General features: G+C 45.3%; 2 protein-coding genes and 1 long non-coding RNA gene across 3 annotated transcripts; all 3 read right to left on the bottom strand.

The window, feature by feature from the left end:
* Positions 1–23,365: 23,365 nt before the first annotated feature.
* On the bottom strand, positions 23,366–25,150 carry LOC147653733 (uncharacterized). Its single transcript, XR_015285753.1, has 2 exons — positions 25,065–25,150; positions 23,366–23,571 (listed from the first exon to the last, which is right to left on the bottom strand). It is a non-coding gene; the product is annotated as an uncharacterized LOC147653733 (long non-coding RNA).
* A 1,965-nt stretch (positions 25,151–27,115) lies between these two features.
* LOC147653732 (endogenous retrovirus group 3 member 1 Env polyprotein-like) lies at positions 27,116–38,093 on the bottom strand. Its single transcript, XM_086885305.1, has 2 exons — positions 37,448–38,093; positions 27,116–29,735 (listed from the first exon to the last, which is right to left on the bottom strand). The coding sequence occupies exon 2, from the start codon at positions 29,549–29,551 to the stop codon at positions 27,749–27,751; it is 1,803 nt and encodes a 600-aa protein (XP_086741431.1). The 5' UTR covers positions 29,552–29,735; positions 37,448–38,093; the 3' UTR covers positions 27,116–27,748.
* Positions 38,094–53,676: 15,583 nt separating this feature from the next.
* On the bottom strand, positions 53,677–55,681 carry LOC147653731 (uncharacterized). Its single transcript, XM_086885303.1, has one exon. The coding sequence runs from the start codon at positions 55,596–55,598 to the stop codon at positions 54,168–54,170; it is 1,431 nt and encodes a 476-aa protein (XP_086741429.1). The 5' UTR covers positions 55,599–55,681; the 3' UTR covers positions 53,677–54,167.
* Between the last annotated feature and the right edge of the window lie 8,733 nt (positions 55,682–64,414).

The following is a 64,414-nucleotide window of genomic DNA, read 5'->3' as shown; positions in this document are numbered from 1 at the left end:
GGTTCAAACACATGCTCAAAAGCCAGGTGTTACTGTTAATTGAGTTTTAAAAGCTGTCTCAGATCAGAAAGGAATTAAACTCAATTTTCAGGTAGAAATAAACCAGCTGCTTTTCCAAGAAACTCAAAGCTGTCACATTGGTTTTGACCAAGTGGAAAATCACATTCTTCTCCCCAAATGTTATGAAGGAAAATGCATGCAAGGGAGGACTCCAATCTGCCAGTGAGTTTTGGGGTGTGCTTACAGGCTGCTGAAACTTTGGGACTCCAGGGTGCATATCAGAGTGAAAGGCAGACCCAAGCCACCTTAGAGACTTGAGAAAATAATGGAAAAATCCTCACCCTATTTTCTTCTCTGGCTGCTTTCTTAGGAGCCACACAAGGATATTTTTGTGGTTTGGGGGAGCAATCAGAGATGGAGAAAAGAGATAACCAGTACCTGTTTAATATTTTAAGATACAGAACTCCAAACATTTGGATTCTACAGCAGTTAAGCTCTGCTGAACTTCTTATAGTTAAGGGCTTTTGTTTTTGTGAAATTGCACAGGTTGAGGAATAAAGCTTAATTTAAATGCCCTTTGTTCACTAAGTGATTGTTTTCCATCTGAATTTGCTGAATGCCAACAACTTACAGTCAGTGGGGAGCAGCGATTACTCAGCATTCCTGAGAACTAGCCCCAGGATGTACAAGTATTGCATTAAGTCTCCTTAACATTTCACAGATTTGGCTGATTTTCAAAATCTTTAAAACATGACACTAAATATTTGTCCCATTTTTTCTCCCTTTGGTGTGGGTGTGTGCCCATGGTGGGAGTGATGGTATAGGAATTTACCTCAAAAGCAATCTTTAAATCCAACCTCTTGTTTTCCCAGGGGTATTTGTTGACATAAAAGGTTTGTTGTGGCAGCAAGCACTAATGTGTTTGAAAATCTGTCACAAAGTAATTAACTTATCCTCATTGCACCAAGTTGTTGGATAAGTTAGCATTATCCCCATACTGCCAGAAGATAAGCAATAAACAGAAATTAACCCATGAGGGGCCTAAGGAGGCTGTCAGAGAGCCAGAAAAGAAACACAAATCTCAAGAATTAACAGGCTAGTGCCTTAACCACATGAATATCCTTTCTAAGGTTTGATTTGCTGCCATATCCTTTTTCTGGTTGATCACTTAGGACAAAATTGCCTGTCCCCAGATAAAATTTTATATGCTGGAACTACAAATAGGAATTCTCTTCTCCTACTCTTAAAATGTAGCATTGTAAGTGTACAGCATGGGAACTTGTGGGAAGAGAAAACTTTAAGGGTTCAAGAAGAAAAGCAGATAAAGACCAAATGTGGGAGAAGAAGAACGCTACAGAGAGAAAGAACCTTTGGTAGAGTGAGTGTGTAGGGGATCCACCTCTAAATACTTCTCACCATTTAAGGCTTCTCTTGCTGCTTCCCTCCATGCCCTTCAGAGAAATAAACATGACTGAAGAACATTTGTTTTAGTCCTCACAGGTGATGCATGTATGTGCAGAAGTTTGCCATGCTACCTCTTTAACAGGAATTCAGTTACTTAGTGCGAGAGGCACAGACCAAAAGCTGCAGGAAAACAATCAAATATCCTTCATTCACTTCCTTAAGTTTTTGCCCTTACCTTGAAACACAGCTTTGCTAGACTTTACAAGTTACCATATAGCTGAAGAAAGCCTGACACTGGTGGTTTTTTTGTTGTTGTTGTCTTTTTAAGTACAGAAAATACAAGATTCTTCAGCCACAACACTGCCTCAAGCTAGTTTTGCAACAGCTTTGCTGTGCCCCCAGACCTGCCAAGTCTCACAATCTCTGGTTGAAGATTCCTTCAGCTGTCTCCTGTTTCACAGGCAATCAGTGCAGGGCTGGCACTTCATTTGGCATCACATTACATCTTCTCTCTGGCTCTAGAACCATCTCATACTGCATGGCACCAGATTGTCTGCCACCCATCCACTCGGGGCCCAGGGTTTCCAGATAACAGGTGATTCATCTACCAGGTCCACCTGAGTCTAACATCCTATTTTCTTCTGAGGAATCTGCATAGGGAAAAACTCTTTCAGTGCAGGATGCCTTTAACTATGGCAAGAAAATCCTCCCCTACACCTCTCTTTCTATTGTGCTTTCACACTGTGTGAACCTAGGTAGTGTTTAACTGTTTTATTAAGCATTGCTTACTGCCAGTGCCTACTTTTGTTAAATTAGATCTCCACAGAAGAACATATTCAAGCTAGAGTTATGTTCCTTAGAAAAAAACATAGTTCTAAGTTACCTTTGGGTCTTGAGGAAAAAGTTGCAACATTTTTAGAGTGAGGGCTCCCAAAAGCACCCGGCTCTGATAGAACAGGCAGCAGCTGATGCACATATGCATGAATAGAGGACGCCTTTAGCTGCTCACAGGGTAAGAACATGCCACGTTTTTGGGCAGCTCAGCTCCAGAGCAAGCTCACTGCCATGTGCCACACACTTCCTCCTTCCTACCAGCATGGCTCTGATGTAAGGTCTTTGCAGAGCAGCCCCAGAGAAGCCAGAGATGTTCTGTGGCAGTATAACTTGGTAGAAATTTTTGACTAGTCATGCAACAAAGAATGTATGAGAAAACAAAGAAAAGCCAGGTATTACCTCAATAAGGTCCTGTCTACACAGCCATAGAATCACACAATCATTTAGGTTTGAAAAGACCTCAGAGGCTGAGCCCAAACTTTGACCAAACACCACCACATCAACTAGACTGAAGCACACTGAGTCTAGTTGTTTCTTGAGCACCTCCACAGATAGATCTATACCACCTCCCTGGGCAGCCTGTTAAAAATCGACAACCCTTTCCAGGAAAAAATACCACTGATGTCCAACCTGAACCTCGCCTTGCAGCTGAATCCCATTTCCCCTTAGTTGTGTTGCTGGTGGTGTGGAAGAAGAGACCAACCTGGACTAGCTGCACCCTGCTGTCAGGAGAGTGAGAAGGTTCCTCCTGAACGTCCTTTTATCCAGGCTGAGCCCCTCCCCCAGCTCCCTCAGCTACTCCTCATCAGGCTTATGCTCCAATCATTCCCCATCTCCATTTCTTTCTCTGGACATGCTTCAGCCCCTCGATGTCCATCTTGCAGTGATAGACCCAGAACTAGACACAGGATTTGAGGTTTGGCCTCAGCAGTGCCCAACACAGGGGGACAATCACTATTCTGATCCTGTTGGCTGCACCATTGCTGATCCAAACCAGGTACCATTGACCTTCTTGGCCATCTGACCACACCTGGCTCATCTTCAGCTGCTGCTAACCAGCACTCCAGGCCTTTCCCACCAGGCAGTTTCCAACCAGCCACTCTGCCCCCAGCCTGGAGCTGCAGGGGGTTGTTGTGACCAGGGTAGGCAGACATTCTTGAAGCCTTCAGATGGCAGGACCCTGGTTTCATCCTGGAGATGACTGGCAGGCAGCACACCCAAGGTGGTATCTGTGCCCTGAAGTGTAATTAAGTACCAAAACTTCTCTCCACATCTGACCATGAGGTCCAATTGCTGCCTTTAGTCAAGAAAAAACAGTCTGTGCTTCTTGGAGGTTATTGCTGTGCTAACAGCTGTGATGTCATGGATAAAGCCAGCTACAACACATTTCCTCCTGAAGCCAAAGTGCTAATAAAGGTTAAGCACAAGTGAAATTAAAACTTAATTATAGGGTCCAGCTAAGCCTTTAATAGGAATGTCTACATTCATCATTGGACCTTTCTCTACCATGAAGGAGGGAATTGTAGAAAAATGATTAAATAGATCATGGAAGACATTTAGTGTCCTTTGTTAAACAGCACAGAATTGTTATACTCAGAAATGTGGAAAATGTCTCACTTGGGCTATCAGATTCTAGCTGAATTATTTTGGCTATGGGCAACAAGTCACTTGATTGTTATGTGTGAATATCCCAAGAAAAGGCAAAGATGGGTAGGCCTCGGGATCATCCTCTACCTCAACACTTTAAAGGAGGAACCAGAAATCCAACATATAGGTCCATGGCCATCTGGGAGAAGCCCAACCAAGAACCTTCTGTGTCATTAAAAACAAACCCCTATGAGCTGCAAGCAACCTGAAGGAGCAGCTAATACTGTCCTTCAACAGAAACATAGTTAGCAAGATCGGGAAAAAAGTGCATAATGAGTTGGTTTTTTTTGTCTGGGTGGATAATGAATGCTTTTTTAGTGTCTACAGGGCTTTTACAGGTGAAATTTGAGCCAGTATATGCCAAACCCAGATCAGCTTCCCTCTAAAATTGGCTGCAAGGCACAATCATCTTTTCTGTTCCTTCTCTCCCCTTTATATCTTAAAAGGATAATTCCTAACAATTTACATTAACAGGCAGACTTGGGTAAGAGGGCTTGCTTACTTACTTTCTGGAAAGTGCTTAAGGTGAGGTCTTCTGTCTCGTCTCCTCTCAGGAGACATTTACTTGCACAAAGGTAGGATACAAAAGATCCTAATATTGTTTATTCTTTTATCTTCCAAAACAGGCTTAATGCAGAGCTCAACACCTGCTGTGAGAGGTAGAGCTCTGTTTTGCAGAGTTCCCCAGACCCACTGCTGAGCAGATGAGACCATAGGCAGAGCCAAGGGTGGAAGTGGTGATGTGGAAAAAGAGGAACAGTGCTTTCCAGAGTCACAGTTTCCAGCCAGTCGGTGACATTGTCAATGCTCCTGGGTTACGTCACACTCCTATTGGACATGCAGGATCACTTTCTCCCTGGGACAAGCTCAGAAGAGGCTGCAGGCACAGTCTAAGTGGGAGGACTACACACCCATGAATTAATGCATCTTGTAGGATATATATGGCATTCTAGGCAGTGCTCCTGGTGCTCCCAGGGACTTACAGGTCCCTTAAAGAACAAACCTGGCAAGTGCATGTCTGGAGAAGACAGTGCTTTGTTCTTTGTTCCTCTGGGAGTGCATGTGGGGGGGTGTGAAGGATGTATTTTCTCTTTGCCAGTTACCCAAAAGCCTCCTAGAAAATGACCCACTCACTACCAGTGTTTCACAGTGAATGTTACCTACATTACACCTGGCACAGAGGCACAGCCAGCTTGGAAATGGATATTATGAAAGAAAAATAATGGCTCAGCATTTCAGCCCAGGTGATACAATGGGTTTATTTTCACCATGCCATGGAATGAGCGGGAGAGCTGAGGTTGCTGAGCTGTACTTCTGGACTTGGTCTAGTATCACAGAAAGACTTTGTGCCATGTGGATGTGCCAATTTGACTGGAGTAATTTGGAACCTTCTGTCTTGTATTGTTTTATCTGCTGCAGACATCAGCTTTCACATTCAGTTTTACTGAGAGTCTCTTCTATACCTCTGCTCTTCCACCATTTCATTGGAGCACTAGGCTCCCCTGGAATAACAGGATATAAAAAAGGGGTGCCTTGGTCTGGATTCTTTCTTTTCTACCAGTTGTTCTGACTTTTGGAAATCTCTGTCCCAAAGTTCAACCTCAATTCCTCTTTCCTCTTTTACCAGAGGGTTTAAGCACCTCAAAGTCACATTTTGAGATCGGTGGGTTCTTTTATCTTTTTTTGTTCTTGGAATATCATTGTAAATGGGACACAGAAAATGGCTCCTTTGCCAGGAAAACAAGCTGAACTTCTACCTCACATCAAAAAGTGAATATAATCAAGTTAATTTCTTCTTAGCTTCTTGTAGGTTTATGTTTGTCAAACAAATTAAACCAGTTGGTAACCTCTGTGTAGGAAAAAAACAGTCTTCAAAAACCAGGAGTTTTCTCATACATTGGCAATGTTGAGTGCATCTCTGCACAAAAACTATCCCAGGACTTTGACTAACTGTTATTCCAACCACTAATCCTTCACTTTCCTGACATAAAAAATAAAAATCAGGCAATCCTCACACATGTCCACTTCTGGGAAGGATGCTGCCTTTGTGGTCTGAAAGACAGTCAATTTGCTGTTGATATGGAAAGCATTTTACATGGATGAAAACTCTGTTTCTTATTTTATGTGCCTGGTTCAGGAAGATTTTTGAACCAGGTCCCCCAGACAACCTGAAACACAGCTCAGAGTTAATTACCTTCTGAAGTGTGTTAAAAGAAATATTTATTTAACCATTTGTCTCAGACCTCTGTGTCTCCCTACTTTAATCATAAGTTTTGGGGTTTTCTTTTATTCCCAGGGTAACCAGGAGAAACAGAGCAAGTAAAGGAGCTAGCAAAACAGACAAACAGTAGTATCTGCTAACCTATTGACTCACCATTTCCTGAATCCTATGGCAACTGTAGAAACCAGAGATGGAATGTTAGAAACTGAGGAATAGAAACTTCTACATATACTGAAGAGTTCAATTTGCAACCCTGGAAATAACTTGGATTGATGCAGTAATGAAAGTACACAGACATTAAGTAGAGAAATTATAAACTTATGCTCTTATAAGTTCAAGTAAGGATATGCCTAGAGTAAGTAAGAAGTTATAGTAGGTAAAATAGTTTGAGGTTTAAACTGTAATAGTGTGATTTATAGAGTAAGTTAGAAACCTAGAAACTATAACAGAAGTGTGTGTGAATATGTGACCTGTCAGCTTATTGGTTAAAAGGCAGACACAGTGCAGCAAAATTAAGTAAAGGTGGTAGGTTAATAAGTGAAAACAAACTTCATGTCAACTGTCTGTTGGACTAAAAAGTTATATATTGCAGTGCGGAGAAGAAATTCATAACTTCTTAAGGCTATGGTTAATGTATTGCTTCCAAACCTCACACCTCAAGACTGATATCTTACTGAGCTACTTGAGCAATAAATCATCTCAAAGCAAAGTGGTCCCATCCCTTGTATTTCATCTCAACAATGAAATAGCTCTATTACATTATCTTATCTATCCTACTGCCAAAGCAGGTTCAAGCATGGGACATTATTAGCCAAGTTATTTTCAATTTCCTTTCCACTTCTGAGTGGACCTTATCTACATCAGATGGTGCTAGAGCAGAACAGTCTAATGTTGTAAAAGCTAAAGCATTTTCTTGGTTCTCCAGACCCTTTTTCACTAAGTTCTGAGCAGAACTGAGCAAATGGTTGTGAATGATAGGCACTGCTCTTGTAAATAAGTGGTGCCCTGGACAGTGATCATAGAATCATAGAATACTTTGGACCAGATGGAACATCTGAAGGTCCCCATCCACCCTCCCCATCAATGATCAGGGACATCTTCAACCACATCAGGTTGCTTAGATCTCCATCCAACTTGATCTTGAATTTTTCCAGGGATGAGGCTTCCACCACCTCTCTGGTCAACTAATTCCTGTGTTACCACCCTCATTGTAAAATACTTCTTCCTCAAATCTAATCTAACTTGACTTTCCTTCTGCTTAAAAACATCCTCCCTTGTCCTGTTGCAAAAGGCCTTGATAAAAAGCTTGCCTCCATCTTTGTTATAGGCCCCTTTTAAGTACTGAAAGATGCCCTGGAGCCTTTATTTTTCCAGGCACAACAGTCCCAGTTCCCCCAGCCTTTCCTCACAGGAGAGCTGCTCCATTCCTCTGATCATCTTGGTGCCCCTCCTCTGGACTGGACCCAGCAGCTCCACATCCTTCCTGTGCTGGGATCCCAGGGCTGGAGGCAGCTCTGCAGGGTGGGGTGGGTCTCACCTGAGCAGGGCAGAGGGGCAGAATCCCCCCCTCCCCTGCTGCCCATGCTGGGGGTTCAGCCCAGCGCAGGGGGTTCTGAGTCCCAGTGAACGCCACTATGGCAGGGCCAGCTCTCAGCTAGCAGCACACCCAGGTCCTTCTGCCAGGGCTGCTTCAACTGCTCATCCCCAGCCTGAATTGATCCCAGTGGTTGTCCTGAGTCGGGTGCAGCACCCGCCCTTGTTCCTGTTAAACCTCATGAGATTCTCATGGGCCACTTCTTGAGCTTGTCCAGGTCCCTCTGCATGTCCTTCAGGTATGCCACTGCCCCCTCAGCTTGGTGTCATCTGCAAACCTGTTGAGGGTGCACTTGATCCCTTTGTCCATGCCATTAAGGAAGATATCAAACAGTATGGGTCCCAGTTGCTAGGAGAGTTTTACAACTAACTGAGTATGAAAGCTGGAAATATTTTGAGAGGAGAAGCAAGTAAGATATAAATACAATTTTATGACTGGGCAGAAGCCAAATATAATGCTATGAGGCATCATAAGTGTTTATTTTTCATCAGCTAACCTTTGGGTTAAACCTGTCAGTAATACCATTCCCAGAAGCTTCAAAGCAGGGAAGATCACACTGGAAAAACAAAAAATCTGCCTCCAAGGTCTAGAGATACCAAACTTCGCAGCTTTGTCCACATCATTCTTATCAGTTTTGTTCCACTCCTGGTGTTTGCCAACAGGATCCAGTCTTTTTGGCTTGACATTATTTTATTTCACATTAATTTAGACCTGTTGAAAGGCTCAGGCCTTTCTGTCTTAGATGCTGGCTTCTCTATATACTTATGAGCTAGGCAGCAGCTTTGAAGGATTTTCCTGGCTGTCCTGCCAGAACATCCTAGTCCTGACAATAAAATTCATTGTCCATCTCATTCATACTCAAGCCTCAAAGATATAATTTCACAGATCCTAGATGTAAGGCCCTGAAACAGTCATCTGAACACTTATTAAGTATACTTAATAAGTATTATACTTTCCATGCAGTATTGTACTGAAATTATAAATGGGATATGACAACTTCTACACAGGTATGTAGGCAGGATTTTTGTATCACTTCCTCCACTCTCCATTCCAGGCAGCAACAACAACAATTATAATATAGTGCAGTGATATAATATAAACACTACTGAGAAACTGAATATAAACTTGGTTGGTCATTAAAGGAGATCACCACCAACTGTAGCTCGTTTTCATTCCATGAGCAACAATAACAGCATCATCAGGTACATTAGGGATGGAGACCCAGCCAGGTTTTAGTTCACATAACACCTCCAGGAATAGGAAAGCCTGTTGGGCAAAGTCTGACAGCATATATACAGAGAATGTGTGAGAAGCCTTCGAAAGACTTGGTGTCTTTGCAATTCAGAGGCACCTCAGGGACATGTTTCCTCTGCACTGGCACTGCAGAGGAGGATGTATGGTCTCCAAGGGAAACCTTAAAGGCTTACTGATTATAGCAGATCATAATAAGGCAAAGCAAATGAGAAATAAGCAGTCTTTGAATGTCAGAGATCATTCATAAACAGAACCTCATAAACTTATTCAGGTCTTCTAAGCACCCCTGGGATAAGGTGTAGAAAGCTCTGGGTGACCTTTTAAACTCACATAGGAAAGACAATTGACATAAAAAGGTCCCTTAACAAAAAATCGAACCTTTACACACATGGGAGTGCCAGAAGGGCTGCTATATAATTAATTGCTTACCTGGCTGTGTAGAGATGCTTGAAACATGCTGCACTTCTTTCAAGACCTGCGTCATTTGCCATTCCAGCTTTTCTTACAGGCTACACATGTAATTCTACTGACTTCAATAAAAAATTATTCCAAAACCTTTTGATGTAAAAATTAAAGCAGACCAAGTCAGAAGCAGGCCTAGTTCTGATGGACACCCAGATTAGGCTGTAGCACATGCGGTTTGCACCTCTCTGAAATGAAAAAAGTAGTCTTAATTCTAAGGGGAAAGGGAAAAAAACCCAAAACATTATGAATTGACTCTGCAAGTCCCAAAGACTTGTCTTCTTGTTTATGGCAAGCAAAAGTTATATCACCACAGTGTTTCTTTGCCATTCAGCTCAGTTTTCTTTTCACCCTTAGCCAGATATCATTTACAATTTTTTTCTTCCTCCTTCTCCTGTTGCATTTTGTCTTCTAGCTAGAAATGGTTGCCACCTGAAAATATAACAATGCCTAAAATACATGTGCATTTAAATTAACAAACCACTTAAATTCACAAATGTGACTCAAAATATATTGTATTCACTAGCCATTGTCATAATCCAGGAATAAAAGAATATCTGTAATGTAACTGGCTCTCATGCACTGTTTCCAATTTTGCACCAAAGTGAAAAGCTATTTTCACTTATTTGCTTGCGAGCCTGCTCGTGGGAAACAAACTCAGTATGGTTTAGGCTTTTGTGTGATGTACTGTATACTTTGATGATGACAAATTGCAGAGGACATTAGTCCCCCAATACAAGCAGGTATGTTAAACCCTGATAAAATATCTCCTGGGGACCAAAGCATCTCCTGCACAGAATTACAGACTGATACGCTGGTGAGTGGATTTTATTATTAAAAATACATGGTAAATTATAGGCCACATATGCTCCTGATTTCACTGATTTTAAAAATAGAAAGTGAAAACTCTCAGCTGGGGGCACAGCTGCTGCTGAACACTGGTAGAAATCATAGCCAGAGGTGTCACTTGCAAATACAACAACCTGGAACTGAAGTGTTGGGAGACTTTGGTTTCCCCTCAGTCTGCAGCTGAATCTTGGGGGTAGGGTGGGCTTCCATAACAGTTGAAGGGTCAACTGCCTCTTCTCTAATGCAGATGCAGACATGTTTAGCTGTAAGATTCTCAAATACTGACAGTGATTAGACAACACTATGCTTTCAGTCATTGTTGTTATCTCCTTTTAAAATCATTCAAGTTTGAGCACTTAAAACAATGCATCCGTATGGATTATCAGGATAGAGCTGGGATACAGGCTCCATGACACCAGGTGTTGGTGAAGAAGAAAGAGGACGCCTCTTGAGGACAGTTGATGGCCATTTTCATCATCTACAGAAACAGTGAAGGGAAGTGTGGAAGAGAGGAAAAGAAAGTGGCTGTGTTGTGCCTTTTGTGCCAGTATCTCCCTCAAGTAATATCCTGCTGCCTTTTAGATGGAAGGCTCTGCAGGAAGGAGGATATCATATGCAGGTTATTGGGCTGGACAGCTGCAGAGATCAAGCATCTCCTCTTCCAGCACTGAGTCATTGCTGCCAAAGTGACAGTAGAAAATCCTATCCAGTTCTTGACTGTATTTTATTTAGTTTGTTTAAAATGCACCTAGTTGTAAAGTCTTATAAATATCAGATGCATCTTCTTTCCAATATTCAGTACAAAGTGGAATGTTTTTCTATAAATGGACTTTAAAATGCAAATGTAAACAGTCCTTTGGCATCTTCCTTTTCAAAAGAAAGAAAGAATGAAACTGTGAAAAATGGTTTTTGCCTGTTGGTGAAGCTCTGTGCAGGGTTTGTGTAATGAGAGACTCCAAGGAGAACAGCTGCTGCCTCATGATCTTTAATGTCTGCAGTCTCTTGACTTGTATTGCAGGGAATATAAGTAATACTGTCTTGTTTAATCATGCCGTCTTCTACCTTGCTTAGCATATACTAACTGGACTGGACCACCTAACTTGAAGACCTGCTTTAAAGGCAACACATTGACAGAAGAAACCGCAGACTAGAGAATTTTTGAAACAAGGGCACCCTCTAATGCATGAAACAAGGGCATCCTCTTGTTCCCTCTAATGGGAACAAGAATGAAAAATCACCCACAAGCATTTAGGGCAGGGAACATACATTTCTCTTCTCTGGGTATTTATGCAAAGTTTATGCAAGAATCAATTGCTCTCCTACTCTCAAAGGAATGGCTAAATATCCTGCCTTTTAAATTTAAAATTAATAAGTATTTTTTTTTCATTTCAGATCAAAGCTTACCAAAAAATAACTACCCTCTGCACAGAACCCAAAACTACTTCAGCAACCTGCAGAATAAAAAGCATCTTGGCAACTGGTGGTCCAAACTGTAGCTTAACACAGGAGCTCTGGCCAAGGAGGCCAAAGACCACTTTGTTTAGATTGCTTCTGTTTAAGTTAACTATTTTTCCTGCTTCAAACTGCATCAGAAGCAAATGGGTTTCTCCTGAGCTGCTGCTGGTTTATAAGAGAGCAATAGTGTTCCACAGCATGGAAGGACACAGTAATTGCTATTCTGTGAGCCCCTGTTCTTGCACAATACGCTGTAGAGTTCTTCCATATGAAGCAGAGTGAGCTGCAATCCAATGGTTAAGGCTATGTTAGCAAACCCTCTTCTACCCATCAGCAGAAATTTTTCACAGAGGGTGAAAAGAAAAATGAGAAGGCTACATCACACATACAGAATGATTCCAAATGATTTTGCTGCCTGCCCCCACAAGCAAGTTATTTTCTGATTCTCACACAGAAGATGAATGATGGTGTCCCTGCAGAGGATTAAATTCCATGAGTGCTTACCAAGTTTTTTTCCTTAGATTTGCTCCTTCTCATCCTCTGCACCATCATATGGTTTCATAGAGTGAACTGAGAAATGCGTTTGTCATGAAGGCTCTGATTTGTATGTTCTAATAGTATCAGAGGACTTTTGGAGGATGTCACTGTATTTGCTTGCCATTTAATAATCAGGCAACTTCATTTTGCCCTGAGCACCCACAAGCCTGTGTGATACAAAGGACGTGCAAACCCTAGGAACCACATCAAACAGGAGAGGGGTGCTCTGTCTTGCTGGCTGTACCTACTGAATGAAACACACTCAAGCATTTCCTGAGAGTCTGGTGAATCAAATCAAGCCAGCAGCACAACCCAGCTGTGTGCATCTTCTGTTTTTCTTGTGTTACTGGTCCATAAAATAACTCACATTGATTTACTCAGCTTCAAAACTTGCATGAGTAAATCAATGCTATGTCTGTACCATAGCACCTGCATGGCTGTTGACGTAGTATTGTAGTTAAGGCTTCAAAATAGTTTTTGTTCCAAGTCCACTGTCTTCCCTTGCTCCTGAGTTTCTGAAAAGTTCTACTTTCTAGACTGAAATTTTCCATCACTATGCTCAGCCAATGGCTTCTGGGAGAAAGTCTGAGGAAAATCCATTCAACCATTCAGTGAAATTGGAAAACAAAACTTCTCTGGAAAATTATTTAGGAATACATTAACTTGCACATCCAGTGAGAAAAACACAGCTGGGCTTTGATGAGGAAGCTGATTAGAATTCTTTAATGATGTGATTCCCTGCAGATTTACTCTGATGCATCTCCCCTGATTTCACCCTTTGCTTGTACTGAGTAAAGTGACTCAGGAGTCAGATAACATTTTATCACAGCACTAGAGTTATTATTTGGAATGTGCTGTGAATGTGAGTACGTTGTTACTCAGAGGAATGTGAGGGTCACCACTGCATAAGCAACATGTACAGTCCCTACCCTGTGGCCTTTGCCATGAGGACATCAGGACAGACACCACAGCTCCACTGTACAAACTGTCCTCTTGCAAATGGCATTGAAAACTTGGAAATCCAGAGACACAAGGGGAAAGAAAAGAAATTAATTCACCTTGAGTGAATTATATCCACTGCAGAGTTCTCACACATGATTAAGTAAATATCATTCATATGTACTCCCTCTCTTGATGTTTCTGGTATGTGCTTTTATTATCTCTAGTAGACACAAAAGGGACACAAAAGGCAAAGAGATATTCCTACAGGATAATACTATTATCAACATATTTCTACAATCTCAATAACAGGCATACACATATCCCCTTCTTTTTATCTGTATCTGACTCCAAGAAAAACTTTAATCTTCAGATGACCCTAAGCATACAGGATGAGTTTATCCCACTTTTGTTTTGCACACAGTGCCTCTCCAGTTACCCTCAAAACAAGGCCAGTGAGTGGCCATGGATAAGGTCCTCAGTGAAACTTGACAGGGTAATGCTGATGAATTGCATCAGCTGGAAGTCTGGCTTGATGGTGTTTAGGAACTGTGTGTTGCAGTGTTTCTTAAGCTTTGAGGCTGAACCTGCTGAGGAAACTCTGATCTCAGAGCAAATCTTAATGCCTTGTGTATGCTGTGCGAGAGGAAGCCTAGGAGGATGGATGAGAAGGAAAGGATTTTTAGGGGATTTCTAATACTCAAGTCTTGGCAAAACCAGATCCTGGGACAAGTTCACACTAATAAATGGAGTTTGTTTTGCTGAGTCTCAAAAAAAACCTGACCTAGTTAGAAAGAGATGGAAAAGATCTTGTGTTAGAAGTTTTAAGACATGCTAGAAATTTTCATACAGAAAAAGAAGAAAAAAAAAAAAAAAAGCTAGACATTCACATTTCCACATCTTTTTTCCTGCTTTTTATCTTCCAGCTTCTTCCAAAGGAGGCATTTAGTGTTTGAATCTTTGGACAGGAAAGTGTTTCATGAAACCAGTCTGAGGAGCTAAATATTTCTGTGAGGATCCTGGGCGAGAGTCTTTGTCATAGCTGAGCTCTCTTACCCCATGGGCAAACTGAACAGACCAGTGGGCTGTCACATTCCTGGAACTCCTTCCTGACTCATTCAGCTACTTCAGAGTGATCCAGCAGGGTTAGTACTATCTGATAAGAAGACCAGGAAGATAAAGCAATTGCATTTGGCTAAGCTGTAGCAGAGAAATTTCTTTGGCCAGTGAAAGTGAATTAGGCAAATTTATTTTATAGGCCTCCATCGTGCAGTTTTTTAAGAATATCATTCAACTTACCACACCAGGAGTTTAAGTTTGGAAATATTAAGAAATTATGAAGGCCAGAAGAACAGTGATATAATGGAACAGACATGGAGGGTGAGCTGTGTAACATAGCCTGGTCATAGCAGCCACTGTGAGCGGCTCAAAGTACAACAGTTTGTTCCCTGATGTGTGTGAGCCAGACTTCCCTACTGCTGAAGGGAGGAGTGAAGGGAAATAAAGCCCTTTGCATGCTCTGCCAATGTGCTCATATCTGGAACCCTTAAACACGGGAGCCCTCCTGTGGCAGTTCTTCAGAAGCGTCGTTTTCATCAAAACGAAACTGTCACCAGGAAAGTGCTGAAGTACAGCACTGAAGTACAGAGAGAAACACAGCTATAAAAGAAACTCATATCTATGCATGGTGTGTGTCACTACAGATACACACAGCTACTAGATGTTAGTGGGCAAGCCAACTGCATGCTGCTTGTGTTGGGCAGATCACAAAACTTAACCCGACCAGCCCAATGACAACTCAGCAAATTAAACCCAGCCTTGAACATTGAAGCTGTTTGCACCTCTGAGAGCCTTACAGGCTGCCTGCAAGCACAAAGCCTCTGCTCCTGTTTATTTGGAAGGTCTGAAGGTAAGGTGTATCCTCTGTGCACCCAGAGTGCCAAGGGGAGCCAGCCTGCAGAAGAAGGTTGAATGCTATACAGGAAATTCTCTTCACAGAGCAGTGCGGCCTGAACTGGGTGACTTACAGGACTTATTGAAAGCCTTATTTAAAGAGATCCAGACCGCCTGGGCCTGAAGTCATCCCACACTGCTGGTCGTGAGCTTGTAGATGAGCACTCAGGGAAAGATCTACCAGCAGTGGTCATCTGTCCAACAGGTCCCTGCCACAGGGTGTCCATGCAAGAGGGCTCATGCAGTCACACGTGACAAAGGACAGTGGGCGCAGCCAAAGCAAAAGTTCCTCTGGGGTTCAGTAATCATCAGGCACCCACCCAGTTCACTCAGCACCCACCGGATTTACAGCTGGAATAAGTACCATGAGGGCTCTGGCAGGTGCTCATGGGAGTTTCATTCTCTGATGACACCACAGTGGCTGTTTCTGTCACAGCCCCTGGTGTTCCTAGCAGCCTTGGGGACTTACAGGCCACTACCAGCAGATCATGTTTGTCCACAACGCGTGAGGAAAGAAATGCCACAATAAGGACTCTTTTCTAGGTGTTTATAAGTAGAGGGAGGGCAGGACTAACTTTTTTGGGAGCATCACACACTTAAAACCACATCAGCTGGCCATAAATTCTCTCTTAAAGGGTGGTGATTTCACACCAGCTTTGGTATGCACTAATTGCTAGAGTGTCTGTACGCTGTTAACAGAAATGCTCAAGTGGAAAAAGACATTTATTAATTATTGACAATTCACTAAGAGGAAGACTTCACAAGTATTTCCCCAACATCAGAAAAGACAATAACTTTGCATTATTTTGTTCAAAAGTACAAAACTATTGAGCCTTAATGGACAAACAAACAGTCTCTTTAACAGAAGTAACACGTTGCCACACACTGCAAACTGTACCCCTTGGCTAACAGACGCCTACTCTTATGCAGGTTCCAGACCATGTTCTGAACCTCACTTAAACTAGCACTTAAACAAACTTCAGTTTGCTTATTCTAAGTAGCAGCATCCAAAGACTAAACCTCAGTGTAATTATTGTGTAAGAGGTGGTGTCCAGGAATTTTAATGCAAAGCACCTGCTTTTATCTTATGTGCTAGAATGTAACTCTGGTGTGCAGCACTAGAAGGTAAATAGGTTGAACAGTTTCTCCAATCTTAGGGGATATTTTAAAGTCTATACATTTTAATTCAACCATAAAGAAATGGGTTTTTAGAATATATTTTAACCTTTCTGGGTTAATGATTTTGCATATTTGGCAATCGTGAAAGTCAATGAAGCTAAGAAGGCAAGCCTGTTGTTGGAATAAGCAGATGCACAGATATATTTATACAGATATATAAATAAAAATCTCTTTAATGCAGTTTCCTTTTAATTATATTTTAATTTTATTTCTTTACATGTCTCTTTGTTCATATGCTAACCTGTCTGGAAGAGAAGAACACATGGGAAAGGCCCAGGGATCACTTATGTTTCACTGTCAGAGACTCAATGAGACCTAACTAACACTTGAGTGCCCACTGCTGGGGAAGGACTCTGACCCATAGTGAGCTAATATGGCAATTCTTGGTATTTTGAGACTGGCAAGTGCTGGCAAGTGCTGGCAAGTCAAGAGTCACCCCCTGTGCAAGCCCAGGACATTTTTTTCCCAAGCAAAGTTTCACAGGGTTTCCTATTCTGTATTCACACATGCTAATAATGCAATTGGACATCTTGTTTGTTGCTCCTGCCTAATAATAAAATATTTTTTTCCTCTGCTAACAGAAGAGGAAGTATAAATATTTTATAAATATAAATCTTGATCCTAGAGGTGGATATTTATAAAACTAAAGCTGATGCTGCCCTTGTGGAAGGACAGTTTTTCATTACAAAACAAGCAGTAAACTGAAATGGAAGATTGAGATGTGCTGTAACATTCTGAAAATAAAGGAAATCCTCTGAGGAGATCACTGATTCTGAATGGATTTGGCATAAGTCTTACCAGGAGTGGTCCTGATTCCCTGGTCTAGACAATTTTTGTTTTCTGAAAAGGATTTTTGCTGTACATACTGTTTCTAAAAGTTTTCTTACTGATCTTGAGTTTGGAGGATTTTGCTTTTTGGTTTTGTTGGAGTTTTTTTTAGTCAAGTTTTTTGGTTTCAAAATGAAAATGAAATCAAATTTTAAAATGACCAACACAAGTCTTTAAAAAAGTCTAAGACAGTTTTCCCTTTCACACAATATGTTGTAGGATTGCATTTGACAAATGTTCTTTCTGATTTATACAACATCATCTCCTTCTCTCTGTTCATGAATAATTGTAAAATGAAGCCTTGCCTTATAATTTTATCAGGGAATAATTACTTTATTACTCTACTGTAACCAGACATCATCTTGTCAACTGCAGAATTAAACCAGAAAAAGTCATCTGGCTTCCAGGAGAAGAAGTTGTGTCACTCATGCAAGTATCTTCAATAATATTTGCTCAGAAATGCACATACTGGAAAAGAAAAATGTAAAATGTTTTGCTTTCTGCATGTTTGTCCCAGCATGAAAGTCCCTTTTTAATTACTTGCTACAGCTGCCAATAAATGGTGGGGAGAGCGGAAGCGCAGGCACACAGGGAAAAGCTATTTTAAGAAGCAAGGAAAAGTTTTCAAGGCTCTTTTCCTATTGTTCTGCAGTGATTTTCCTCCTTGAGAGATTTTTAGGTTGGATGGGCTCTTTGCTGTTCTGAGTCAGTTGGGTTTGTGCAGCAAGGAGTCTCAGCCTAGTTTTAGCCTTGGACTTCATTCTCTTTCCTTGCTCCTGGAGACTCCAGAAACCTCTCTAGGTCTTGCCAGGTCTTTCTCCCACAACCTGTGCCAAATTACCAAAGCTGGGCAGATGCTGCAAAGCCCCTCAGTGCCACCAAAATTGCAGGATCATGGGGCTCCATGGATCTTTCAAAGTTTTAGTAATGCTCTGTTCCCTTTAACGTGGCTTTGACAGGCTGTCTCTTGCTTCTTTTTGCACAACCTGTACTTTTAGTAGTAGTTAGGTATTTGTGGCTGTCTGGCAAAGGGATCTCAAAATCCCAGCCAGAATGTAAACAAAATACAGCTTTTCAATAAAATTCAATAAATATTGGCCAACATAAACCTGCAAAAAAAATCAGACTGTGCCATGCAACATTAAACCTTGTGAGCTGCTGAAATCCCTCACCTTGAGCCTTTTTTCAAAAGCACCAGAAAAAGTACAGTCTAATGTACACAAATACACAGGGACTGTGTTAAGATGGTATGTAGAAACCAGTCCATGTATTTACTCCTGCTTTTGAAAGTCTCTGTGCAATCAGAAGATCCAGTCTGTAAACTCCAACTCTTTTGTCAACAGTATTTTCTTCGGAAAATAAACTTCCTTGGCTGAATTTGGAACTGCTCCCAAATCCAACTTAGTGCTCACTTCCTGATAAATGGCAGTAAAAAATTTAGACCAGCTAACATAAACCTTAGTATCTGTGTCCACAGAGAAGAGGTATGTATAATAATAGCGGGTGGGTGGACATCACTCAAGTAATTATGTAGGCCACTTAAATACTAGAATCCACTGTTCTTTATTTATACAGCTCTGAAAGATGGCTCATATGAAAAATCCAGCTAGGCTACAAAGCAGTGCTGCTCCAGTGGCACTTGCCTAATTCCAGACTATATTTTTCCCCATAGAGGCCTTATGAATGTGATCCATCCAAAATTCCTATGGAATGGCCGCATTTCTGGTGATTTTTTTTTTTTTTTTTTTTTAAGGAGCAGCTTGTGGTGCACAGATGGGGTCCCAAGGTGGGGGGAAGGAATAAAGATTCAGACAGAGGCAGTGATAACATGAAAAAAGATTCAACAGGAGCTACTGGATACTGAAAGGAGTACCCACCAGATAGTGCTAAGTTCTCCCCTGGTGCTAAAGAGTTTGCTAGAGTGAAACATAGGTAAGAAAACCAGAGCTGGAGTTCAAGTCCTCAAACCAAATATAGACAATTAATTCACATTGGTTTCAAAATAGAATAATGAGGCATCTAAGTACCATAGACCCATATCTGGACTCTATTGCTTATTATCTGCATTTCCTTAACCATTGTATCTTTTTTTTATATACAATTGAATACTAAGAGAATGAAAAGAAAAAATCAATTTATTCTCAATTTCTCTTTCCTTTTTCTTTTATTATTTTCTATTTATAACCAAGCAGTTATTCTGTTTGGGTTTTTTTAAGGAAGAGTCCAAACATAAAATTACTTGGGCAATGTTCTTCTATATTTCTCTGCAGCCAGATTTTTCTTCCCTTTCCCACAACCTTCTTGTGCCTTTAAAACAGCAGTGGTCCTACCATGCAAGACTCTGCTAAACAAAAGTGAAGATAAAATACACTGGTGGCTCTGCTCACTATTTTCACTCACTTATTGGTGTTTGGAAATGCAGATCAAAGATGGCTTCAAGCAAGTGTCTTGGAAACAGTTTCATTCCCTTGAAGTTTTATCATGGCCAACAGGAATTTGGTCAGTTGTGACATTTCCACATATCCTGGATGTCAGTCAAAATTGTTGTAGGCAAACTAACAGCCATCTGGCACGTCCCACTTGTCAGGCAGGTCATGCACACACAGAACTGGGACCACCCTCATCAAAACCAGCTGTGATATGTCTCTTAATTTCTAGGGCACAAATGCCTTGAATGCCTCTTAGTGCCTCCAGAATGGAATAAAGGGGAAGGGACCAGAGGAATGACTGATCTCCCCTAGGGAGGGATCAGCTGGCTCCAGTCTGAGGCAGTAAATGAAATCAGGAGTGATCCATCCAAATCTTGTCCCCAGTCAGACAAGTTTCTCCACACTGCACACTAATGGGATTCCTTGAGCCTGCTGGCTGTTGTTGACAGAGTTTGCATTTCTGAGGGAGAGCACACTCTGGTCATCTCTGGTTTATGTCATTCTTTAGGACAGCAACCCTTTACCAAGCAATCTTCCACACAGTGCACAAACCACTGCTTCATGTTCTGAAAGGCCTTTAGAGATATAAGAAGCAAGTATCAGATGTTAACATTTAGTTCTTCTTGCTTTGCAGTCAAAAAACTCCAGGGATTTTACAAGCGAACAAGAATAAATTAAATCTGGGAAAGGATGAAATGAGACTGAAACAAGCCAAAGGCTATTTCTGAGACCAAGGAAAATACTATAGTGAAGATAATTTCTGCCTCTTCTTAACACAACAACCACCAGCTTTCACAAGTTATAATGATGGGCCCAAAGCCAAAGGATGGATGGATCCTTTAGTATAGTGAGTCTGAGCTCTTGGATGGAATTGATGGGGATGCAGCTGATTCCCTGGCCCACCACTGAATGTATCAGGGAAATCAACTGAAGTGACAAAGTTTTAGCAACACCTCACTAGCCAACATACCAGTGATGAAAATTTTCAATCACAGAGCTCATCCCTCATCATTCCAAGCTACTGTTCTGTATTTTCCCCTTAAGCGGCTCTGCACTGACATGATTGTGAGATGACTTAAGCTTTTTCTTTCACACGGAATCAAAAAAATTCCTCGAACCAATACTGCTCATGAAATGGCCACAGATCTTGGTTTTATGATCTATCAGAAGTTTTTCCAACACTAATGGGTCTGGAAGGCTAAGGGAATCACAGAATGGCAAGACTTGGGGTAAACCAAGCCAGGACTAAATGTATCATTTTTGAATAGGCTTCCTCATCTGTTGTAAAAGAAGCAGCAAGAGGCTGAAGAAAACATGAAAATTGTTTAACCTTCCCATGAGTAAGAGGAACTGTAAGTGGTCTAGTGTGTCATGGTTCTACACTCAGGAGAGGAAACTCACTAAAAATACTTTGTAAAGTAGAAGGAAAGATAACTCCTCTTTCTGGAAAAAATTGCAGTTTGAAGGGGGGTTGCAGTCCAGATGGGATCACAGTTGGCAAATGTCTTTCCTTTATGGGCATCTTGTGGTAAATAACTGAGCCTCAGAAATTTATGTCAATGGTCTTTGAGGAAGATTTAGTGTTTGACAACCTTTAAAGGACCTTTTGAAACCAAACCATTCTATGGTTCCCTGCTTCTAAGATTCATGCTATCACAGAATGGGCTTGGCAGCCAGCTGCCTGCATGGTTTTGCACCCAAGAATTCAGGGAGGGACTTTATTAGGGCATGCCCAGCTCAGAGAGGTACATTTATTTACTATCTCTATCAGCTAGTTCTGGTTTTATCTCCTTTGCTTCCAAGGATTTTTTTTTAAATTATTTGTTTCAAAGTGAAGACAGATGAGCCACTGAGTTTCAGCTTATTTAGTAAATTGTTGAGTGGAATTTAAAAGCTGTTTAGTGAGAATTGCCACAATAAGCTTTTGATGGTACCACATCAGAATGGCTATAAATGAACTCCACACTTGTCCATCTCTTGCAGAAACTTTGCTTACCAGCAAGTAAACCTAAATAACATAATCAGAGAACTACTAACATTGTGAAGTACCTCTGGAGACTGCCTAGTCCAAAGCCCTGCTCAAAGCAGGGTCAGCCAGGCTGGGTTGCCAGGAAGTCTTTGAATCCTATTTCAAATATCCCCAAGGAAGAAGACTCCATGATCTCTCTGGGAAATCTGTGTCTGTGCTCAATCACTCTTGGAGTAAAAGTACTTTTATCTTCTCTTGAAATGCATTTTGCTTTTTTCCTCTTCTTTCAATTTATGCTGATTCTGTCCTCCCCATGATCAGAGAGTCCTGAGAAGAGCCTGGTTCTCAGCTGCCTTGCCTTGCTGGCAAAACTTCCCCTAGTACAGCCCAGGGAATCTTTGCCCTGCGTAGCTGCAAGTGCCCATTGCTGTCTGATGTTGACCTTTTCAAGTATGACTCCCAATGGTTTTCTGCAAAGATGCTGTTCCTGTGAGCAGCCCACAGCCTGAAGTGGTGCATGGGGGAAGGGAGGGGGACACAGGAGCTTCTCTGTCCTCCTCTCCCCTTTGGGGTGGCCGGGGAGTTTCTGTGCTCCTCCCTGTTGGGGCCACCAGGGGTTGTCCACACTTCTCTTTGGGGTGGCCGGGGGGTCTCCATGCTTCTCCCTTCTGAAGGGGGTCCATGTGGTCTCCTTCCTCTTCTTCCCTATGGGGGTCCAGGTGGTCTCCATCTTCCTTTGCCCTATGGGGGACCAGGGAACTTTCATCCACTCTCCCCTTTGAGGTGGCTTGGGGAGTCTCCATCCTCCTCCCCTTTTGGGGGAGGGATGGAGGGGGTCTGCGTTTATCCTTAACTTTGGCCAGGGGAGAGGTTCTTCATCCTCCTTTCATTTAGGGTGGCTGGGGACTTCCCCATCTTCAGCTCACCTTTGCGGTTTTCTTCTTGATTTAGCAAAATATGGATATGATCTAGTATCAATATCCAACAATGACGGACAAAGACTCTCTAACTGTTTTAGTTAGAAAGAATATGTTTAATCAGCACTGGACTGGTGCTGGGTCACCCCTAATACTCACATGGCCCCGAATACAGGTGATTACAGGCTTTTTATTTACAGAAGTATTGAATACAAATACAATTTTATAACCCCGTCACCACCCCTCTCTGCTTCTTATGCTAATGAAGAAAAAGGCAATTAAGCATGCCCAGGCTGTTCTTTGAAATGGGTCGATGGTCTTTTTATGAGTAGGGGTCCTGGAAGGGAGGAATTTTGACCTTCCTGCCTTTCAGGGCAAAATGACAAATGGGACAAATGGGCCTTTGGCTGGGCTCCTAGTTTCCTGCTTTAATGAGTTTTTTGATTTACAATTGTCTTAGGTTTTAGAAGTTCCTTATCAGGTCCCCTGTTTTCCTTCCCAAGCCCAGCTGAATCAGCTTCTACATCTAGGATAGCTAGCAATTACCTTCTAACTTTTACAATGCCTCTCCATTTGCCCTTAATTTTAGCATGGCCCATCTGTTTGCTTTAATTAGTCTCAGCAGAGCTTACTCCATTCCAATCAGTTTCAGTAATGCCAATTCCCAATTAAAACCCCAACTTTTCCCAACTTTTCCAAAATCTAAAACTCTTTAAGGTTTGGGTTTCACTCTTGACTAGGGGGAGGGCTTAGCATTCCCTATGGGGGAACAGGGCACCTCTATCCTCCACTCCCCTGGTGAAGTGACCAGGGTTGTCTACTTCCTCCTCTCCCATGGGGAGTGCCGGGGATTTGCGATGTTACTGATTTTATTAATCAACAAAAGTCAAAAAGTCCAATCAAAGAATTTTATTGATTACAGCAAGCAAAACAGAGAGGCAATGCAGCGCTGGGCGACAGGGGGACCTTCGTCCTGCCAACTGCCGCGCCCACTGGGGTTCTGGTCTGTCCTTTTAAGTCGCTCATGAGCCTATCATTGTGATACTTCTGGAGCACTCTGCGCATGTTCTAAGACTGTTGCTGGGGCATCTTCTTGCTTCCTGGAAAATACCACTCATACACATGTGCTAACCCTTACGAAAAAACTAACCACATCCTAAATAACAAACAAGCATAACCACACATCTTAAGCAACGAACAAGCATTACCACAAACTTAGTTACCAAACGAACATATCCTATAATGAACAAACATATTTTATAATGAACAAACATACTCTCTTACATGCGATTTGTTTGCATTTTCATCACAAGTAACTCGTTAGGGGAGAAAATATCAGTCAAAGCATTTGATGTGTTGTTGTTGGGGGTTAGGTGTCCTTTTTTTTAACTTCTGGCTTGCCTATGGAGTTTTTACCCATTAGTTGCGGGGACAACCTAACTGTGGGTACTTGGTGGGTGCTTGACAAAAGACAAAGAGTTTGGGCGGGCCCAGGGGGGAAGTGGGGCAGGAAAAAGGAGGGTGGGAACAGTTTGGCGGGCTTTCTTCAGCCTCAGAGAAAGACACTTTGGGCGCGGAGCTGTTGCGGTGGAGAGAAAGGAATTTCGCCATCACCCAGACGGAGCTGCTGCTGCTTCTCCTTCTTCCCTCTTTGTTGGTGGCCTCGCACCCGCTGTCCTGCCGGGACATGTGGCAGTGCCAGCCACTGCCGTGGTTTTGAGAGATTGCCAGTTTATTCACCAGTCTTCACAGAAGTAAATGTGAACACCGTTTATTTCTATTATTAACACACCTTTTATAGGATGCTGCAGGGTCCGTGGGCAGAGCAAGCTACTATTGGCTAGCACACACAAGTTTACATTTTTCCCTTGTACACAAGAATATTGTTTTGCTTTACTCTCTCTTCTGCAGACAAGTTTCAAGGATTTTAGCCCTTAATATTACAACTTACTCCAGAGGCTGGTTTGTGCAGACAGGCTTTTACTAATATATCATGCCCACCATCTGCTAAAAAACTCTATACCACGGAGCTGCTGATCCACCTCAGCCACCGGCCCAGGATCTCAGCTCATCCCTGCTGTTCCAGCTGACTGTTCCTCAGAGCCCTGCAGGAACACCAGGACTGCCCGCCCAAGGGGGTTTGTGAAACAAAGCCTCTCCTCCATCCCGTCTCAGCCGAGAAAGCTGTCACAGCGCCCCTGGTTCTGTTTTCTTGCTAATGCTGTAGTTATTGTTGTTTGGCCTGGTTATACTAGTAAAGAACTGTTATTCCTATCCCCAGATCTCTGCCTGAAAGCCCCTTGATTTCAAAATTATAATAATTCGGAGGGATGGGGTCTACATTCTTTCATTCCAAGGGAGGCTCCTGCCCTCCCTAGCAGACACCTGTATTCTAAAACCAAGACAGTTGTTAAGTTGCATTTCTGCCAATTCTATTTTGTCTGGTCCCCGGGGGAATGCTCGAGGGGTCTCTGTCCTTCGCGGCCTGGGGCATGCTTGGGAGTAACTGGGGTGGGGGAGGAAGGGGAGTGACAGGAGTGTCCCTTTCTCTCTCACCCCGCAGGATGATCGGGAGTTTCTCCATCCTCCTTACCTTTGCCGCACCAGGGGTGATCTCGGTCCCTCTCCGCTTTCAGGGGACCCTCTGCATCCATCGCCCTCAGGTATGGGGGGAGCCGGTGTTGTGTCTGTGTCCCCTGTGATGTAACAGGACAGGAGATAGTCACTGTCCCCCTTCCGCTTTGGGGGGTCTGGCAAGGGCTCCGTCCTCCTCCGAATTTGGAGGTGGGGCGGCAGCTCTGGCTTCATCCCCCTCCAATGTGGGGGGGGCCGGCGCAGGTGCTCAGTAGCGGCGGCAGAACGAAGGGGCAGCTTATGGCTCCAGCAGCGCCTCTCCCAGCTCCCTCCCAAGCAGCCCCGCACACCCCCAGCCCGGCGCTGGGAGGCGGAGGCAGCCCTGAGGCCTCCAGCGTGGCGGGGCCAAAGGTCTGGAGCTCCGCTGCTCCTCGCCTGCACTGCTCACCGCTGTCCATGCCACTCTCTCGCCAGCACCGAGCCCACACTGAGCCAAGGCCCCCGGTGGGCACCGGGAATAGCGGGGCAGGAGCCTTCTTCAAGTGACCGGCGCATTCTGGCTTCTCGCCCCAGAGTGCCAACATCTGATCCGCTGCTGTTTGTCCAAGCATCCCGCTGACAGGCCAGTGCTGGAGGAGATCTTGTGCTGCCCTTGGGTGCGGGGCAGACGTCTTTGATGTCTTGCTGGAGCCTCTGCAGTACCCAGCCACCGAGTCCCACGCAGGACTGAGGACCCAAGAAATAGAACAAAAAATAGCCCATTCCATTTTCAAGACCGGTCCTTGTTAGCAACTTCAGCTGAAGAAACCTCATGGGAAAAGGGTGTGATAAATGGAGGTGATGCCTTCTAACTGAATTGTAACTATTTGGAAAGTTATTTTTACAAAGCAATCAAGGGAATTAGTGTTACAAAGCAGATGGACCCCTTTACAGATGTTACATGTTAAAAATAGGATACAGGATGTAGGTTTAAGATTGTTGTAGTGCATCTAAAAATCTTGGTATATCCCAAGGGTAAAACTCACCTTCAGTCTGTGTAATGTTAGTTCCTACCTGAGAACCTTTTCCCTTCCCACAGTCCCATTGGCTGTGACTTCCCTGTGTCCCCTGATCACCCCCGCCCCCTAGTATAAGAGAGAAGACCCAGGGCATTTTCTGTCTCTTTCTTGCCCTGGATGGATGACATGAAATAAACCTGGGATTATTTCCAAGCAAGTTTGGGCCTCCTGTGTCTGGATACTTTGAGTCCGTGTTGTATACACTCCGGGATCCCTCCCCGACCTGTGTTCCTTGAAGAGCAGGGCTCTCACCACCGGGGATAGGACAGAGGGGTCCCCCGGGTGAGGATTGCAACAGAGTGGCTCCTGGCCGAGGGGCTGAACAAGCCCACGTTCAAAGGCTTATCATAGCCCGGGCCAGCTGTTCTTTGGAGAATTTTGGATGCCGTTTAAAATACAGCAAATAAAAAGTTTCCAAAAGGGAGTCAAAAATCCTCCAGCACCAGGGGACCGACTCCAGGCAACGGGTATCCTTCTACCGCCAGAAACAACAGAACAAGGTAAGAATTAACTCCAATGCCGGGTCGGGGTGGCGGGTGGGAGTGAAACAGACCCTGGGGGACTGTGGTCCTGGAAAACCCCTTCCGAGCGGCAGCCGTCCCGGAAGCGGTGGGGTTCCCCCAGCTGTGGGCAGAGAGGAGGAGAGTGAATTTTCCCGGTTACCCTTGCCAAGTGTGAGTTTGTTTTCTGCAGTAAGGAAAATAGACAGATTGTGTGCAGAGCTGCCTTAACTTTCAGAATGGGTTCACAGCTCACCATACAAGAAAGGAGTCATACACAAAAAATACAGAATTTTTTAAAAACCACAAATGTAAAAATTAAAAAAAATAAGTTAAAACAGTTTGTATCATATTTGACTCAGCAAAGTGAACAGATCAAATTGTTGCAATTAGACTCAGTAACTGCCTGGGATGAAATTGGAAATTTATTAACCTTAAAAATAGAAGGAGGAGACAAATCGGCTCTGAAATTCCTCCTGTCAAAAACAAACAAGGGTCTGGACACTTCTGGATGTTAAAAGAAGTAGCCAAACCTTTATTTGATGGCAAAAATACCAACAGGAGTAGGGAGACAGGCTAGCCTGACTCCCTGCAACTCACAACCCGACGAGGAAGGAGAGCCCCCAACACAGCTGTGCACAAGGTTATATACCGCTTGATCCCCAGGGGAGGGTACAACTCAGGGTCCAATGAGGGATCAGGGGAGGAGGAGTGAGGGGAGGCGGTTACATTACTGGTGACCAATAGGGACATGTCATGGGCAGGAGGGCAACTAGGGAACCAATCGTGAACCGAAGTAGGGGTGAGGAGCATGGAAGGTTCTGGGAGAAAGGGTCGGGTTTATAATGATGGGTAGGGGGATTAGGGCAGGCCAGGGTGACGGGCAGGGAAGGTTCGGGAATAAGGGGAGGGGTTTACATAATTGACAACTGGGGTCAAAACCAATACAGTTAATAGGGGAAAACAAGAACATACTAACAGACTAACAATTACAATCATAATACTATAAATACTTATAACAATTCCCCCCTCTTAAACTTTGATCGGGCTTAAGTCCAAATCTTATAAACAGTCCTCAAAGCAGTCTTCACTAACTTAAGCCCGCATCAAAAGCACTTATAGTCAATGTGCTTCTTGTCCTAACTTCAGACTTCTTCTTCATACTCTTTATAGATTTTTCGAAGCTTCTGGAAGTTCCTGTAGAGGGTTACTGCTGATTCAGGTCTATGATCTTTGTCTGAGTTTTCAGTCTTTATCCGATAAATGTTCTCACTTAATTCTTGTTGCAAACTCAGTTCCAGGGATTTTTGTACAGTTTTCGTGATGGTCCGGATTATCCATGGGATTAAACAAGGGAGGAAAGAGACACCGGTTAATATACAGCCTATAACAATAAGCAGCTTTTTCCACCACTCTCCATTAAAAAGATTATTCCACCAACCGGTCTTGGCTAATGAGGACCACTTTTGAACTGGGACATGTGCTAGTCTTCTGATGTTAGTAGTTATGTTCTTGATTACCTCACTGTGGTCGTCTATCTCAACGCAACACTCGGAGGAGTTGAACTTCCCACACACGCCTCCCTCCTCTGCCAGTAGGTAGTCTAGAGCTAACCGGTTTTGATAGATCATGGTCCTCATTTGTCGGGCTTGTGCAGACAGCAAATCAAGGGCTAGGCTGGACTGATTAGAGATAATCTCTACTACTGCTTGTAACCGTATCAGTCTGTTTAGCATATATATTGGGGTTCTGTATCCCCATGATCCATCTTGCGCCCAGGTGGCCGGGCCATAGGTTGCTATAATTCGTTCTGGTGGCCACTCATCGTCTCCCCATTTCTGGGTTCCCCCAATCAACACCTCTCTCCTTTTTCTCTTCAGATCATCATACAATGGAACCCCCAAATGCCGACCCTCTAATCGGGGAAGAAGGAAAAAGGAAGGTTTAATAGTTCCAAGTGTGCAGCTTCCCGCCCAGTCTTTAGGCAGCATAACATAGGCTGACCTCCCACAAATCCAATAGAAATTAATTGGAGCCTTCCAGAAGCTCGGGGGTTCTATGGTGTCCACTCCAATATGGTGCCAAAATTTGGCTAACCTTTTATCCCCCCGTAGTGGATTCGGGTTTGGATCTGTAGTTGCACACTCATATAAGTTTTCCCTCTCCACATAAGAGCATCTCGGTTCCTTCTCCTTAGCCCAATACCAATGAGGTGCTCGAGGAATCCACCATTTATGTGTGTCATTTGTTACAAAATATCTTTTACACGGCAACTCACCCACACAGAACTTAAACTGGGGTCCTTTTCTCCAAATGCATTCTTCTCCAATGACTTCAGACCGCAAACTCCATACTTCCTCCAAGGACCTCTTATCTTGGATTGTCTTCCCTTGTTCCAATGCCCTTAGTAAGTTTTGTGGGGTTAGAGGTATCCCTTCCCATGGCCAGATCTCCGCCATTTGGGTGTCTCCACAAATCCAGCAGTTAGTGATGTTAAATTCCCGACTTATCCTCTCAGCCAAGTCTAGGAAGAGATTCTTACCTCCTAATGCCTGTATCCCAGGACCCTGCTTGACTATCCCTTTTATTTCCTTTTCCTTAACCCAGTCTGATCTGTAATCTCTGCCCCCTTCATCATCCCTCTCTTCTGGCTTTATTTCTGAACAGATCCATTTTTCTTTCATAGGACATTCCCCCAACAGTTTCCGCTTAAAATCACCTACATTTTCCGACAGCCAATAAACCTTGCCATCCTCTTCACAAGTGGTTAACTCCAAAAAGTTGATACATCGGGGACTTGGATTCGTATGGATTCTGAGGATGGCTGTCCGAGATTCTCCCGCATATATGGGGTAGTAACATTTGTCGCAAGGGAGCCCTTCCCCTTCTTGGAGAGTCAACAGGAGGAATACCCATGGGAGTCCGATGCAGATAACTCTCCCACCCATATTCGTGGCAAAAGTGTCTCTGCTCGGTCTTGCCTCCCCTTTTCTACTCTCCTTTCCGGCTACCTCCTCGCTTCTTTGCGGCAGGAGTTTAGATTCCCTTCCGTATCAACTTGTTAATTCTTTTTAGGGCCTGATCTCTAGAGATGTGAGGGAATGTTCTATTTGTCTCTCAGGATCTGCCGATCTGTAAGGAGAAGCACAAATGTTACCACTTATTCACAAATATTACAACTTATTCACACTTTTTAACAGTTTAACTCAACATCTTGCCTTATATTACAATTTGTCTCACTTAAGTCTTTTTTTTTTTTTCTCATATAACCAGTATCATTACATCTCTCAGTCTGTATTTTAAAATATCAAGTAAATAAACAAATAGATATGCAGTTGTAAAGTTATGCTAAATAGGTAGTGATAAATAAATGAATAAATATTAATCATTTTGGAATCTTCTTTCCCAATAAATTAGTCAGTAGGTTATGATAAATAGATAGCAATAAATAAATAAATAAATAAATATTAATCATCTCGGCATTTTAAGTTATGATAAGTAGACAGTAATAAATACATAAATAAATATTAATTATTTTTAATAAGTTATACAGTTGAACCCAGTTTAAGGCTTCTTCCTGAAAATTAACTTGGTGTCTGTTATCTTCTCTGTGGTCCATTCACTGGGTGCTGGAGCTGGTTCCTCTGGTGCCGGAACTGGTCCTTTTACTCTGGTGGCATGTGTCCATCCTTTCTCTCGTGTATGTACAGCAGTCTCAGTAACTAATAGAACCTGGAAGGGACCTTCCCACTTTGGTGTCAGTGGTTGTTCTTTCCAAGCCTTAATGAGGACCCAATCCCCTGGGTTGACTCTATGAATCTTGATGTCTAATGGGGTGGTCTGGGGAAGGTATCCCCTTTTTCTTAACTCTTGTAAGTTATTAGCTATTGTTTGTATATACTTCCTCAGATTTTGCTCCCCCTCTTCATAAGTTCCAATGCCATCTAGAGTAGTTAAAAAGGGCAACCCAAACATCATCTCGTATGGCGACACCCCCAAGTCTGCCCTTGGTTGTGTCCGTACCCTCAATAGGGCTAATGGAAGGCATTTAATCCAATTCATTCCGGTTTCTTCAGACAATTTTGTGAGAGCGATCTTCAGTGTCTGATTTATCCTTTCTACTCTTCCCGAACTTTGTGGTCGCCAGGGAGTATGTAGTTTCCAAGCAATGCCCAAAGCTGCTGTGATCTTATGTAAAACACTGGCAGTAAAATGAGGACCTCTGTCTGAATCTATGATATTTATTATCCCGTATCTGGGAATAATTTGTTCTAGTAGAATTTTGCTGACCACCTCTGCCGTTGCCTTTGCCGTTGGATATGCTTCTACCCAATGGGTCAAGTGGTCTATTACTACCAGCAAGTATTTAAATCTTTGAACCTGGGGCAGTTCCGTGAAGTCTATTTGTATGTTTTGGAATGGCCTTTTAGCTAGCTCTCTTCCCCCATATGATGTCTTTCGCATTACCTTTTTATTTACTTTCTGACATATCATACATTCTCGTGTAATTGCTTTAATGATTTCAAATACCCCAATGCAGACATAGGTCCTCATGAAATGATCACATATTGCCTGTGTTCCCCAATGCGTAGAGGCATGTAAAGCTTCCAATATTTTCCTTGCTAATGCTTTGTTCAGAACTTGTCTCCCATCTTGTAATCTCCACTCCCCCTTCTCATTCTTACTCGCACCTATTCTTTGTAGCTCCTTCTGTTCTTTCTCATTAAATACAGGGACTTCTTTCTCACTTTTGTCTGGATCACCTCCATCTTCAATTCTCACTTCTCTTAACTGGAAAACCATCTCAATCTGTTCCAACGCTGCTGCTTTTGCTGACTGGTCCGCCATACGATTCCCCCTTATTTCCATTGAATCCCCTCTCTGATGCCCTTTTACATGGACCACCGCTATTTCCTCTGGTCCCTTCAAGGCTTTTAACACAGCTTTTATGATGCCCTCATGTATCAATGTCTTCCCTTTTGAACTTATGAACCCTCTTTCAACCCATACTCTGCCAAAGGTATGTACCACTCCATAAGCATATTTAGAGTCTGTATAAATGGTCCCTTTTTTCCGGTTTAGCCATTCTAAACCCTTTAACAATGCGTAGATTTCGCAGCATTGTGCTGACCAGCCATCAGGTAACCTTCCTTTCTCTATAACTGTCATATTCTTTCCATTAATGACTGCATAACCACTCACCCTTTTTCCATTCATCATCCTAGAAGATCCATCTACAAACAAAACTTCCCCTTCCGTCAATGGACATGCCTGTAGGTCTTCCCTTACTTTTGTTTGTAGATCAATGATTTTTAAACACCAATGTTCTAGTCCTTCTTCTGTTGGTTCTCCATACAAAAATTGGGATGGATTTTGGATCTTCGTCACTGCCAGTTCCAAGTTCTCTCTGTTATTTATCATCAGTTCATATTTTAAGAGTCTGCTGTCCGATATCCAATCACTGGCTCTTTTGCTCAAAATAGATTTTAAATCATGCGGTGTGTACACTTTGATTTTACTTCCAAAAGTTAATTTGTAACCTTCCTCTATGAGGACTGCTGTTGCTGCCAAAGCCTGAAGACAATTTGGCCACCCTCTGACCACAGGGTCTAATAATTTTGACACATATGCAATAGGTTTCCTAATCCCACACCATTCTTGAACTAAAACTCCATACGCTATTCCCTCTTTAACATTAACAAATAACTCAAATAATCGGTTTAAATCAGGTAAACTTAAAACCGGGGCACTAGCCAATTTTTCTTTTAACTCCTTTAACTTCTTCTCATCTTCTTCTCTCCAAGTAATAGGTTCCTCCTCTGCTAATTTTTCATATAAAAACTTCACCAATTTCGTATATTCTTCTATCCAGAACTTGCAAAATCCAGTCAATCCTAGCAATTTTCTTATGTCCGTTTTAGTTTTTGGCGCTGATAAAGACAATATTCCTTGTACTCGGATTGGGTCTAACTTTTTGTATCCTTGCCCAATCAAATGCCCTAAATATCTCACTTCAGATTCTACGAACTGCAACTTTTTCCTGGACACCCTTAGTCCTTTCTTTCCCAAATAATTTAATAGACTAATTGTAGTTTCTCGTACTTCATCTTTTAATTCACCCGAAACTAATAAATCATCAACATATTGCAAAATATTAACACTTCCCATGGGCCTGAATTCACTCATCAGTTCTTGTAGAGCCTGCCCAAATAAATTCGGGGATTCCGTGAAGCCTTGCGGTAACCTAGTCCATTGTAATTGCTGTTTCCTACCAGTCTCGGTGTCTGTCCACTCAAAAGCAAACCATTTCCTACTCTCTTTCTCTAACGGGCAAGACCAGAAAGCGTCCTTTAAATCGATTACGCTAAACCATTTGTGGTCTGACGGTATCCTATCCAGTAGGTTATAAGGATTGGCTACCACCGGATACCGAGTGATGGTCTGTCTGTTAACCTCCCTCAAATCTTGCACTAGCCGGTAGGTACCATCTGATTTCTTGACCGGCAAGATGGGAGTATTATGGGGGGACATGCATGGTTCTAGTATCCCTCCTTCAATCAACTCATTAATGATACCATTCAGTCCTCGTCTCCCTTCTACCAATATGGGATACTGTCGTATTCGGATAGGTGGTATTCCAGGCTTCATTTTTACCTCTATTGGAAGAATGTCCAACAACCCATGCTGCCCTTTTTCTGCCCATACTCTTTGATCTATCTCGCTCTCATCCTCTTCTCTTAACAACAACATCTTAGCCACCATCTGCCCCTCTGTTGGTATTACTCCTATTTGTAATTGCACTTGTAGGTCCCGGCCCAATAGATTGCACTTTATGTCCGGGATGTATAGCAGATCCACACACCCTTCTCGGAAACCCCCCTTAACTATTACCCCTTCTATAATAAAAACTTCAAATGGATTATTTTCAGCACCATTTACTTTGCAAGTCCTTTCACTTAAACTATATCCTTCTGGAATTTTGGAGACACTTGATCTATCTGCCCCTGTATCAACCAAAAATTCATATTCTTCGTTCTGAGGGCCTACTTCCAATTTTACCAAGGGTTCTTTTCGATGTTTCATGCCGTCCCTCAGAGCATAGAACCCCTGACACCCCTAATCATCCCCTTTCAATATTTTTTCTAGGGTGTCCTGTTCCTTGGCTATGTATTCATCTTGTTGCCTCTTCTTACAAAACTTCTTAATATGTCCTCTCCCATTACAATAATAGCATATTAATTCTGACCTTTGTATCCTTCTCTCTCCTCCATCTCTCCCTTCCTTTTCCTCCTCCCACCTCTTGAATTCCTTCTTGTCATCCTTTTTGGCTCCTCCTTTTTCTCCCCCCATGCTCTCTTTGGCCACTGCTATCATTATTTTTGCTTTTGCTTTTGTTTTCTCCTCTTCCCTCCTCAGATAAACTTTCTGTGCTTCCCTCAGCAGTTCATTCAACCCCTTCTCCTGCCAATCACCCAATTTTTCTAATTTTCTTCTTATATCCACCCACGCCTTGGTCACAAATTGTATTTTTACTAGCACCTGTCCTTCCGGGCTTTCTGGATCGACACTTGAGTATAGCTGGAAGTTTCTTCTCAACCTCTCCAACCACGCACTAGGTGTCTCTTCCTTCTCCTGATGACTATCGAAGGCTAGCTTTGCGTTATTCGCTCTCGGTACTGCCTCCCTTATACCTCTAATCATTAATGTTCTGTAATCTCTCATACTCCCTCTTCCCTCTTCCTCATTGGGATTCCACCCAGGATCTCGATTTGGAACCTTCTCCTCCCCTCTGGGGCCAATCCGATTTTCCCTCTCCCATATCCTCATTGCAGCAGCTCTAATCAACTGATTTTCCTCTGGGGAAAACAGGATATTCAATATTGAATTCAATTCTTCCCAGGTGTATACACTCGGGCCTAAGAATTGTTCTAGCTGATTAGAGATCCCAATTGGATCTTCCAGTAGGGTTTTTATCTCTTTTTTAAAGTTCCGCACCTCCGAGGCGGTTAGAGGGGCATTCACAAACCCTATACCTCCTCTGGCACCTCCCATGGGTACTTCCCGCAACGGGAACAACTTTTCTGCCATTCCACTTCTGTCTTCATTTCTTTTTGTTTGGAATCTGGTATTATATCTATGTCCCCCTTCATCCCAACTCTGTTTATCGGGGACCGGAAGGGATACAGGGACGTTCGGGTTAGTTGAGGGAGAATCACTCAATTGGGCGCTCTGGGATGCTGCGGGAACTGCAAGGATGTTAAGAGGAGGCCTTGGTGGAAGAGTTGAGGTTGAAATCTCCACTGGTAATCCCAAAGAGGGTGTCAGTGTCATGGGGAAGGCGACCGGGAAATTAGAGGCTCTGTAAGAAGAGGTAGTGGGCTCTAATACTGGGTATGTAGATACAGACGAGGGGACCAGGGAAGCTTGAGGTAACGTAGGGTAAGATGTTAATGGCAGAGGAGGAGGATGATGCACCATAGGTGGAGTTGGGGGAGGAGGTGGTGGGAGGTTTTCTAAAGGGTCCCATTTCCTCTCTGGTTTCTCTTCCTCTCCTTTTTCAGACTCCTTAGTTACTTTATATACTTTAATTTCTTCTCCCCTCTTACCATCATCAAGCCAACAACTGGCATATTTTACTTCCTCTTCATTTGATGTCTCCCTTAAACTTACGTGTTTAATCAGGGCCAAACACAACCATCTCTCTCCCGACCCATACCAGGGCCAAAACACCGGGCCCTCAGAAATGCTCTCTTTTGGCCATATTTCCATGCAATATTCTATCATTTTTACCTTATCTAATTCATTTAGCCTTTCCTCCTTCTCCCACTTACTCAGCATTTTTCCCAGTGGGCTATTCGGAGGTATTTCTCTTGGCATCTTTTCTTTCCTATTTTTCTTATTGCCACTCTTCCCCACACATTGCCCCATATTGCCTTTCTATGTGCTCTAAGTAATGTAAATAAATATATATATATATATATCAAACCAAAACGAAATACACACCTATGGCCTCACACTTTAATAACCAGAATCAAAAACACCTAGGAAGTGTTATCAATGTATTAGAATAGAAACAAAACGACAGACTATTGAGAATAATAATACTTAAATGTAAACTGTCGGGTAGAAACAGAATGACGGAGAATTGGAAACAATAATTAAATATAAATGTAATGAAATAAAAAAAAACCGAAATGGCAAACAATTAAAATAATCGGGTTGAAAGCAAAATAGCTGACAATTGAAAACAATATCTAAACACAAAAGTAATCAGGTCAAATAAGTAATCGGGTAAAAACAAAATGGCAGACAATAGGAAATAATAATAATTAAATATAAATGTAATCAGGTAAGAACAAAATGGTGGACAATTGAAAAACAATAATTAAGTATAAATGTAATCAGGTAAAAACAAAATGGCGGACAATTGGAAATAATCGGGTAAAAACAAAATGGTGGTCAATAGGAAATAGTAATTTAATATAAATGTAACTAAGTCAAAACAAAATGGCGGACAATTGAAAACAATAATTAAATATAAATGTAATCAAGTAAAAACAAAATGGCGGACAATTTTAAAAAAAATCGGGTAAAAACAAAATGGCGGACAATAGAAAATAGTAATTAATCAAGTGAAAACAAAATGGCGGACAATTGAAAATAATCGGGTGAAAACAAAATGGCGGACAATAGAAAATAATAATTAAATATAAATGTAATCAGGTAAGACCAAAATGGCGGACAATTAATTAAATGTAATCAAGTAGAAGCAAAATGGCAGACAATTGGAAATAATTGGGTGAAAACAAAATGGCGGACAATAAAGAAAAACCCCAAATGGCAGACAATAAGAAATAGTTAAATGATAGAATTAAGACTAATCAGCAATCGACCTTCACCGCTTAAAATGGCTGCCACAGCAACAAACTGGCCATCCTTTCAGCCACTTAGCCTCCCATACCAAGATGGCTGTTCTGCCGGCTACACAATCAATACGAAATGGCTGCTCGACCAGCCACAAGATCCACAACAAAATGGCTGCCCTGCCAGCCACACAATCCCTGCTCACCACAGAGTCCACAGGCTGCTCGACCAGCCACACAATCCACAACAAAGCCTCCAATTAAATGGATAATGTGCCCCTACCCAAACTGAAATTTAATGACGGGCAACACAAATCTGAATTGCAATGAATTCTTTGGAAAAAAAAGTATCTCTTAAAAAAAGGAAATTCAACTAACAACCAAGGAACTTATAAATAACCAGAACTCAAAGAACCTTATACAAGAACCCTATAATGACAGGCTCTAAAACCATTCCCTCCTAATCCTAATGAGTAGGAGGCCCTTCCCACAACCAGTGGCCCTTATTCTTTCTCTAGGGTCTCCGTCTTGTGAGGTTCCCCCCTATGAACCCCAAAATCTCCGGGTGAGGTTCCTAGTTCGGGGTCCTATCTCCCCAGGTTGTCCCTCAACCCCCCCCGAGGAGCACAAACCCCGGAGTGAGTACCCCCTTTCTCCCCTGTCAAGAGAAAAGTTACCTCCCCACTTCCGGGTCCTAATTCCCCAGATGGTCTAACTCACAAAAACCTTCCCACCTGGTCTTCCACACTGTGGTGTATGGACTCTGGCACCTTCCCGGCCTCAAGGGCTTCAGAGTCCCCTCCCAAACTTCTGAAGCTCGGGACCTTCAGTTAGATTTCTGGGGAATCCCTCTCTCAGGTGTTGTCCCAGGCACTTTGGGGTCCCTAGGGGTCACCCGTCTCCCTTCTCTGGGTCCCTGGGGTTTGCCCGTCTCCCTCCTAGCCTAAGGGGGTCCCTCCCCCCTTCACCCCAACACCTTACCTGTCAGGGTTGCTCCCTGGAGAGGGGGGTCCTTCTCACCGGGCTGTCACTCCTGCTGGTCTTCAGGTTCTATCCAGCAACCCTTCCGTGGTCTCGACGTAGTCCAGGGGTACATATAAAAAGAAAATGCGCGCCACCCAAATCTGTACTACTCCGGGACCACCTCTGGGCGTGATGGCAAAAATACCAACAGGAGTAGGGAGACAGGCTAGCCTGACTCCCTGCAACTCACAACCCGACGAGGAAGGAGAGCCCCCAACACAGCTGTGCACAAGGTTATATACCGCTTGATCCCCAGGGGAGGGTACAACTCAGGGTCCAATGAGGGATCAGGGGAGGAGGAGTGAGGGGAGGCGGTTACATTACTGGTGACCAATAGGGACATGTCATGGGCGGGAGGGCAACTAGGGAACCAATCGTGAACCGAAGTAGGGGTGAGGAGCATGGAAGGTTCTGGGAGAAAGGGTCGGGTTTATAATGATGGGTAGGGGGATTAGGGCAGGCCAGGATGACGGGCAGGGAAGGTTCGGGAATAAGGGGAGGGGTTTACATAATTGACAACTGGGGTCAAAACCAATACAGTTAATAGGGGAAAACAAGAACATACTAACAGACTAACAATTACAATCATAATACTATAAATACTTATAACACCTCCCGGTTTTTCTTTTAATTTGAAAAGAATTGGTTAACAGAGAAATAAAAACGAAAGACAAATGGGAACTGCAGTCTCCACCTAATTCCCCTAACTTTTCTCCCAAACCCTCTGGTCTTCCACTGGAAGAGATACCCAGGACAAACAATACAAGTTCTAGTCCTGTGTGTCTCTCTCAGCCACCCCGTTCTGGTTCACAAGCCATCAGGACTGCCTCTCCATAGCCTTCTTTTCCCTGCGTTAAAGAAAATGTACCTTCCTATCCCCATGTGGTTAAGAGCCAAGATGGCACCGGCCACATGTTACCTGGCCACATGGTGCATCCCCTTTCTCCTACCCATAATCCCTTCCACCCACTGGTTCCCGCCCCTAACCTTATCAAAATCCCTTTGTTCCCCCTGATATTCCTCCATCCTGCACCACCCCCCAGCCCTGCTTGGCCCCGCCCTATGACCCTGCCCCCCGAGTCTGTAACCCTATCCCCTATCCCTCCACTCCCTGTCCCCCAGGGAGGAGGGGTGGGGAGAGAGGGAGTTACACCCCTTGCTCCGGCAGAGGGGCAGAGGGAGGGATGTCCTGGCCATGTCCCCCGGGGAGGGGTGTTGTGTAGACCCTCTCCCAGCTCCTGCGGGGATGGGACTGGGTCTCTCCACAGGCCCAGTGAGGGAACAGAGCCCCTGGGGCTTGGCATGGGGGGTGCAGAGCGCCAGAGCCTGGCGTGGGGGGGTGCGGACCCTCTCCCAGCTCCTGCGGGGGAGAGGCTGGGTCTCTCCCCAGGTCCGGGGAAGGAATGGGGCCCCTAGAGCCTGGTGTGGGGGGGTGTGGGCAGGGAAACCCAGGGAATACCAGCCCTGGGGAAGATGAAATTATGCTAACAGTGGCTCCTGTAATATACAAGAGCAGCAGAGGAGCAATGTGATTACAACATCAACTTTTCAATTACCAAGTAATTAAAGATATTTGTAAAATTAAGAATGATTTTGGTCGTGACAGCGAGGCCTTGAGGGGAATAATAAGAACTACATTGAAATCACAAGATTTAATTCCTGTATATATTAAAGATTTATTTTGGTGTCTGCTAACTCCCTCTGAATATGATCTTTGCACATGATACAGAGAACAATGAAATCACGTTGGAACATTTATGTGGAGAGGGAAATTGGATTAATCCTGCTGATCAAGTGAGAGTATTAACAAAGTTTATTGCAGATAAAGTTTGTGATGTAGCTGAAAACATTTTTAACCAATTACCAACAGTTGATATTCAAGTCAGATATGTTAATATTAATCAGCTTCCATCTGAGAGTTTCCTGCAGTTTGTAGATTGTCTTAGACTACAGATACAGAGACAAGTTAAAGAACCAGTGGCCCAGATGGAACTTCTTAAAGAAATGGCCCAAAGGAATGCCAATGAGGCTTATCATAGAGTAATTCTGAGTCTACCTATTAATCCTCCACCCACCATAGCAGATATGATTGAAGCGTGTGCCTAGAAAGCAGATTTGTACAGTGTACATGACAAGAAACCAGGCAACCCAAGGACAGTGGCAGCAATGACACCAGGAATGAACAAGCCACAGATGTCACCAGAACAGCTGCAGCACATCATGTTTCCAGTGCAAGAGGCCAGGACATTTTGCAAGGAACTGTCCTCAAACCCAGCAACAAGGAAAACACCAGAAAGAAACTGTAGCCATTCAACAAAAAAACCAAAATTAAAGCGCCTTCCTGCCAGATGTGAGAACATAAATATGACAGACCTGAAACAGGAAAAAGACTTTATTTTAATGGGAAAAGGGGAGGAAAGGGAGCAGGGTGGGAGACTGCAGAAAAATAATTGTGGGGAACGTTTGCCTAATAAGGTCTGGCAACCACAAAAGCGATTCAGACTTGTAACTGCTAAAGCGTTTTGTTTCAGATCTAATTGTTGGACTGTCATTGGAGTGGACTTGCAGGATAATTCACAAGACCTGGCTGGACTGGATAGTAGGTATTTTGTTATTTGAGACACAGCACACACACCAATACAGATTGAAGTGGCTCCCATGACAATTAAGGGAGAACTGACACATCTCACTCTCTTAGCAAGATGTCCTCAATCACCCTTCTATGTAGCCAAAGGGCAGATAATAGCCCAAGTGATCCCTGTTCCAACAGAAGTCCCAGTAGATGATAAAGCACCAGAGGTATACTGGACAGAAGTGGTGGGTGAAGACAAACCCACTATGGGGTGTAACGTGACACATAAATCAGAACATCTCCATGTAGAAGAATTAATTGACACTGGGGCAGATGTGACTATCATACCTGAAAAGGTGTGGCCCTCACATTGGGAACTGCAACCTGTGGCAGGAAAAATACAGGGTGTCGGAGGGGTGAAACTGGCAAAAATCTCTATCGTTCTGATTGAAGGCCCGGATGGAAGACTGGCTAGTGTCCGACCTTTTGTAATTGACTACAAGTGCCCCCTGTGGGGAAGAGACACCATGTCCCAGTGGGGAGTGAAATTAACAATTCCAGAGACCCCCCCATGATTTTTGATGGAGGCCACTGTAGAGCGTCCAGTCCAAAAGTTATCTTGGCTAGATAATAATACAATTTGGGTGAACCAGTGGCCTCTCAGCAGACAAAAACTCCGGGCGCTAGAAAAATTGATAGAAGAAGAATTGGCCAAGGGACACATAGTAGAAACAGCCAGCCCTTGGAATTCCCTGATGTTTGAGATAAAAAAGCCAAGGAAGTATAAGTGGTGCCTCCTTCAGGATTTGAGATAAATAAACAAAAGCATAGAAGACATGGGGTCTCTTCAACCAGGTATTCCATCCCTGACTATGTTACCACAAAATTGGCTACTAGCAGTGCTAGATATTAAAGACTGTTTTTTTCAAATTCCCCTGCACCCAGAGGATGTACCACAATTTGCTTTTTCCATTCCCACAATTAACAGGGAAGCTCCAATGAAACGGTACCACTGGACAGTACTACCTTAGGGGATGAAAGCGAGCCCCTTCATCTGCCAGTGGTATGTGGGGTCTTTGCTGTCCTCAGTGCGTAATGAAAAAGGAGATGCCATCATTTTGCATTATATGGACGATGTCTTAGTGTGCTGTTCCAGTAACAACATGCTGCAAGACACCCTTGGCCTAGTGGTTAAAGTTTTAACCTCTGCTGGATTCCAATTGCAGGAAGACAAGGTTCAAATGATGCCACCTTGGAAATACCTGGGCCTGTAAATTACTGCACGGACCGTTGTTCCACAAAAATTGGATTTTATTAGCAATCCAATAAAACTCTAGCAGATCTCCATCCCCTATGTGGGTCACTAAACTGGGTCAGACCCTGACTAGGTCTCACTAATGAAGACCCTACTCAATTTATTGAAAGGGGAGAGAGAGTTGCTGTCTCTCAGGGAGCTGACTCCAGAAGCAAAATCTGTAATTGAAAAGGCACAAAAGGCCTTGACAGAAAGAAAGGCACATCGCTTCAAACCGGAGCTGCCTTTCAAATTTATTGTCCTGGGAAAATTAACACATCTACATGGGTTAAATATTCCAGTGGGCTGAGGGGCAGAGAGATCCACTCTTAATAATAGAATGGGTCTTCCTCTCCCATCAAAGACCCAAGACTATCACCAAGCCACAAGAGGTGATGGCTCAGCTGATTCAAAAGGCCAGGGTAAGGCTGCGGGAACTGGCAGGTTGTGACTTTGTTTGTATTCACTTCCCGCTCAGGCTCTCTGGAGAAGTCAAAAACTCCCCTGAGAAACTGACCAAAGAGATGTTTGAGCACCTGCTGCAGAGCAATGCTAACCTCCAGTTTGCTCTGGACAGCTATAGTGGGCAAATTTTGGTCCATGCACCATCACACAGATTGTTTCATGAGGAATTCCACCTCATTCCTCATGAGAAAAGGAGCCAAAGGCCATTCAAGGCTCTCACAGTGTTCACTGATGCATCTGGATGAGTTTGTAGAAGGGTCACCCCAGATAGCTGAACTAGCTGCGGCCTTGAGAGCCTTTGAGAAGTTTCCAGAACCGATTAATTTGGTTACTGATTCAGCCTACATAGCAGGAGTGGTGTCCAGAGCAGAGCAGGCAGTTCTCAAGGGCATTGAGAACCAACATCTCTTCAGATTGCTTTCAAAACTGATTTATTTAGTTTCAAATCGAGAACATCTTTTCTATGTGATGCATATAAGGTCGCATACTGCCTTAGGCGAGGCAGACACCCTGGTTCAGGAGCAGCATGGTGGCCAAGCCCAGGCCACTTGATCCAATTCGCACACAACACCAATATGATGGATGGCAGAAATGACATTTATTGCTGAAGAATTTGACACTTTATAACCTAGGTTCACAGTTTCACTCCCATCTGCTTTCATCACAGCTAGGTGCTATTGGCTAATTACAGGGGTCATTACCATAAACTATGGAGGAGGGTGGTGACTATCTTTCCATTACATCCCGATATCTTCCGACCGCCGGGCCTTAGCTGCCCACATTTCCCCCTCCCCCTTATGCCTAATTAAATTTTCTAGAATATAAGGTGTATTAGTCTTGAAAGTTCTAACATTATTTTATGTATATCTGTTTTTTAACATTTTATCTAACTTATCTATATTATGAAAAGCTTTAAAAGTAGATATCATAGACTTGAGGAAAATATAAGGGGCACTATACTTAATAAAAGGCTAAAAACTTATAAAATAGACACCACAGTTTTTCATTAGCAAACATAAGGCACACAGGATGACTACGTGCGTTCTCAGAGCATCTGCTGTCTTTCTACAAACAGGATGTTGACTCTTTCTAGTCGGCTCTTGACAAAAGACACAAGCCTATTTAAAACACACGGTCCAAAGATTAACACCAATAAGATCATTATGATTGGCCCGATCAGGGTGGACACTAGGGTGGTCAGCCACGGAGACTGGTTAAACAGCTATTCGAACCACCTTTGTTGAGCCTCTCTATCCCTCTTTCTCTGGGCTAATCTTCTCTCAATTCAGCCATAGAATCTCTGACCACTCTGGTGTGATCCGCATAAAAGCAACACTCTTCTTTTAAGGCGGCACAGAGGCTTCTTTGCTGCGTTAGCAGAAGATCTAGCCCAAGTCTATTCTGCAGGACAACTTCAGAGAGTGAGGACAGTGACTGTTCTAGAAAGGAGATAGATTTTTCAATTATCTGCAAGTCTTTATCAATTGTCATTTTTAGCTAAGACAGTCTCTGTTGTTGGGTCACAATGGCACAGACACCTGTGGCAGCACCAGTTGCTCCCAGGCTAAGCAGCATTGCTATGGTCACACCTGTCACCAGTTCTTTTTTCTGAAGTCGGGTGCGTCTCTCCACCTGCAAGTTTAACTCCTCATCCGGGTGGTACAGGACCCTGGGAACAATCACAACTTGCACACAAAAATCGTTAGAAACACTGAAGTTATAAACTGATAGGCATAGGGTAATCATTGTCCCGTCTGTGCCTATCAGCCGCTACAGGCTGGAGCCTTGCAGTTTAGGATTTATTGGTGAGTGAACTCTCTGTCCCCCCTCTGTCACCCAGACCAGGAACACTAGCACAGCTGAAGGGACCCAGCTGGCACATGCAGCTTTTATCTCTCCCCAGTCTGTGAGAGGAGTATTCTCTCTCAGTTCTTTTTTAATGGGGAAGGGGATATTCTTGTTTATCTTTGTTGTTTCCTCCTCTAAGGAGTCGGTCTTGGACCACTCGTCCTCACTAGTGTCTCGGTCGGAGTCGGAACTCGACTGGCTAGCTACTTCTGGTTTCCTGTGCCTTTTTGTTGGGCTCTGGCCCCGTCTACATCCCTTGTGGGCGGGCCATTCCCTCCCTCCTGGTTCTCCCCGCCCTTCATTCCGCCCTCCACTCCACCCTCTATTCCGCCTTCTGTTCCACCCTCTGCTCCTTTCCCCCTCTCAGCTTGCACCCACTCCCCCTTCTTTCACATTCCTTTCCCACTTTCTCTGTGCACCACCCCCACACCTTATCTTTTTCACTTCACATTCTCTTTCTTTCTCACATACTTTATCTTTCTTGTCCTCCGGACCATGTACGCTGTCAATGCCAGTGTTTGTTCCCTGTTCCCACCAAGGACATTTTCCCCTCACTCTTTGTCTTTTTGCTCAGCGCCATCTTGGGATACATAGGGCGGTGGTCCCCCCCGGGCTCTCCCCACAACACCCCTGGCTTCCTCTGTTAACTGTCTCCAGAAAGTTTCTGCCTACAGCTGTTTCTCTGTGAGCAGATCGGGATTTGGGAATTGAGGGGACGTATCACCCTCTTGTGGCCCCTTTGGCTCAGCCGAGCCACTCTCGTCTGACCCCAAATTTCGGGGTGGCCAACAGACAGTTTTTTGCCGCCCTCCAAGTTTCTTCGGCAAGGGCCTTTGTACATCTGTCCTACACCTTAGGGTGGAAAATATCTACTGACTGTTCTATGACCCTAATATGCAAAAGCCTCGCAATTGCAAGAATAAAATTCTTAGGTTTACAGTCGATTCCCCATTGTTTATGTAATTGAAATATGACCTTTACAAGCATTTCCATCTCCTTGTGGGCCCAGGAACGTCTCCCGCCAGGACTGGTCCAGCCATCCTGACCGCTGCTCCCATTTCCCAGGTGATCCCCGCTCTCCAGACTTGGATCCCACTTTTCGAATTTAATCCTGGGTTTCAGCACCACTTGCTGCCTTAGGCAAGGCAAACACCCTGGTTCAGGAGCAGCATGGTGGCCAAGCCCAGGCCACTTGATCCAATTCGCACACAATGCCAATGTGATGGATGGCAGAAATGACATTTATTGCTGAAGAATTTGACACTTTATAACCTAGGTTCACAGTGTCACTCCCATCTGCTTTCATCACAGCTAGGTGCTATTGGCTAATTAATAGTCATTACCATAAACTATGGAGGAGGGTGGTGACCATCTTTCCGTTACATCCCGATATCTTCCAACCGCCGGGCCTTAGCTGCCCACAGCATACCCCATTGCCAGGTGAAGTCACTGAGGGGAACAGGAAAACTGATTCCCTTGCTGCCCCAGCTGAAAAGGTATGTCTCCCAGATGTGTTTCAGCAGGCAAAGATAAGTCACTAGCAATACCATCAAAATGTGCCAGGACTGATTCGTCAGTTCCAGCTGATATGGGATCAGGCTAAAGCCATTGTGGCCACCTGTCCCAATTGCCAGCTCCAGGCAGTGCCATCATTAGGCATCAGGGTTAATCCCCGAGGAATTGAAAGCTGTGAAGTGTGGCAAACAGACATTACACATATCCCCAGTTTTGGTCGCCTTAAGTATGTGCACGTGAGCATTGATACATACTCAGGAGCAGTGTATGCCTCTGCTCATGCAGGAGAAAAATCTGTGCATGCCAAACAACACTTAGTACAGGCCTTTTCTGTATTGGGAATCCCTAAAGAAATTAAAACTGATAATAACCCAGTGTATCAATCCAAAGAGTTCCTAGAATTTGTCCAGCAGTGGGGAGTGGAACATAAAACTGGCATCCCCCACTCCCCCACAGGTCAAGTGGTGATTGAGTGTACACACCAGATGCTCAAACAAGTCCTAGCCAGGCAAGGTAGCGAAGCAGTGTGGATGTCTCCACAACAGAAACTCTGTAAAGCTCTGTTTATCATTAATTTCCTAAACTGCTCATTTGAAAACATGAATCCTCCTGTGACTCGGCATTTTAACTGGTGGTGACCAGTTTAAATTGTCACAGCGTCCACAGGTTTTAATCAGGGATCATGAAACTTGGCAAACCAAGGGCCCCTATGAACTTGTCACCTGGGGGGGTGGTTACGCATGTGTATCCACCCCTGCAGGCCCCTGATGGATTCCTCAGAAATGGGTAAAACCTTTTGTTCCAAAGAATCTAGCCCCAGCAAGAAGAGAAGAGAAGCAAGTGGTAGTTGCTTCCAAAAGAAAATGCCACCGGACAGAGCAAGAAGAAACCTTTCTAGCCTCTGACCTGCATATTTTGGCTGTAAATATGTTTTAAAAAATGTCTGTTCCCCTTTTTTTTTAGAAGTAACCTACCTCTCACTCAAATCCATGATGAGCCTTAACCCTGCTGTCATCCTGCTCGCACTGAGCAGCCTGACAGCGGCCTGGATCGTCCCTCAGCCACAACAGAACATCTGGGTAACTCTGGCACAAACAGTGCCAGGAGTTTGAAGGACTTTGCTGTTTAAACTTGACCTTGAAAGCTCCCAACGTCTATGGAGCCCTCCGAGAGATGAAAAACTTGATTAGACAAGTGAAACAAGAATCAGAGGACTGGTTTAGTGAGCTGTGCAAAGGCTGGGGACTCACAGCATGGTGGACTTCAATAATCAAAACAATCTTGTTTTTTGTTGTTTTGTTTTTGATTGTGTTAGCATTTGGAATTGTTCGTTGTTTAATTTTAAAGGTCTTTAGTAGTGCAATTTTTACTACCTCAGAAGTTAACCACATGGAACTAGCTGACAGAAACAAATCTAATCAGCCCACCAATTGTGAGTGGTGGGCAAGCTCACGGTAAAAGACAAAATAAGCTAAAGTTTTTTTTATTTCTTTCTCATTTTTGTATAACAGAAAAGGGTGAGGTGTTGTAGTGAATCTAAAAAACATGTTATGTCCCAAGGGTAAAACTCACCCTCAGTCTGTGTAAAGTTAGTTCCTACCTGAGAACCTTTTCCCTTCCCACAGTCCCATTGGCTGTGACTTCCCTGTGTCCCCTGATCACCCCCAACCCCTAGTATAAGAGAGAAGACCCAGGGCATTTTCAGTCTCTTTCTTGCCCTGGATGGACGACATGAAATAAACCCGTGATTATTTCCAAGCAAGTTTGGGCCTCCTGTGTCTAGATACTTTGAGTCCGTGTTGTATCCACTCCGGGATCCCTCCTCCACCCATGTTCAGTGAAGAGCAGGTCTCTCACCACCGGGGATAGGACAGAGGGGTCCCCCGGGAGCAGATTGCAACATTATATGTGTGTGTCAATATGGACTAGAAATAGAAATATGATAAAAATAGATAATAAAAATTATTTAAATACCATTGAAGATAAAGGGGTGTTTTGGTTTTTATTTGGTTAGAGGCAGGGCTTTTTAATTTTCAGTCAGGGATTTTTTAAGGCATTCCTTCTAGAGGATTTTTTGGAAGGGGATTGCACACGTTATTTTTTGCCTCCTTTCTCTTCCTGTTCCCTGAAGCGCACTGGAGCTCTGGGCTGAGCTTGACGGTAGTGCTGCAGCCTTATGGCCACAGAGCGGTACTGCTGCTGTCCCCCAAGCCGGTGCCCCACCCCTCAGTGGTGAGTGACGGGGAGGGAGCAGATGCTGTGCAGGGCAGTGACTGAGACGAATGACAGTGGCGGCCACCAGTTTTGGCGGGCAGAGGGCAGGTGAGCGGGATCGGAACATGGCTGCCCACCTCCCCCTGCCCCACGCGTGCCCCACTCAGATGACGGATGCTGTTACAGGGTTAATCAGCAAGGTGGCAAATTAGCCAGTCAAGGTGAGAGTAGTTTGGCAGCATCGCTTGCTCACAATAGTCACAGATGTATCATCTTTCTGAGCTCTGATTGCTGCCTTTTGCTTCATCCTGGAATATAACAGCAAGGTAAATAACGTGACATGGAAGAGGAATAGGGATGAATTCTCTGAAGCATTTTAGTGTGGAAAGAGCTTTCCCATTTTGACTTAACATTTGAAATGTTCTCTTAGATTTCGTTCCAGATATTCTTCATTCTGAAATCAAGGAAGACCGAGTTTCTATTGTGAGTATTTTACTTTCCACACTGAGAACTAGGGTATGATACACCCTTGATACAAACTGTCAGCAAGGTAGAAAGAGACAATTGATCACTGACAGGAGGCATTTTGCAGGCAGCATACAACTGCTCTCTGGACTTTCTCCTCAAGTGGTTGCAGCCTAGGAGCCAGGAGATGGTGTCCCTGGGGAGGCTGTGGATTAAATGGTGAGGTAGGAACCTACTTTTCCTGACGTGTCTGTCTGGTGGGAATGCAAATAAAATTCCGAGGTGAGACAGATTTGTAACATTAATGGCTGTTGTGCTGCAAATGACTTCCAAGAGCAGGAAACAAGTTCTCTTCCTGGTTCAAGTCAATGTAGCTAGCAGAGGTTACTCAGAAGTTACTAGACAAGAGAGGATTTGAGTTGAAAATAAACCATGAGGAAGAAGAAGCAAACAAATTTGTAACAGGAAACCTTTTCAATAAAATGTTCTTTCCAGTACTTAGGTTCTGCAGAAGTGGAAGTACAGCACTTGATTTCAGGTCATTCCCTGATTGTACACAAAGTCAATTCCAACCTTTGTGAAGAGCAGCAAATCTCTGCTGGGTTTTGGGGGATGTATTTATCACGGGAGCTTTGTCTTGAAAAGGAGAGCTGTTGCAATTCACCCATTTTGCTTTTAGGGTTTTACCAGATACAAATAATACAGTGTCTGTATGGCAGTCCCTTCTGAAGCAAGAGAGAGAGCACAACGACAGCCCAGCAGAGAAGAAGGAAGGTGATGTCTCCACTGTGAAGGTGATAACTGAGACAGAAGTTGCTGAGCAGCGTGGCAGGTAAAGCAGGTGGAGTTACAGCTTCTTATCTCTCTCTTTGGGAGTGGGTGTTGTGAAAGCCTCATCCCACCCTTAACTTCAGCAGAATCCAAATCTCACTTGTGTATTTACTACTCACCTTCTCTTCAGCTCTTCAGGCTGTTAGAATTGCCTGAGAACACAATTTAACATATAGGCTGCCACTGCTACTAGAAGGTTAATCTGTTTGACTTTGCTGTCCCAGGATCACAGAATGGTTGAGTTTGGAAGGGGTCTCTGTAAATCATTTTGCCTGACAGCTCTGTCTAAAGCTGGTTACCCAGGTCTACGTTGTTCACACAGCTTTTGAACATCTCCGAGGATCTCTTTGGGCAATCTGTGCAGGTGCTCAATCACCCTCATAGTCAAAAAGTGTTTCCTGAGGCTCAGGGTGTTCCTGTTTCTCACTCTGTGCCCAGAGTCTCTGCTCCTGGCACAGGGTGCTCCTGGGATGAGCCTGGCCCCATCATCTTTACCCTCTCACTTCAGGTGTTCATACACATTGCTAAGGTGCCCCTAAGCCTTCTGTTCAGTCTGAACAGTCCCAGCTCTCCCAGCTATTCCTCACAGGAGAGATGTTCCAGTCCCTTCACCATTTTTGTGAGCCTTTGCTGGACTCCCTCCATGTGTCTGTGTTGTGGGGAGTCCAGGCCTGAGCACAACACTCCTGGTTTGCCCTCCCCAGTGCTGAGAGGAAGGGAAGGAGCAGCTCCCTGAGAGCAGGACACCAAGGCCTTTGGATCCTTTCCTAGCAACCTTCTCTCTCCTTGGGTGGCCCCCAGAATGTAGTGGTGAAAGGGGCTGTTCTTTCTCAGGCGCTGGGCTCTGCTGTTCCTCTTATTGAACTAAGCCCTCCTGGCCTCGACTTTTCCATGCTAGTAGTTGTTTCGCAGTCACAAAATAAAACGGGCAGGGAGACTGATACGCCTGAAAAATAATTTTTGGAGATATTTTTGTTTGTTGAAGTTTTTTTAGCAGGAGGTAATTTTTTTTAACAGTTAGTTACTGTTGCTACACAAGTGCTTATGTTGATGTAACACAGGAGTGGAATTCTGAGTGTTGGAAGAGAGGGAGATGGATGGAGTGAAGGCTTCAGTTTTTCTCTCTCAAACCCAGTGTGCCTCCTGAAGGACTTGCTTCCACAGTCCCATTGCAGGGAATGGGAAGTTTCAGGATTTCTCTGCATCTTGGCCAATGGCCTGTGAATTTTTCCTTGTAGGCTAGAGAGAAATCTGCAACAGTTTTACTCTTCAGAGGGCATATTCCACAGAGAGACTTGCTGGAGCAAAAGGCTTTTGGGTGGACGTCCTTCTGGGCCTCCCTTAGGGCAGCAAAATGTTTGTGGATGCTAACTGTGAAACAGAGCATTGCAGAGGAAATTGCAGGCCGCATAGCTTTCTCAGTCTTGCCTGAGAAAGTGGCCTGGGAAGTCATGGGGAGGAATTAAAACAATCCTCAGAGACAGAAAACAGCCTTGTAGGTGCTGTTTGGCTGTTCCTTGTTTTCTGGCAAGAGAAGGTCAAGGGATGGTGAGCCCCACTGACCAATGATGGTGATGTGTTAGTTTACTAACGAATAAGAGTTTCTTTTCTGTACTTTTCACGTATCGGTCTATAAAAAAGACCTGATGTAATAAACTGAGAGAAATTCTCCTGATCGACTCCCAGGAGAGTCTGTGTCGTTCTTCTCGCCGTTCCTAATAGAGCGACAAATGTTGTAGGCACTGACAGTCCAAGGCTTGGAAATCAGTGGAGCAGCTGATTTCTGTAGGACTGTAGCTGTAGTTCCTCAGCATTCTGAGGTGGTAATGCTGTGTCACTAACTCCCAGTTCACTTTTTACATCTTTATTTGCATTGTGGTCACAAGAGAATTCTTTTCTAATGGGAGCTGAGACTCGGGCCAACAAAATTCATCCATGGCATTCATCCAGTTCTTCCTAACTCCCTGAGGGAGACCAGGTTAGCAGGAAAAAATCAGGTGTTAAATGTTTTGGCCCATGTACTTTGCTTCCTTTCATTAATGACTGGATAACAAGTAGCCTTTATGCCTCCTCATGTTCCTGTTTGCTCTTCAGGATGTTGAATGCCCAGTGCTTCATTTCCAGTGCGATCTCCCCAGGGACTCCATCTGTGGTAGCCATCTAGGTGCCAAATTGCAGTGAACAGTTTTTGTGGGTTTTTTTTTTCATCAGTGTCCCCTGTCGAGCAGGAACCATAGACAGAATGCTGCAGAAGTTATATGGAAATTGTCCTCATAAAACCTGCCCAGCTTCCAACCACTTTTAGCACATGGTCTTTCTTAGCAACATATGGTTCCCTTCCACTTGACAGCTGTTGTAGTGCATCTAGAAATCTTGGTACCTCCCAAGGGTAAAACTCACCTCTGGTTTGTGTAATGTTAGTTCCTACCTGAAAACCTTCTTTCCCTCCCCCCGCTTCTCATTGGCTGTGACGTCCCTGCATCCCCTAATCACCCCTGCCCCCTGGTATAAGAGATAAGACCCAGAGCATTTCGCTCTCTCTCTTGCCCCGGATGGACGACAGACAATAAACCCGGGATTATTCCAGCAAGTTTGAGCCTCCTGTGTCTAGATACTTTGAGTCCGTGTTGTATCCACTCCAGGACCCCCTCCGCCGCTTGTGCCCAGAGACGAGCAGGCTCCACGGGGGGTGGGACAGAGGGGTCCCATCGGGGAGCTGGATAGCGACAGAGTGGCGCCCGACCGTTGGGGCTGAACAAGCCCACGTTAAAGGCTTATTGGAGCCAGGGTGAGCCGTTCTTTGGAGACTTTGGATGCAGTTAAAAAAAATACAGCAAAAAAGTTTCCGAAAAGGAGTCGAAAATCCTCCAGCACCAGAGGACCGATTCCAGGGCAACAAGTATCTTTCCACCGCCAGAAAACGACAGAATAAGGTAAGATTGAACTCCGACACTGGGCTGGGAGGGCTGGAGAGTGAAACAGACCCCGGGGGACTGTGTTCTGTGTAACTCCTTCCCAGCGGCAGCAGACCCGAGCGTGTGGGGTTCCCCCAGCCGTGGGCAGAGACGGAGAGGGGGTGGGAGAGGGAATTCTCCCTGCTGCCGGTACAGTGTGAGTTTAATTGTAATCCTTTTGGTGCAACCTTGTTTTCTGTGGTAGGGAAAATAGACAGATTGTGTGCAGAGCTGCTGTGACCTCCAAAATGGGATCCCGGCTATGCACACAAGAAAGGAGTCATACACAACAAATACAGAATTTTTTAAAAACCACAAATGTAAAAATTTCAAAACATAAGATAAAACAGTTTGTATCATATTTGACTCAGCAAAGTAAACAGATCGAATTGTTAAAATTAGATTCAGTAACTGCCTGGGATGAAATTGGAAATTTATTAACCTTAAAAATAGAAGGAGGAGACAAATCGGCCCTGAAATTCCTCCCAGTTTTTCTTTTAATTCGAAAAGAATTAGTTAACAGAGAAATAAAAACAGAAGACAAACAAGCACCACAGTATCCACCTAATTTTCCTAACTTTTCACCCAAAACCTCTGTTTCCCCAATGGAAAAGATACCCGAGACAAACAATACAAGTTCTAATCCGGTGTGTCTCTCTCAGTCACCTAGTCCTGCCTCACAAGCCATCAAGGCTCCCTCCCTATACCCTGTCAGTGTTACAGAAAATGTATCTTTCTATCCCCACATGGCTGAGAGCCAAGATGGCGCCGGCCACGTGTTACCCGGCCACGTGGTGAATCCCCCTGTGTATCCCCTTTCTCCAACCCATAATCCCCCCCAGCCCTGCCTGGCCCCACCCTATGACCCTGCCCCCCGAGGCTGTAACCCTATTCCCTGTTCCTCCAGCCCCTGTCCCATGGGGAGGAGGAGCGGGGAGGGAGAGAGTTACACCCCCTGCTCCTGCAGAGGGGCAGGGAGAGGGGTGTCCCGGCCCTGCCCCCCGATGGGGGGGTGCCAGCCTCCCGGGCCTAGCATGGGGTCGGGGGAGACCCCGAGACCCGACATGGGGGGGGGTGGAACCCCGAGACCCGACATGGCGGGGGGTGGAACCCCGAGGCCCGGCGTGGGGGGGAGCGCCCCCCCGCCCGGCTCCTGCGGGGGTGGGGCTGGGGGCGGAGATGGGGTGGAAGCTGAGGGCGGGGCTGGGGGCTGGGCCGAGTGGGGGGTGAAGGGCGGGGCCCCGCCCAGTTCCCACGGTCCGGGGGGCGGGCCCGAGACCGAGCAGGGAGGTGAGGTTGCCTCACCACATTCCAAAGGCGGGTGTGGTTGTGCTGCTGCAAATTGCCCTGATGGCCCTGGGGGACGCCCCGGGGGATGGAGGGGTGGAACCTCACAGCCTGCTCCCAGTGTGGAGCCACATGGTGCCCCTGGGGGATGGGGGAATGCGAGCTTCCTCGATGTCCGAGGAGGACAAGCCTTTCCCCCTTCCCAGTTCAATACAACTGGGAATGGAAAACAAAATAGTTTTGATTCAGCTTTTTTCCCCACTGTTGCTCCAGTCACTTTTACTGGAACGAGACCGCAAAACCATACTTACAAACCGTTTTCATACCAAGACAAAAAAGAAATTTGCAAAGTACAAAGAGAATTTGGCCGTAATAGTGAAATATTTAAAAGCATTGTTAAAACAACATTAACTTCAAATGATTTAGTTCCTACAGATATTAAAGATCTTTTTAAGTGTTTGCTTACACCATCTGAATTTGAATTATGGGAAAACACATGGAAGCGATTTCTAAAAAACATACTGGTGGAATTATTAAAAACTAATGACGCTGCCCCTGCCGCGGCTCTCCTCGCCCTGGCTAGCTCTTGCTCCCTAGCCGCTGGCAGCGCCGGGAGTGGGGAACGGTCTGGGAGCTCGTTGTCCCAGACCGAACCTTCAGAGCTTGTAAGCCGCCAAGCTCTGCGGTCTCAGGTGCGTCGTGGGTGCCCGATGAAGGCAAGGAGGAGGCTCAGAGTCCCAAGTTCTCTCCAGAAACCAGGTTTTATTCCAGGGTCGGGAGCAGTGGATGGGGGAAGGACTGGAAAGGTCAAGGGTAGGACGGTCTGAGCGAGGAGCACCTCCGTGCGCTCCAATTTAAGGTGGGGAGGGTACAAACACAAGAACCAATCAAGGCATCTCAGGGGAGGAGTTGGGGGGAGGGTTTACAATGTTGGGGACCAATAGGAATAACACGTGGGAGGGGCGGCAGTCACAATGCCAATGGGGCTTCGAGTGAGGGATAAATGACAGGGAAGGAGCTAGAACAATAGGTGGGGTTTACATAGATTGATGGGGTTCAGAGGCAGGAACAGGGTGATGGACAAGGAAGGTTCAGGAAAAAGGGGAGGGGTTTACAAAACTGACAAGTGGGTAAAACCATCACAACTCATGGGGGGAACAACATTAAGAACAAACCATTTAAATTAATAACCAGAACAAAATGAACAGGCGGCAACATCTCCCCCTTTCTTTTTTAGAAAGAGGAGGTTGCATCTGCAGGAGGTGCAGAGGGCTCAGGGAACCAGTCTTTAAGGGAGGGAGAGGGTGGAGGCGAGGAGGAAGGAGAAGGAGCATCCACAAAATTAACTTGGGGAGGAGGAGACACAAGGTGGAGAACCGATTGAATTAAACATCTTTTCAGAATGGCAAACGCAACCAAAATCATAAAAATGATGAAAACAATCCATAAAACAGTTTTCAGGATGGATGAGAGCCATCCGGACAGTCCCCAGCTGGAAAAGATGTTGGTGGCCCAGTCCTCATGTTCTTGTTTTATCTGGTGGACCATGCCTCTCATCTGTTCGATGGTCTGGCGAATGGAGGGACTTTTGGATGTCAAGTTCATGCAGCAAAGCCCCTCAAATTCCCTGCAGTCGTGGTTGTGCAGGAGCAGCAGGTAGTCTATGGCCGCCCGATTTTGGAGGGTGGCTTGCCTGGTGATTTCCTCGTCTTCGAGGAGGTCGCTTAGCGCAGCTGACGTTAAATTTGCTTGTTTTACTACCCAACACTCGAATTGGCCTAATTCTCCAAGGGCTTGAGCAGCGGCCAACCAGGGCAGAAAAACAGACACTGCTACCCGTTTTAGCTTACTCCAATGGAAAATTTCTGAGTCGCAGTCTGGGTCTAAGTCGTCCAGGCTGCGCTTCTTGATAGCCGAATTATTATTTTGGCTCCAATTTTCGATTTGGGTCGTGTTGGGTGAAAACAAGGACAGCCGGCCCAGTGTGCACGGCCCTCCGAGAAGGCGAGAGGGGATGCCTGCCCATGCCCGATCCCCACAGATCAAAAATAGACCTTTGGGCAACTGAAGAGGGGTAGGGTTAAGGGTTGAGGGCATCTTCACATGTGCGATGTTCTGGCACCACTTGGCTGCCTGGAACTGCTTGTTGACTTGCACCACTTTGGGATAGGGGGCAGGGTTAGAAGGGTAATAACGAAAATGAACACAAAATGACGCTGGGGAGGAATCCAGAAGGTCGAACTCTTGGGGCTCAACGGTCGCCTTCTTCAGCGTGGCTTGCCAGTCTCTCCAGAGGAGGAGGGGGTTCTTCGCTGGTCTTCTGATCTTATACACCGGCGCTGAGCGGACGACACGTTGAGCCGGCCTTCCCCGGTTGGCGTCATGGAGCAAGGAGGTAAGGGAGTCGGGAAACTCATCAGGCTTCAAAGGGATCCCCACCAGGCATGTTGACATTGGGTTTCCCGCTGCTCCGGTGGAGAGGCACAGCTCGTCACGCTGCAGGGACTTCGCCAACATGACCCACACATTTTGCTTTGGCTGAGGCACGATCCACCCTTCCATCTGGGCCACTACCAACATCACACTAAAGATGATCTTGGCGACGCTTGGGGCTGTCATGTCTTCAAGGATGGCTCTCTCTAAAACAAAGCAAACACAAAACATAACTCAACTGAAAACGAGGAATCTTAAAAATAAAGATTTGGGGTTTCTCTCCTCCTCCTCCTTGGGGGGGCCCGGAGATGACCTATTCGGACGGGACAGCACCCTCATATTGATCTGGCGGCCTGCTTGGATGTTTTGGGACATACGGTTTCACCCACTTTTGTGGGATCCACCGCAGTCCTTGGGGCGAGGAAACGCAGGCGTATCCTCGTCCCCAGGCCACCAGATCGAAGGGACCCATAATTTGTTGGGTCTCGGGGTCTCGGACCAGCACTGGAGGGCGCTGCTGCAACTTGTAGCTGTTGGCAGATGTAAAATGCCGGGCCACTGGAGGGTTATGACCACCGTCTGAGCAGTTTAAGAAGTTTAGGGTGTAAAGGGCCTTGCACAACCGTTCTTGTGGGGTGCAGCCCTTTACTGTCTCCTTCTGATGGACAAGGACGCGCTTGAGCGATTGATGGGCTCGCTCAACAATCGCTTGGCCTGTGGGGGAGTGTGGGATGCCTCTCTTGTGTGTCACTCCCCACTCCTGCAGGAAATCCTCCAGTTTCCTGGAGGTATAAGCTGGGCCATTGTCCGTTTTGATTTCTTTGGGGACCCCCAGCACAGAGAAAGCCTGCATGAGGTGTTTACATACATGCTCGGCTTTCTCCCCTGTGTGGGCAGAGGCATAGATAGCACCTGAGAAGGTATCAATGGAAAGGTGCACATAGCGGAACCTGCCGAATTCCGGGATGTGTGTGACATCCATTTGCCACACCTCACAGCTCCCCAGGCCTCTGGGGTTGACCCCAGCTCCCAGAGAGGGCATTGCAGTGGACTGACAGTGTGGGCATGTGGCCACGATGGCTCTGGCTTGATCTCGCCTCAGGTGGAATTGGCGGACCAGCCCAGGCGCGTTCTGGTGGAACATCTGATGACTCAGCTTGGCTTGCTGGAATACATCAGGGAGCTGAGCCATAGTGACAGGAGTAGCGAGGGAATCAGCTCTCTCATTTCCCTCGGCTACCGGGCCAGGGAGTTCAGTGTGCGACCTCACATGCATCACGAAAAATGGCTGCTTTCGGTGGGAAACGGTAAAGATTAACTTGGAAAGCAGCTCGAACAGCTGCGGATTGGAGACCTCCTTTAGGGCGGCATTCTCTGCCCTAGCTACAACCCCAGCAACATATGCCGAATCTGTAACCAAATTAAATGGTTCAGGAAATCTCTCAAAAGCTCTGACGACAGCATCCAACTCAGCGACTTGTGGAGATCCCTCCACATACTTAACATCCGCTTCCCACCGCTGAGTTTGAGGATCCACCCAAGTCACAACTGACTTGTGGGATGCTCCAGATGCGTCAGTGAAAACTGTCAGGGCCTTGAGGGGTTTTCGACTCCGAATTGAACTTGGGATAATGTTAAATTTAGCATTGAAGAATTTGTGTGCCGGGGCGTGGACTGAAACTTGTCCACTGTAGCTATCAAAAGCAATTTGGAGAGCCTCGTTCTCCTGCAGCAGTTGTTCAAACATCTCTTTTGTCAGCTTATCCGGGGACGCCCTGTCCCGAGACAAGCTGACAGGCACCCGTACACATGCAAAATCGCACCCTGCCATCTCCCTGAGCCTGGCTCTAGCTTTCCTGACAAGCTGAGCCACCAGCTCTTGTGGCCGGGTGATACTCTTGGATCGTTGATGGCTCAGGAATACCCACTCTATGATCAAGAGTGGGTCCCTTGAGCCTTGATCCCACTGAAAGACGAGCCCACACAGGTGCGGCAACCTTCCCAGAATGATGTATTCAAACGGCAGGGTCGGCTCATATCGATGTGCCTGCCTTTCCATTAAAGCAATTTGTGCCTTCCTCAGTGCTTCCCTCGCCTCTGGAGTCAGGGTCCTAGGAGAACTAAGCTCCTTCTCCCCCTTCAAAAGCATGAAGAGGGGGGCTAGGTGTTCGGTGGTGAGGCCCAGCCAAGGCCTGACCCAGTTCAAGGTCCCGCACAGGGAGTGAAGGTCTGCCAAAGTTTTTGGATTACTGTTGATAGCCAATTGTTGAGGAACAATGGTCCTCTCAGTAATCCTCAGTCCCAGATACTTCCAGGGTGGCATCCTTTGAACCTTGTCTTCCTGGAGCTGGAAACCTGCAGATGTTAGAACTCTAACCACTAGGTCAAGTGATTGAGTAAGCATATCGTCATGGGGGGCGCACACTAGGACATCATCCATATAGTGATAGATGATGACCTCCCCCATTTTGGCGCGAACGGGAGACAGCAATGAAGAGACATACCACTGGCAGATGGTCGGCGAATTCTTCATTCCTTGAGGTAGCACTCGCCAGTGGTATCTCTTCACTGGGGCTTCTCGGTTAAGAGTGGGCACCGAGAAGGCAAACCGTGGGGCATCGTCAGGGTGTAGGGGAATTTGAAAAAAGCAGTCCTTAATATCAATCACTGCCAATTTCCAATTTCGGGGGAGCATGGTAGGGGTAGGCATCCCTGGTTGAAGGGGTCCCATGTCCACAATGACCTTGTTGATTTCACGAAGATCGTGAAGGAGCCGCCACTTATCCTTCCCCGGCTTACGGATAACAAAGACCGGGGAATTCCAAGGGCTTGTGGTTTCTACTATATTTCCCTTATTAAGTTGCTCCTCCACGAGTTCGTTGAGCGCCTTTAATTTATCTTTTCTTAGCGGCCACTGATCAATCCAGACCGCTGTATCAGTTGTCCAATCTAATTTCTGGAAAGGGTGCTCTACAGTGGCCGCCTCTAAAAATCCCGAGGGGTTTTCGGGATCTCGATTTTAACCCCCCACTGGGACATGAGATCTCTTCCCCACAGGGGAACCTGATAGTCAGCAACAAATGGGCGTAAATTTGCCAATTGCCCATCCGGCCCCGCAATTTGCACCACGCTCTTTGAAATTCTTGCCAATTGGGTACCCCCTATGCCCTGTATCTTGCCTGCCACGGGTTGCAACTCCCAATGTGACGGCCATCTCCTTTCGGGGATGATCGTCACATCCGCTCCCGTGTCAAGCAGTCCTTTCATCTGAAAGGTTTCTGCACCCTGCTTGACGCTGCAATCCAGAATGGGCTTTTCCTCACCCACCACTTCTGCCCAGTAGACGCCTGGTGCGTGGTCGTCCACTGGGACCTGCTCTGGTATTGGTATGAACTGGGCAATGATTTGCCCCTTGGGCAAAAAGAAGGGTGGATGAGTGCAGCGCGCCAGGAGAATGAGGTTCTCCGGACCACCCGAGAAGGTGATCGGAGAAATCTCAATCTCCGGGGGTGTGTGCTTGGTGTCCCCGATGGCGATGCACTTACTGTCACGTCCGGTGTCCATTGTCTTCCCCTCCAGTGGGTCCACAGCTACTACCGTCCAGCGCTGGGACCGGAAGAGGATGTCTCGCGTCGTTACCAAATGTCTCGTCCAGTGAATAGGCCATGTCCGGTTCTTGCTCTCCCCCCCCTCTGCGATACCTGCCCCATTTGTAGCTTCGCGCGGGGCAGGTTCGCGCCGCGCTCCTAGTTTTTTTTATTAAAAACTCCCTCTCCCCCTTTTCCCCCCATGTTGCCCCTCGCAGGCCCAGGGCAGGGAAGTAGAGCAGTGCAATCCCGGGCCATGTGTCCCAGCTGCCCACAGCGGTAGCATTGTAGAGGCCTTCCAGCTGGTGGTGGTAGTTGGCCTGGTGGGTGCTGGGTCACTGCAGCTGTCGGTAGTCTCCTGGCCGCTTGCGGTGGTGGTGGCACCCTGGACGCCCCCATTAACGGAACCTTCTTTTCGCAGGCGTCAATGAGGTCATCCAAGGTGGGCGGCGGATACATAGGCAGGCTAAAAATGACTTGCTTACAGATATCGTTACAGTTAGCTTTAGCCATTTCTAAAATCAGCTGCTCTTGCATTTCTGGTTTGTCAACCTGCCTCTCTATTTGTTCTTGCAGGCGGTTGATAAAAATGTTGAAGGGCTCATTAGGGGATTGTTTGATGTTAGAGAAATTCGTGAGGGGTTCCCCCCCCGGCAGGATGTTAAATGCCTTCTCAGCGGCCTCTGTTATTCTAATTAGGACAGGCCGGGGTAAGACCCTGGCCTGTTCTTCTGGTTTTCCCCAATTCCCTTCACCGCACAGGTGATCTATTGAGAGGGGGTTTTCATCCGCGTCAACCGCGGTCTCCTCGCTGCGCAGCAGCTCAGGAAGGATGGCCTCCAACGATTTCTTCCACCTCTGTTTCCACAACCTATAGTCAGCTGGGGAAAGGAGGCAGGCAAACAATTCCTTTAAATCGTGGGGGACCATTTCGTTTGCGGAGAAGGTGGCCTTTAACAAGCCTTTAAAATATTCACTTCTCCTGCCAAACTCCTTCTGAGCCTTGCACAGCTCCCTCTTCGTCTGGAAGGAGAAGGGTTCCCATTCTCGGTACCTCCCCCCCCTTCCTCTAAAACTAACCGGTGCGGCAAAGGGAATTATAACCTGTTCCGGGTTCTGGTTCTCAGGCTTGTCACTTCCGGTTCCCGAAGCGTGGGAACTGGTAGGAGGGGCGTGGGAACCGGAAGGGGAGGCGTGGGAACCGGGAGGAGGGGCGTGGGAACCAGAAGCCGGAAGAGGCGGGGCTGGAGGACCGACTGAGGGGGAGGGTTGAAGGGAGGAGCGACGGCCGGAAGGGGTGGAGTTTTGGGTGGTAACACCTTGGGGACACACCCCCGAGGAGGAGGAACCATCTGTGGATAAGTGGGAGGGGTCAGGGTAGGAAGAGAGGGAGGAGCTAGGGAGGAAGGGGTTGGACTTTGAGGGGAGGAAGGGATTGTGGGAAGAAGGAGCACAAGAGAGGGGTCCGACCATGCGGTCTCCGCCATCTTGTGTCCCTCGGGGGCCATTTTGGGAATCAAGTAGGGTATGAGGAGACTTAGGGGAAGATTTAGGGGAACACCGGGAATGAGGGAGTGTAAGGGAACCAGGGTTCTGGGAGAGTAACTGGGGATCAATAACTTTATCAACTTGGGGATTTGGAACTTGGAAAGGGGAAAACTTGGGGTTATTAACTGGGGAAGTAGGGGAATGGGTAAGGGCTCCGGCAGCTTGGCCAGGGCTACCGGGGCAAGGGTTTTGAGGGAGGCTTGGGGAGCCAGGGAGACTACTGCCGACTTCGGAGCCCTGCGTTTTACGGGTTGCTCCGCAGGTCTCCCCCAACTTAGGGACAAGGGACGAGGAGCAGGGGTTTGGGGAAACTGGGGAAACTGTAGAAACTGGGGAAGGCTGCGTTGGCTGCTTCTGCATTTCCCTCTTTTCAACTAAAGCAGTCCGAATTAGAACGAAAAGCGGGATTAATTTGGCGGCTGTTTTGTCCCCCTGAACTACCAAAGCCGTTAATTTGGACCCGACCGAATTCCAAAACGACACCGAAAGAACATCTTCGGGGGACATATGGGGAAAATGCAGAAAAAGCCAACGTACCAGCCTCTTAACCAACCCACGCGAATATTTATGCTTCCCACCCTCAAGGAGACCCACAACTTGGAAATAAATCCCCCTCTGCGGAGCCGACAAACGTGCGCCCATCTTCTATCCCCCGGCTCCGCAGTTCCACCGCCTCCCAACAGCAAATGCGAACTTAACAAACAAAAGAATAAGGGTCAAGACCCAGCTCACACACAGTACTCACACACTACTCACAGGGGCCACACACACACCCCCTTTTCCCCCACCGGGGAATACTTACCGGGTCTTGACTTGGGCTGTGGGAGACGTCCGAGCACCCCAGAAGCGGTCTCCTGCGCACCGGGAGATTGTCGCTTCTTCCCCTGGGAGCGCTGCCGGACAGAAACCGGCCTGCTGCAACCAGGGTAGCCGCCGCCCAAAGAGTCTTTATAAGTCCACACAGACTCCTCCGGGGGTCTCCACGGGCTGTAGAGGCCCCACGTTGGGCGCCAACTGACGCTGCCCCTGCCGCGGCTCTCCTCGCCCTGGCTAGCTCTTGCTCCCTAGCCGCTGGCAGCGCCGGGAGTGGGGAACGGTCTGGGAGCTCGTTGTCCCAGACCGAACCTTCAGAGCTTGTAAGCCGCCAAGCTCTGCGGTCTCAGGTGCGTCGTGGGTGCCCGATGAAGGCAAGGAGGAGGCTCAGAGTCCCAAGTTCTCTCCAGAAACCAGGTTTTATTCCAGGGTCGGGAGCAGTGGATGGGGGAAGGACTGGAAAGGTCAAGGGTAGGACGGTCTGAGCGAGGAGCACCTCCGTGCGCTCCAATTTAAGGTGGGGAGGGTACAAACACAAGAACCAATCAAGGCATCTCAGGGGAGGAGTTGGGGGGAGGGTTTACAATGTTGGGGACCAATAGGAATAACACGTGGGAGGGGCGGCAGTCACAATGCCAATGGGGCTTCGAGTGAGGGATAAATGACAGGGAAGGAGCTAGAACAATAGGTGGGGTTTACATAGATTGATGGGGTTCAGAGGCAGGAACAGGGTGATGGACAAGGAAGGTTCAGGAAAAAGGGGAGGGGTTTACAAAACTGACAAGTGGGTAAAACCATCACAACTCATGGGGGGAACAACATTAAGAACAAACCATTTAAATTAATAACCAGAACAAAATGAACAGGCGGCAACAAACTAATCCCCAATATGTAGATTTATTAAATAATCCTGTTACTTTAGAGCATTTATGTGGTGAAGGAGTATGGGAAAAACCTGAGGACCAAACTAGGGCATTGCCAAAAGCTGTGATAGATAAAATCACTACAGCTGCAGAAAAGGCTTTCACACAGCTACCTACAGCTGACACTAAGGGCAGTTATATTAATGTAAAACAAATGCCCTCAGAAGGATTCCTGCAATTCTTAGACTGATTAAGAGAACAAGTTTCCCGTCAGGTAGAAGACCCCGTGGTACAGACAGAGTTAGTCAAGGAACTTGCTCAGAGAAATGCTAATGAATCTTGCCGTAGAATTATTTTAGGTTTGCCTGTGGATCCCCCTCCAACCCTTGCACAGATGTCAGCAGCCTGTGCAAGGAAAGCAGAGATGTTTTCGCAGGAAAAGAGACCTCCCTGGACCACCCCAAGACCTGTTGCTGCAGTTTCATCTGAGACAAGGAATGAACAGATGACGCCTGACCAGCAACAGCGAATTTGTTTTTATTGCAGAAAACCCGGACACTTTGCTAAAAACTGTCCTTTAAAACAACAGAAACACACGGATACCAGCTTGCCAAAGAACTTATATCACAGCACTTATCCACTCAGCATGCAGACATAAATGAAGTGGAAACGAATCTCTGTCCTTTAATAAAAAGGGGGAAGGGGGGTGAAAAACTGCAAAAATATAATTGTGAAAAACGTTAGCCTAATAAGGTCTGGCAACCACAAAAGCGATTCAGACTTGTAACTTCTAAAGCTTTTTGTTTCAGATCTGATCGATAGACTGTTGTTGGAGTAGATTTGCAGGATAATTCACAAGACCTAGCTGGACTGGATAGTAGGTATTTTGTTATTGGAGACACAGCACACACACCAATAGAGATTGAGGTGGCTCCCATGACAATCACGGGAGACCTAACACACCTCACTCTCTTAGCTAGGTGCCCCCAACCACCTTTCTATATAGACAAAGGGCAGGTAATAGCCCAGGTAATCCCTGTTCCAACAGAAGTCCCAGTAGATGACAAAGCACCGGGAGTTTACTGGGCAGAAGTAGTGGGTGAAAACAAGCCAATTATAGGATGCAATTTAACACATAAATCAGAACATCTCCATGTAGAAGGGTTAATTGACACTGGGGCAGATGTGACCATCATACCGGAAAAGGTGTGGCCCTCACACTGGGAACTACAACCAGTGGCAGGAAAAATACAGGGTGTTGGAGGGATGAAACTGGCAAAAATTGCTAGAAATATTGTCCAGATCGAAGGTCCGGATGGTAAGATTGCTAGTGTCCGACCTTTTGTAATTGACAAAAAAAGAAAGAAAATGAGTGCTTTACTGTGGAAAGGAAACCATGTAGCCCCAGTGGTTTAGATGCAGATTACAGGCTGCCCTAGGGGGATAAATATCAGCGAAAGCTTTCTGACCTGGCAGTTTTTGTATGAGAATAATCCTTGGGCATATATAATATTGGAGGTGGTATCCACATTTGAATGATGGGCTCCTGGATAAGAATGAGAATTATTTTCCATAGGAAGGAAAGCACGTAGCCCCAGTGTTTGTGATGCTGATGAGAGGCAGCACAGGGGAAGTAAAGGCCAGCCAAGACCTCTCTATCATGGCACCTTTGTGGTGGGAGCAATCCTTGGACATAATATTGGAAGTGTAATCTAATTTAAGTAATAAGTAAAATCCCTGGATATATTCAATTAATTGCACTAAAAACTGAAAAGCATGTGTGATGTAGAATGCATGTACTAAGTTACCATACTTAATAGCTTAAATAAAAGAAGTGACTCCACCCTGTCAGTTGAACTTGTCAACCAAATTTGGTTCTTGCTGGCAGTGATTGCTCCTGCAAGAAGGATGAGCTGTCCTTCAATGGTTAACTTGATCTTCACTGGGGGTGTGCTGGAAGCAGTACTGATATCATTCGTGGAAAGAAAAAACAATATGAGTCTCGGCAGCATAAACTGAGATTAGGCCTTAGTGGGTCAAGTTGTTTAATCACTCAGACTAATGATGAAAGTCCTTTTTCCTACTTAGAATCTCTCTGTTCCATCTCCTTAAATGTGGTTGAGTTGAATAGTGAATGTTTCATTGGTTTTTAATGATGGCCTTGACATTCCTCAGGAGAAATCTCAACTTCAACGCTGCTATTGCTGCTTCCCGTGTTTTCAGGGGGGTCTCCTGC

Source organism: Cyanistes caeruleus, chromosome 4, assembly GCF_971803275.1.
Source record: "Cyanistes caeruleus chromosome 4, bCyaCae1.hap1.1, whole genome shotgun sequence".
NCBI lineage: Eukaryota > Metazoa > Chordata > Aves > Passeriformes > Paridae > Cyanistes > Cyanistes caeruleus.
Note: the sequence above shows the minus strand (reverse complement) of the source record. Positions and strands in the feature narration are given on the sequence as shown.

Bases quoted from the DNA above. Each gene is read 5' to 3' on its own strand.
- LOC147653732 (XM_086885305.1), bottom strand. From the start codon at position 29,551: ATGGGTGGGAGAGTTATCTGCATCGGACTCCCATGGGTATTCCTCCTG.
- LOC147653731 (XM_086885303.1), bottom strand. From the start codon at position 55,598: ATGTTTTGTGTTTGCTTTGTTTTAGAGAGAGCCATCCTTGAAGACATG.